This window comes from Nelumbo nucifera, chromosome 1 (genome assembly GCF_055504915.1).
Source record: "Nelumbo nucifera cultivar China Antique chromosome 1, China Antique-T2T, whole genome shotgun sequence".
Lineage (NCBI taxonomy): Eukaryota > Viridiplantae > Streptophyta > Magnoliopsida > Proteales > Nelumbonaceae > Nelumbo > Nelumbo nucifera.
In genome coordinates this window covers 213,055,397-213,106,547 of record NC_142649.1, presented here as the reverse complement: position 1 = coordinate 213,106,547, position 51,151 = coordinate 213,055,397, and the positions used below count along the sequence as shown (strand labels likewise).

General features: G+C 40.9%; 1 protein-coding gene, 1 long non-coding RNA gene and 1 pseudogene across 16 annotated transcripts; 1 reads left to right on the top strand and 2 right to left on the bottom strand.

Annotated features, from left to right (window-relative positions):
- Nucleotides 1-3,622: 3,622 nt before the first annotated feature.
- On the bottom strand, nt 3,623-8,005 carry LOC104604767 (auxin response factor 18). Its single transcript, XM_010269278.3, has 14 exons — nt 7,415-8,005; nt 7,187-7,290; nt 6,932-7,027; nt 6,799-6,855; nt 6,506-6,658; nt 6,324-6,408; nt 6,084-6,174; nt 5,791-5,952; nt 5,569-5,682; nt 5,387-5,459; nt 5,150-5,300; nt 4,507-5,066; nt 4,212-4,399; nt 3,623-4,070 (listed from the first exon to the last, which is right to left on the bottom strand). The coding sequence occupies exons 1-14, from the start codon at nt 7,485-7,487 to the stop codon at nt 3,923-3,925; spliced, it is 2,055 nt and encodes a 684-aa protein (XP_010267580.1). The 5' UTR covers nt 7,488-8,005; the 3' UTR covers nt 3,623-3,922.
- Nucleotides 8,006-30,315: 22,310 nt separating this feature from the next.
- LOC104604825 (nicotinate N-methyltransferase 1 pseudogene) lies at nt 30,316-31,083 on the top strand (annotated as a pseudogene).
- An 11,542-nt stretch (nt 31,084-42,625) lies between these two features.
- LOC104604768 (uncharacterized) lies at nt 42,626-50,383 on the bottom strand. Of its 15 annotated transcripts, none has more exons than XR_016081038.1 (7): nt 49,670-50,263; nt 49,050-49,333; nt 45,759-48,480; nt 45,348-45,429; nt 43,701-44,931; nt 43,530-43,581; nt 42,626-42,810 (listed from the first exon to the last, which is right to left on the bottom strand). It is a non-coding gene; the product is annotated as an uncharacterized LOC104604768 (long non-coding RNA). The 15 variants fall into 15 exon arrangements; XR_016081037.1 differs by having other exon boundaries at nt 45,348-45,403; nt 49,670-50,262; XR_016081031.1 differs by adding an exon at nt 43,144-43,265 and having other exon boundaries at nt 43,701-48,480; nt 49,670-50,383.
- Nucleotides 50,384-51,151: the final 768 nt, after the last annotated feature.

Here is a 51,151-nt window from a genome sequence, read left to right as displayed (position 1 = left end):
TGTTGCTTTCTTACATAAAATATTACTTTAAAACATCACTTGTGGGGCACGCAAGGATCAAAATGAGAGTTTTTTTTTTTGGTATTCAAAATACGAGTATTGGGCATCGTGTCGGTACCTGGTATGGCTATGTGCCTGTTCAACTGTTCAAGTAGTGATAGGATAAAAACGAGGATTTGATTATGATACTAGAAAAAATTGTAACTAATCAATAGGTATCAAAAATGAAACTGGAAAAAAAAGTAGTAACGGATCAGGTGGTTATTAGGTGCTGGGTAATTGGTTAGGTGGTCTCAGGTTGGTTCTGGTTGGAGTAAAATTTGGGATGAATCCTGCAAGCACCAGCACCAGAGTTGGGGGTTGTTTATGGGGGTTTTAGGGTAGGGCCTAACCCCTGGCATTCTCAGTGATATTTGTTCAACTACACGTTTTCCCCGACTCTTTTTTGTGCTAGAGTGAGACGGAATGACGGGGAGGGTACCAGGTCCCAGTCCTAACCCCTGGCATTCTCAGTGATATTTGTTCAACCACACGTTTTCCCCAACTCTTTGTTGTGCTAGAGTGGAGCTAAAATTTATAGGGGGTGGATTGAACAGTTAAAACTCTTAAAATCAAATATAGAACTATAGATCCCATTCTTCCGCCTTTTTATAATGTTTTAAAAACTGATCTGGAATCAGAACCAATTCTGACCACCTATTTCTGGGTAGATGATTCAACCATTTGGTTTGAATAAATGGCCCGTTTCAATTTAAAAAATAAAAAAATGGTTAAAACTGTTGAATGGGTTGACCACTTGCGTCAGCAGGTTGCTGACCAAATCAACAATTTTTGGCAAAGGATCAGGTTAAAGGTGAAATAGAACAGATTTCCTGAGCGGTTCCCAGACCGAATGGTTCGATCATCTAGGTCAATGGCAGTTCAAAAACATTGCCTTTTTATTTATTTGTCAAAATTCTCTGTAAAATGCCTTCTTCTCCAAAGGAGCCCAATGGATAGAAATAGGAAGTGGAATCCTCGAAAAGCGAAATGTCTTGATTCTTGATCAACTAACTTATTGTACACCAGCAGAATATTGATTCCCACGTCCCCTCACAGTTTACAGTCATGTCATTTTTCAATTTGACGGTTCAGCCCAGGGTCAGAAATTTTAGGCCCAAATTTGGTGTATTGAATGGGGTATTTGACATTTTGAATGTTTATAGAACGCAACCCCCTTTTCTGGTCTGCTCTACCAACTACAATACAGAAATATAAACCAACATAAATTGAAACAGAGATGGCTAATGCTCCCCAAATGGGAGTTATGATCAGCTCCCAACATCTCCTCATGCTATTTATGGGGAGATGTTTTCAATGAACGGTTGCAATGGCTTGTTGAGACAGTTTTGGAAGCATTATGTTGGTAGCAGATCTACAGCTTGCAATGATTTGATGGGACAATAATGAAAGTATTTTGTTGGTAACAGATTCCTACCCAAGTGAGAGGACATTGAGACGCAAGAAGAAAAAAAAAAAAAACGTTAGCTCTGAAACCCATCGTTTTAAAAACCGACCCGGTGACCGAATCGGTCAAGGGTCCGGTTATTGGACCGTTCGGGCCCGTTCTGACAAGAAATAAAAAAATTTTAAAAATAAAAAAAAAAACGGTCAAAACCATTCGAACGATTAACCAGCCAGTTCAGTGGTTTGCTAACCAAGGTCAGGTGACTGGTTCCCGATTTTTCTGGTCCGACCATCCGGTCCAGTCCGGTTTTAAAACCCATGCTAAACCAACCAAATTCATTGACACACCCTACCAACATGATATGGCAACACAACTTATGCATGGCAGGTCTCATTGTGTGCAGTGTAGAAGAGTTTTGGAATGTGGAATGTGTTCTATTGGCAGAAGATCCCAATTCCACCAGCCCACCCCTACTCCCCCTACTTCTACACTTCTATAGCTTTGACGGAATGGTCCATGTCCATCCAATTGGGAAACCTTTGGCTGTTTGATTTCAAGTAACGCTAGCGTGAAAAGTTCAATTTGCCTTCATAAGTAAACAAAAAATAAAATACCGTTTATTTTCAAAAAATCCTCCCCATGGCAATACGATGCCAAATCCCTTCCGCCCAATCCCTTCCATGTTTTTTTTTTCTCTTGGTGGAACTTGTTTCCGATGCCAAATACGATGGTTCTTCACCTCAACGGGTACTCATTCAATCACTTTGGGCTGGTGTTGAACAAATATTGGTCTAACTTTGCATCTTCAATAATGTTAAACAATTGCCGGTGAGTGATTAAACAATTAATCCATTCAAACGACTAACTGGCATATTTTGAAGGCAAATTGAGCTTTTAATGTCAACGTTAAATTGAACTATTGGTGGTGAATACATGTCATGCTTGGGGAGAAACCAAATAGCCTGGGGCTGTTTTGTGCAAACAGCCAAAGTTTACCCATCCAACTGTTCAGAAATCAAATAGCCTTAAACATAACGGATATTTATGAAAATGAAGAATCCAGATCTGCTTTATTCATGGGGGATGTTCCAAATATAGGGTGGGATGTCCTTTATGTATGATTTTTATATAAACAATGCTCGGGTCTATTTGTCAATATATCCAACTACAAGCCAACTTTAACAACAGTAATGCAATTGACGGTGGGACAGTTAGTTGGAAGGAAAAGGATGACCATTTCCGTTTATTCAACTTTTTTTTTTTTCTTCTCCTGTTCCTGTACGAGAGAAATGAAGTAGGGAGCTGTCTTGCCTCCTCTGCACATTTCTAAGAATTCACATTCATGTCATTTTCAGCACTCTATCTCTCTCTAATGTCACTCTCAAAGAAAGTGTGCATGTGTGTGTATTAATTTGTTATTTTGAATTTAACCGACTTTGATGTAAAACCTTTAAATTGGGGTGGGTCATGGGTGGAAGCAGCAGCATAATTAGTTGCTTCTTGCTTGACAAGACCTAATTCCTTTTGAAGTAATCTTCCTGAAAAGTGAAATTTACCCAAGGACACAAGCCATAACAAGTGAGAGCCCGGCAAGGAAAACTCAACTAACAAAATTCAAAAGTCAATTGCACCCCCACCTCTCTAATCTGATGATTCTGATCCTAGGACGTGCCATTGCTTCCTTTTGCCGCCACGGCCACGGGATTTTGATTATTATTTTATGCACCCCCCTATTATGTGGGCCATCGAATGGCCCATAACCCATGACCCATCCCGCATTTCTCCAGCATCCTACCTCTTGTCCCTACTTATGAGGTGTGAGATGCAAATACTGCCAATCCATACCATACCCTCAATATATACGTCACACGATCCTCTCTTTCTTATTACTATTAGCATTATCATGGACAGTTAATTGAAGTGGATGATGTATACTATCTACTACTGCCTCACCCTGAGGCCCTAGAAGTTGATACCCTCGTATATATTATATTCTAGTTCTAACCATTAAATTTAATTATCACACACTGTAAAACACAATTACTTTTTTACTTCACAAATTTCATTCTTTTGATTCGTTGCAGTGGTAAGCCATTAATGGGCCCGGGTTATTATTCATTGGGCCTCCGATTATTGAACTACAACCCAATACCCGGGACAGGAGTTTAGGACCCATTTTTCCACTCACCAAATGCAGATTATATATTATATTTACAAGCACATAAATTGCCCAGACAAGACGAGCATGATATTCACATCTTACCTCCTACAACCAAGCCTACTCCCTTCCCTAACCCATCCTACTTTGACTTGGCCCTTTATCATCATCATCAACCTCCTCCTCCTTTACAAATTAGCCAATACCTCCCTCTCCTTTCGGACCTTTCCCTCCAAGTTAGACACGCCCAAATGATACTAAAATAAAAAAAAAAAGAATTCAAAAAAAAAAAAGACATCATGAAAGAAACTAATCTTTCATATCTCAGTCTTTAGGTCTGAATCCAAGTATACAACAGTCCCTTCACCCTCCAGAGATGATGTGGGAATCTTGTTTCTTGGACTCATCTTCTTCACTACTTCACTTGAGTAGATAAAAATCTTCCTTGCCATGTTAATGAACTCCCTGCCAAAAAAAAAAAAGAATGTAAAGACGACGTCTAGTAAACAGGGGATTAAGTTTTAAGATGCGGAGATAGAAGCATTCAGCTCAAAAATTATTAGGCAGTGAACAACAACCATCCATGATCAAGCAAAGGATACTTACAGCCACGGGTCGTCACCCACAAGCATCATGTCTCCTTCGTTATCAGTGTAGACAACTTCCCATGTATTCCGTGGACGGAGCTCTCCTTTAATCTGGAACATCTCCTCCAGTTCATTTATAAGCTGATCATAGCCTTCCAACACAGTCAAGTCTACAGCCCGACCAACTGCATGTCCTTGCATATGCACCTTCAACACCAACCACAAAAGATCAGACTTTGACCATTAATGGAGCACCGTGCTTTTCATTTTCATTTTATCCCCACACCAACACCATATTCAGTTTCTAGTATTACCTTTATGCGACTTCTGGCATAAGTACCGCAAATCTGCTTGCTCTGAATCTCCTTCGATGACACAGACACAGTGGTTGGGTTAAGCCCTTCAGTAGTCGCACTAGTTACACTTTCTGGACGCGAAGGTGCCTTGTCTGGAGTAGAGACACTAGATTTATTTATCAACTCAATCCCAAACAACCGACAACCGGCAGATGGCTCAGATTTCTTCCCATTTTCCACTGGGTCAAGCAACGTGCTATTGGTTGACCTCGAGGGGTCCAGGGTTGGAAACCCTGAGAGGACTGACCATGTTTTGCCATCTATTTTGTCCTGAAACAGACTTAAAGAAACATTCACGAGTGTAGAGGGCCAGCCCCCCTCTGGCCTGCTGGTCGTCCTTGAACTACAGCTGCTGTTGCTGTTTATGACATTGCCCTTTATTTCTTTCTGCTGCTTAGGAAGCCAGCCAACTTGGTTTTCACTTCCCTGTGCTTCAGCTCTACTTATTTGTGCAAGGTCATTGGACTGGGTTGAACCAGGGTACCAAAATGCTGAGGTGGCAGGACCGGTGGCTCTTTCTACATTACAAGTGAAACATGTCAAAAAATATCCAATTCTTTGCAAAGTGGAATAGGAGGGGAACCGGGAGAAGTTCCAGTACCAACAGGGAGATCTACTGATGGTCGGAGCTTCTTGGTCTTAATGGCTGCTGGTTGAGTTAGACTCGGAGGGACAGACACAACAAAAGGCTCAATCTCCCATGGAGAAACCCTCTCTGGTCGTTGAATGGATGCTGTCTCATCCCATTGCACCTATAAAGGAACAAAACGTTAAGATTCAAATGTCCCAAATGTCACAAACAAGAAAAAGAATAGTATTATTTGAGAAAACATTAAACCTTCAATGATCTCCACTTAGAATCCTTCCAATTGGAAGATACATCTCCAACCCCAACAATTGTGCCTGTAAACCTGATCAACCAAAATGCACAAAATTTTGAATACCCCTAAATTTATTGACGAAAAAGAAAACAAAGAACTTCTGATGCATATTTTCCTACACGTATAAATAATCAAATACCTTCTCTCGGGAGAATCTTCTCCCTCAAATCTCATCTTGAATCTCATACCAACTGAAAACCCATTGTTAGCAGCATCTAAATATTTGTTCAAGCTTATGATGAATTGACTTGTTCTGGAGAAAACCATGAAGATTAGTAACAAAGCAAAAATCAATAAATGAATGAAGTAACAACAAGATTTTAAAATAATCATAAACATCTTCTTTAGGAACATTTCTAACCTTGGCTTGTAGTAGACAATGAAAAGGGTCTGCGTAGCTACTGCATGAGATGCAGTAGCGAGCACTCCCAGATGCATGCTCTGGCTGGAGATGACTGAGGAAGGCATGGTGCTATGCTGACGAGCAAGACGTCTGACTCCCACACGTAGGCCATCCTCCCCTCTACACAATCAGCCCTTTTAGTTCAAGTGCAAAGCTACTAGATGATACCCCTAGTTGGTTGGATCCTAACTAGATGAAAAAAGAAAAATATGTATTTTTTGGAAAGAATATACAGATCCGACATCAAATACCTAAGGAATACAAAGGCATCCCCAGCAACCAGTCGCTTAGAGGTAACAAAAGTACTCCACCCTGTTGTAAGCAAATGTCTCCGTGGTTGACCTGGAATAGTTAATTGTAAATACCATTTGCCTATTGTTACTCGGTTTGTTTCAAATGGTTTAAGAAATAATCTAGTGCCTTGATACATGAAACATCGTTGTAGGTCTTGGGTGCAAGAGTAAATGGAGGATTCAGGCATAATCAATTACCTCTGAAGATGTGTTTAAATCGCCACTCATAACCATGGAGATCCTTAGCGGCCAATTCCTGCGTTGGGGTAGGCTGGTTCATGTCCTTGGGAAAGGAAAGTCGCAGAAGGCAGAACCAGGGTGAGGAACGAAAGAAGAAAATAAAAAGAAGATCCAAAGAATAAAGAGTGAAGGAAAAGTACCAAAGGAGGAAGGCATTCGTTGGCATGCTTACGCAGAACAGAGAACCCGCCGTGTGTGCTTGTATCAGATGCAGTCAAGATCTTACAGAAGGAATGAACAGCCGGCCTTGGATGTTCAGGAGGGCATGGATCAGGACTCGTCGGCTCATTTTGCTGCAGAAATTTCATTTGAAAAAAAAAAAAAAACTCAGAACTAAAATAAAAATATATAGGCATACACACCCACTCTTATAATCAGAGTTAAAAATGAAAAAACAAGATCAGAGACAGAAAAATGGTTAGAAATAACTTACATCTGATTCCGGAAGTAGGGTAATTTGAGCATAAACTTCATCTGTTTCTGGTTCCACCTGAAAACCCGAAGAGATAAAAAAATCTTGAAAAAGAAAAAGAGCCAGGTGAAGCTAATATTGGTTAGAAGGATACCAGTAACTGAATGTGAACAACGCGACAAAGTATCTTTGAAGGAAGATTAAACAAATTGTTCTGATGATTCAACTCCTGGTTCGTTGATGCTTCCAACTGTAAAAACATAAACAAAAACCGATGAAATACATAAAGAACAGAACATATTAAAGTGATGTGAGAAATCACAGAAAAGAAGCTACTTTCTTGAGCAAGCAAAACCAGGAAAATAGGAGTAGAACTAAAAATTAGAAAAAAAGAAAAAAAAAAACTTACTTGCTCCATGTGACCTTGAGGGAAGTAGAAAACCCTCTCGTCCGTCCGAGGAACGTCGACGAGAGGTCCTGCACAAGCTCTCCATAGCTCCACATAGAGATCGTCTGCACCAAAGCATATAAAATACATTAAAAGATAATAAGCACTAACAACCTCCAGGAAAACAACAAAACTTCACCGGAAAACTACCAAAAATCACAGTAAACCAGATATCAACAGTCATTTCACCTGTCTCCGGCCGTTCACCCGAGAAATTCGGTTGCGAAATCGTGGGGCCTCTGCAGCTATCTCCATACGCCATGAAATCAGTTACCGAAGCTCGATTAAAATCGCTGCTCTATCAATCAATTAGACCTCAAATACCTTCCATGTACGACAATCTACCCCATTTTATACGAAGAAAAAAAGGAAGGAAAAAAGAATTGAATGAGCACGAAACCGTTTTTAGATTTTTATTGAACCTCCCCCGACTGTTCGGTTTGTGAAACTCCCTCTCTTTCACTCAAGACTAAAGATCTCGGGATCCGAACGAGAAAAACGTGAATCTTCTCTTCGCTTCGGTTATAAAACCACTTATCTGATTTGTCTTGTCCTGCTCCAAAACCGCTTTTATGAAACCGCCCTCGCTCTACCAAACCCACCAAAGCCAAAGCGGCTTACTCTCTTGCTTCAATCAACCAGGCAGCAGCCTTCTCTCTCCTTCCACCTCCTCTCTTCAGTCTTCTGTCTTCACTCCCGTGAGAAAACCAGAAACGCCGTTACGGAATCCTAGAAACCGCTCTCCGAGCGTTCTATTATATGCCTCTCTCTCTCTCTCTCTCACTTTCTCGTTAACCTAACCGTGGTTAAAGTTTTAACCAAGAGATCGGAATGCGTTTTTCTTCGGAGGTAACGGAAAAACGTTTGCAAGTTGACGTTGCCGTTAGATGGAGTCTCTTTCGTTGTCTGCTTTGCAGCAGGCAGAGCTGTTGGCTCGACTAAACCCGGCAGAAATTTTCGGTCTTTGTTTTTTATTTTTAATTCTAATTATACTTTCTTCGCGAGTTTATATTTATTTATTAATTTATTTGGACCTCCAGGAATCGTTCCGAATGGAGTGGGATCAGCTCGCAGCAAAAACTATGTTGTATTCCAACATAATCTGTATCCGCACATCACACAGACATTGATCATGATCCGAAAGCCGAAGGTGGTGGTACAATTTGCTCCCAACAATCTTCCAACAAAAACGGAGATATTCTCAATGTGCGGCTATTGGAAGATTGTTGGAAGCGCTGTGTTGGTAACATGTCCCTACTTCGCCCCGTTTTGAATACGTAATTATCTACGATTCTCGTTTATGCGGGGCCCATGTGAAGACGAGTTCGAGCTCATATTAGCGACAACGCTGTAGAAAAGGAGAACATGGCACCCATGCGCTTGTCCTTTTCTGCCTCTCTCTGGGATGTGTTGGCTTTTCTCCTCTTCGTTTTTCTAGTTTTTCATGAAAATGATGGAAACTAACCTGGTTCAGATTCCAGCAACCCAAGTGGATTGGATGAGGTTGGAGAGGAGGGACGTAGGATTCTTTCCTGGAAATGGCGGGGGGTAATTTGGACATTGAGATAGATGTCTGGTCAAGATATTTAGTTTAGGTTGTTGGTTTAGGTAGACAGGAAAAAAAAATCCAAAAGAAGGTTTCATTCAGTAAAAAGTTGGCATCATAAAACATATCCCAATTATGAATCATAGCTAGTCACGTTCGGCCCTTCATATAATTGGGACTCTTTTAGCTTGCTAGAAAGCAAAGCTCATCAACTAAGAATTAAGAATTAAGACAGTGTTTGGACGTCGATCGAATTATATTTCATTGTTGTACAGGTACTAAAAACAGCTTTTACCAATACCATCTGATTGTTCACCACTTTTATGACATCGATTGATTGGCAAATTAATATGCATAAGATATTTGAATAAGTAAAAATGGGATGTATGAATCAACATCCCATATTGTTTGCATGTTAAAATAGGAAGCAAAAATATCTGATTGCAGCGTCCAAAAGTGGAATTGATGAAAGAAATGGAATTTGATTAGGCCCCGGTCGGTTCATGAATCATCATGCAGTTGAGATGTGTATTTATCATGAATAATTAGGTAGTGAAAACGTGAAAACAGGCCATTACTACCAGTGTGATGCACGGGTTTTATTAAGCAAAAGCTGAACAATAAAAAAGCATATAAGAGTAGTAGACAATTATTTTATATTTTAACTTTTTAATTAATTAATAATCAGTTATATTTCATACAAACTTTTAATAATTTTTTACAATAAAAAATAACAATAATTAATTTTAGCTAGGGTTGTTCATCAAACCAATGAAATCAACCAAATTGACCAAACTGACCAACCTGGCCCAACTCGACCTGAGTTGGTCAATTTTCTATTTTTTTTTTGTGAATTTCAATTCAGCAATTTCCCAACCTGACCAGGTCGGGTCAATTTCTAGTATTTTTAATTAATTTTTTTAATAAGACCACTGCATTTTTAAATTTAATTTTTTAAGTTTAAATCTTTTGAACAATCAACCAAACCGATATAACCTGAGTTGGATGGTTTTTCACTAATGCTCGATTGGTTTCGGGTGACCAACTCCCCAACCCGAATAGGTCAATTTGGTTGGCCAAACAACCTACAACTAAATCAAACCAACCTGTGAACATTCTTAATTTTAGCTAAACTAGTAGTCTAATCTCTAATAAATAACAATAATTTAATCTCCAAATTCTAATGATTATTGAAAATTCAAGATTAAATAAAAAAACAAAAATAGATTTATACATAATTATTAAAAATATATTTATTACAAAAATATAATAAAAAATTAGTAAAAATACAAAAAATATAAATTTTAGTATATATAAATATAGACTAAGATTTTAAAATTATTATTAATAAATATCAAATTTTGTGAAAATTATTTTCTAGAATTACTAACTGATGTAATTAAAATAATGTTTTTATTATTAGTACATTAATATTTGTAATTATTATTCTATTTTTTAATATCGATTAAAAATATTTTTTTAATCAGATGCGGATGTTCTGATTGTATCCCTTGCTCACCCCGCTGCGAGCCACTCATTCGATATTCATTGACTTAAAAAATAATTAAAAGATAGAAACCTATTTTCTATTAAACTTATAGAACCAATAACTTGGATTGAAGCAGTCAAACAAGGTGTGCCACTGTCTCTTCTGCATCCTCATCAATCACCAAATAAAATAAAACATGCTTTGAATGATATCGTTAGAAAGAAATAAAAAGATAAATAAAAGAATTTGGTGGTCTCTTTCTATCAAAAGTGGGCATATATACATACATACGTAAAATATGTCCAACATTCAGTCGACAACCGGGCAATTTTTGGATTCTTGAGACATTCCAAAACCACCTTATTCCATTAATTCTTTTCCTATCAAATCATATTGGCATTGCTGGAGCATATATGGGGCACCCACAAATACATTGTATATATACAAGATGAAGCATGCTATTTTATATGCAGGTAAATGACATGTTTATTTAAAAATATATAATGTCAAAAAACACTCTCTCTCTCTCACTTTCTATGAACATATCTATTTATCTATCAACCCCTACTCTGCATGAGTCCGGCTTCAGTCCAGGCACCTTTACTCAGGATGCACCATATAAACCTTTGAAGCATGTGGGGGATGTTTCATGTCATTAGTTTGCAAGTTGCAACCAAAACTTATTTTTTCAAATCCCCTCTCCTCTCCTTTGAGTGTCATAAGGACTCGTTCTCTTCTCCCTCTCTCTCCCCCCATCCACCCGGCGGCGACTTAACAATTATTATCGTCGGTGACAAACAATCATCACCGGCGGCTGGAATGGTGCCATTGGGACTCGTCGCTGCTGCGGAATGCTCCAGAAGGAAACACTATTGATGGGACATTGAATTCTTGCTCCATGTACAAAAGCTCAAATAAGGATCAAAAATGAAAGCTTTCACTTTTTAGTGCTTCAATTCAATCCTAACTATAATTTTAAATGGTAAAGTGCCTAGAAATTTGAAGCGATAATGCTTACATCAGATCAATTCCTCAGATGGAGCACAACATCCGACGATCGGGTATTTGGTGATGATGTTGCCGGTTGCTGGTATCCAATTAGGGTTAGTTTTCATGGAAGAAGAAGAGATGCAAAGAAGACAATACCTAAGGTTGATCCTACCACTGGTGATGGTTGCTTGTCTCCGGCGGTAATGGTTGTTAAGTTGCTGTCGGATGGGTGGGGGGAGTGAGAGGGAGAAGAGAACAAGTCCCTGTGACACTCAAGGGAGAGGAGAGGAGAGGAGAGGAGAGGAGAGGAGAGGAGGGGAGGAGATTGGAAAAAATGGGTTTTCCTTGCAACTTCTCCTGCATGCTTCAAACATTTACACAAATTGGAGGATGCGTGGTGGATCCTCCAATTGCACGAACGGTGCCCTGACTGAAGGTGCCTGGACTGAAGCTGGACTCACTCTGCATTCTCCTTGGCTCTCTCACATCTCCTCTTCCCACCACTCCTATTAAGACAAATCTGAAAGGGATGAGAGATTCATCGTATGGACGCCCAAATCTTGTGGAATAAAGGGGCGAATTTCAAAAATTTTTCTCTCCCTTCAACTGGGAATCACATTCCCTATTTAGAAAATCATATTTTCAAAAATCAATCTTGAACCATAAACTGAACCAGATCTAAACCAAAAGGAGTAGGATCTCAACGAAGGTGTTCACACCCAAGGAAGGATCCAAAGACTGCTCCCACTGAAGATGGCGCAGTGCAGGATGGAGCAGAATCAACAGTATTCTTCTCCAAGAATTCTGTCATTCGCAAGAAACAGTAGGATGGCACGTGAGTACAGCTTCCTATCAATTCTTTCTCAAAGAACTGATGTCAAGATCGAATCTTGACTTCTCCCACAATTGGAGATCGAACTGGATGTCTGGCGGCTGCAGGAAGGAGGCGGCAAGAAAGACCTTTGTAGGGATTGCATAAATCTTTCTTTTGTGATTTCAGCTCTGAAGAGGATGTGAGTATGTCTTCTCTAAAGGCTGCCGCCCCCTCTTTATTTGTAATCCCAAAGGATCAGCTCCTAATCCAATTAGGAGTTGCTGATCCAAATCTTATTTGGATCAAAACATCTCTTTAGGTGATAAGGATAAACCCTTATCTTATCTGCAGATTGGATCAACCTTCTCCTAATCTTATTAGGAGGTTTCCAGATCCAAATCACATTTAGATCTGGACTCTCTGAGTGAATAGGGTTAAGGCCCTATCTTATCTGCTGATCCATCTCAGAATTCACCCATATTTAACTTATTAAATAAGTCTAGTTCAAAATGGGCTTTAGGCTCATTAAACTTATGTGCTCACTTAACCTTCCTAACTACTGCCCAGTTGGGCTTCCTTGTATGGCGTGGGACGCAAGCATTGATCTACACATCAGCCACATGGGTTCCGCCCAGCCTTTGTTACAAGGCCTGGCCGAATACACTGTTATGGACAGTGCACCCCCTAAAACCCATCAAATGGGCTCTATGGGCCCAACACTTACCCTAAGTGGTCCCTGGGCCAAGCCACCTTGTAACACCCAAGGACTGTGGGCAGATGCAAGATTAGCCCATCAAGTATTACCCTCAATGGTTTTACACTTAACCTCTCGGCCCTTAATGATCAAACACTGCTCGACAAGAGAGGACCTCTCCCTCGGCTGCAAGGAACAGTGTTGCACTCTCTGCTTATATGGATCCCGGGAATTAAAACCTTTTGCAAACATTTGAGAAACCATAATATATATACCTTTGTAAGAGTGCATCCCCAATCAGTAAGAGTGCATCCCCAATCATTACCTTTGTCCAACAAAGGGGCTGATCCTATCACTATGATCACCCACTCAGATGAATTCTCAGACTATCCCAATATACCCAAGTTTTGACCCCCGCTAAGGATCTCACTGATTGGTACATCAAAGACAGCCCAATCCAACACCTAGTGCAGTATCATAATCGAGTCTAGGGGTCGGGTGTAACTTTTCAGTTTTGTCCATTAATCTCCAAGGTCCAGGGCAATACTGGAAATATGGTCCAGTTCAAAGATTCAATTAATCATACACTGTATGTGCCTAGGGTCTCACCCTGGCAGCTGAGACTGGCCACCCCAACCGACTTGGTGGCACCACAGTGTCAGCCTTATCAGGATAGGTCTCCCCAGACCAACCCACTGGCTGTGAACATTCTAAACTAACACGAGTCTCATTAAGTGTCCAGTTTAAGGGTATTGCACAGAAACATACCAAGGGAACATGAATCAAATATACACTTTTATTCATTTACAATAAACTCATAAAGTACATCATTCTGATTGAAGTTAATGGCATACAAAATTGTCTAACAGCTCCCACTTGCACTTAGGTTCAATCAGGTACAAGCCGGAGTCTCATGCTTTCCACGTGTTTCTCAAACACTTTCTGTGATAGTGACTTTGTCAATGGGTCTGCTACATTTTCTGCTTATGCTACCTTATGAATCAGGACGTCCCCTCTACCAACAATCTCCCATAGTACGTGGTACTTCCTCTCGATGTGTTTCGACTTCGAGTGGGCTCGTGGCTCCTTAGCCTAAGCAATGGCTCCATTGTTGTCACACAACAACGGGATGGGTGATGTGCTGGATGGAACTATTCCCAACTCGTGAACGAACTTCTTCATCCACACGGCTTCTTTGGAAGCCTCACTTGGGGCAATGTACTCGGCCTCGGTCGTGGAGTCTGATGTGGACCCTTGTTTGCTGCTTTTCCAACAAACAGCACACGATCCTATCGTGAAAACATATCCAGATGTAGACTTTCTATCATCTGGATCCGACTGGAAATCGGCCTCTGTATACCCTTGGATCTGTAGTGAGCTACCGTCGAATACTAGACAAAATTCTTTTGTCCTTCGAAGGTACTTAAGTATGTTTTTCACAGCAGTCCAGTGCTCCTGCCCTGGGTTGGCCTGAAATCTGCTTACTACACTCACTGCCTGAGCGATGTCAGGACGAGTGCACAACATGGCATACATAATGCTCCCTACGGCAGAGGCATAGGGAACGCCATTCATGCCATCAATCTCCTCAGAAGTCTTGGGAGACATCTTCTTGGAGAGAGTGACTCCGTGCCTGAAAGGAACATTTCCTTTCTTGGACTTTTCCATGCTGTATCTTTTGACTTTTTTGTCAATGCAAGCAGATTGGGATAATCCTATTATCCGCTTCGATCTATCTCTATAGAGTCGAAGACCCAATATATATAAGGCTTCTCCAAGATCTTTCATGGAGAATTGCTGTGAAAGCCATACTTTCACCGTAGTTAACATTCCTACATCATTCCCAATGAGTAGAATGTCATCTACATATAGAACCAAGAAGGTAACTTCATCTCCACTATACTTCCTGTAGACACAGGGTTCATTCGGATTCTGCTTGAAGTCAAACGATTTGACAGCAGAGTCAAAACGGATGTTCCAACTTCTAGAAGTTTGCTTAAGTCCATAAATGGATCTATTACATACCATGTTTTCCTGACCTGCAGCAATAAAGCCTTGCGGCTGCTGCATATAGATATCTTCAGTAAGATCTCCATTCAGGAATGCAATTTTGACATTCATCTGCCAAATCTCATAATCATGGTATGCTGCTATAGCTAGCAGGATCCTAATGGATTTAAGCACGGCCACAGGCGAAAAGGTTTTCTCATAATCGATGCCCTCTTTTTAAGTATACTCTTTGCAACCGACCATCGGGGCCCTTCTTCCTCTTGTAAATCCATTTGCAACCGATTGCTTTTACCCCGGAGGGCGGATCTACTAGAGTCCACACTCCATTGGTCTCCATTGAGTCCATCTCTGCTCCCATGGCCTCCACCCACTTGTGAGAATCTATGTCTAACATAGCTTCCGCGTAAGTCACGGGATCCTCCTCAATAGTCAAGGTTTCCACCAGGTAACTATCTTGGTCATAACCATAACGGACTGGTGGCCTAAATACCCGAGTGGATCTTCTTGGTTGGTCACTACCTGGAACTTGTGGGACATCTTCCACTGCTCCTAAGGTCTCCTCATCAAGAACAACTTCCTGACGATGGGTGTCCAGGACGTAATCGGTTTCGAAGAATTGTGCATTTCGGCTGCAGAACACTTTCTGCTCACTTGGGTCATAGAAAAGGTAACCTACAGAACCTTTTGGGTAGCCTACAAATAGGCAATGACTGGTCTTGGATTTCAACTTGTCTGCACTTATTCTTTTAATATGTGCTAGACAACCCCAAATCTTCAAGTGTCTGACACTTGTTTTTTTTTTAGTCCAAAGTTCATATGGAGTATTCGGAACCGATTTGGTTGGAACCCGATTCAGCATGTAAATCGCAGTCTCTAATGCGTAACCCCAAAAGGATGTGGGTAACTCTGAGTGTTTGAGAAGTGACCGGACCATATCCAATAAAGTCCTATTCCTCCTCTCTGAAACACCATTTAGTTGTGGTGTAGCAGAAGGAGCTAATTGTGAAACACCATTTAGTCCTATTCCTGAATTCGTCAGAGAGATACTCGCCACCTCGAACTGATCGAAGGGCTTTAATTTCTCTCCCTAACTGTTTCTCGACCTCTTGTCTGAACTCTTTGAACTTTTCAAAAGATTCAGACTTGTGTCTCATTAGGTACACGTAACCATATCGTGAAAAATCATCTGTGAAGGTGATGAAATACACGTGTTGATTCCGTGTCCTAAAACTCAGGGGACCACATACATCAGTATGTATTAGGTCAAGTGTGCTTGTACATCTTTCAGGCTTACCGTTAAATGGCCGTTTCATCATCTTGCCTTGTAGGCAAGGCTCACAGGTGGGAAGATCTTCTACAGTTAGAAAATCCAAAAGACCATCATTTACCAACCTTGTGATTCGGTCAACACCGATGTGGCCAAGTCGGTAGTGCCACAGACACGTGGGATTAACTGTATCACGAACTCTTTTCTTGGGGATTTCAGCCGACGTAGTTTCGGTTATGTTAGTTTCTAGAGAAGGATGTAGAACATAGAGACCGTTCTCCAGTTCCCTGTATGTGATGAATCTGTTATTTCTTTTAATAGTAATCATATTACTAAAGAAGACAGAATAACCATTTGCACACAGTTTTGAGACAGAAATCATCTTTCTCCTTAAATTTTGTACATAAAGACAATCTTTCAGTACAATTGTTCATTCTCTAAAAAGTAACTCCACGGTTCCTATGGCCGTGGCTGCAATAGTTGCAGTAGTCTCTAAGTAGAGGGTGACTTCTCTTTCACTCAGTCTTCTACTTACCTTGAACCCCTGCAGTGAGTTACACGCATGAGTTGAAGCCCCAGAGTCAATACACCAGGACGCAGAAGCTACCAATAAATTGGTTTCTATAACACAAGTTTTGAAATTACATTTCTTCGATTCCAGGTAGGCAGGACAATTCCTTTTCTAGTGGCCAGTCTTCTTGCAAAAATGACAGGCATCTGATGCCTTGTCCTTCCTCTGTTTCTTGGGTTTGGCAGCCTTCTTCTGGGACTTTCTCTTTGCCTTCCTTTTCTTGCCCGATTTGCTAGTTTCAACAAGCATGGCAATGGGCTCATCCTTTTTAATCAATTCTTCGGCCCTCTGCAACATATTGCTGAGTTCCTGCAAGCTGACGTTCAGCTTGTTCATGTTGTAATTCATGATGAATGGATTAAAGGATGGAGGCAAAGAGTTGAGAATAGCATCGATATGTGTTACCAGATCCAGCCCGGATCCAAGAGCCTCCAGTTTGTTGATATAGCCCATCATCCGGAGACAATGGTTGTGAACCTGTTGGCCCTTGGACATCTGCGCGATCATGAACTGTTTCAAGACCTTCTGCCGAGTAGAACGATTCTGCTCTTCGTACATTGTCTTGAGACTGTCCAATACGTCCTTAGCAAGTTCGATCTGATCGAACTGCCTCTGAATTGGGTTGTCCAAGGAGGCAATGATATAGCAGCGGGCAAGGGAGTTTTTCTCCTCCCATTCTTGGTATTCTCTTCTTCGGGCCTCAGAAGCCTTATCTCCCAGACGATCCGGAGTAGGATTCTTGGCTACCTTATCCAATTTCTCAGAGGTTAAGACCAACATAAGGTTCCTGTACCAGTCGGCATAATTTGGGCCCTTCAACTTGTTGTCATCAAGCAACTTTTCAAATTGTCCATTTGCCATTTTCTGATAAAAGAACAAACATCAGTCCACAACCTAATTTGATTCATATTCATTTCATAGATATGGATTTTAATCTACATTCCATTTCCATTTATTCATCTCTGAGATTTCCCTCATTTCTCAGTGACGGAGACTACGAGTTGTCTCTGGAATTGTGGGAAATCACATAGGGTGCATGGAGCCAACTGTTTCAGCTGCATAACCCCATCACCTTTCTGTGAAGGATCATATACACTCATCATATGAGTTTTCCCTTTGGTCTCTGTCAGACAAGGTTCAGAGCTGTTTTCATGTAAACCTTTCTGTCCAGTGAGTGCTTACCCATCATATTCGTGAACGCCAAGGTACCGTGAGAGAGTTCCCATTTTCTGGTGAAGCCCCTCCCATATCGGTCTATGATGCCTCTAACATCTTATGAAACACTCAGACAAGCCCAACAACAAATGGATAGCCCATTTTCTGGTGCGTTTCCTCATTATTGAAGGACCCATCCTCATGCTAATGATGGAAGGCCTTTAGAGAATTCATCATATGAATCTCCCTATCACATGCACTCATATTAGCTGGAGGGAACAGTTAATTACGCCCTAGTTTGATCTAGGTCAAACCAAAGTGGCTCCCACTGACTTTCATAAAGCTAGATTTCGGTGGGCTTAAATCGGCTAGGGTTCCGCATGTAACCTCTTGATGAGGTGTGGGGCCCACCATTGAGGGAGGTCATCCAATGACCATACGGGACACTATGGCAATGATGTGCATTCAGCCATGGTGTGCGCAAGAGCCACTGTCGATTGAGCATGGACCAAGCACTTATGGCCTATGTACGTAACACATCACACATCCATATATCACAAGCAAGGATAAATTGATTCAATCAATTAATTATCTGTAAAGCCCATTTTGAATCCATAATATTAACCATTAATATTATCTAGGTATAAGGGGGTTTGAGAGGAACTTACTGTTTTAATAAATATTAAAATCTAAATTTTATAAAAGAAATTCAAATAATCGAGGTAATTGAACCCCTCTGATCTGCCTTTAGGCCTCCCAAATTGAGACATTTGAGTAGGTTGCAAGTCTCCTTGTTGAAATTAAAAATAAAAAAATGAGTATGAAAGTACAAGAGTATGAGATAGATAGATTGTTGTTATGATGAAAATGAATAAGGATTGGAGTATTTATAAGGGTTGGAAATAATTGATTTGACCAAAATCCCCCCTAAAGTAGTTGTTTATAGCTATTGGATGGTGTATTTTAGTCATTTGAAATGTAATAAATGCCCCCCTAAACTAGTAGTTTATAGTTATTGGGGGCATTTAAGTCATTTTGTGCACTCTCATTTGGCAAAATACACAAATACCCCCAAATTAGTTGTGCATAGATATTGGAGGGTGATTTTGGCATTTAACCCCCTGAAACGGCTATATAACGGTTATATACTCATTGCAATAGTCACCAGACCACAAGCCATGAACCCTTGGCCTAGTCTAGCATGGAGGTTCAGGCATGACCCATTTTACACCTCTGGTCGAGCCAAGCCAAGACTTGTCAAAGTTCATCTCAGCTCAACTCAATTACACCCGTAGTATCAATCCCTTATTACATTCATCAACCATATGATTTTACATATTTGACAATTGTTTTGTTTTAAATAAACTTTTTTTTTTTGTTCAAAAAGCAAAGCATCCATTATTTATAGAGAAAGGTGATCTACAATAAGATCATGAAGAAATTGAAGTTCACAATTTTGAGGTTCACAAAAAAGAAATGCTTTGAATTGCAAGCTAACTTCGCTAATCACAATTTTGTTGAAATCTTATTCCTGTTTAGTGTTCACTAGTTGAAGTTGCATATCGAAAAGGAAAAAGAAAAGCTCCTGCAGTCAGTAACGATGTTGGCTAAGAACTAAGGTGGGGAGTAACCCATCAAGTGGAGTTTAATGAGAGATAAACAACCAGTTTCAATAAGGGAAAATTTTTTAAACTATCCTTATGGTTTAGTTAATTGGCTAACTCACCCTTACTGTTTACATATTGTCTTAAAGTACCCCTACTGTTTCTAACAATTATCTACAACCTTCCGTACTGTTAGCTCTACATCATAAATTGTTCACATGTGACACCACGTGATTGATATACTTTTCAAAAATCCCTAAAATACCCTTTTATCACAGAGAACTCAAAGCACTGATATCGGGAGCATTTGGCGACAAACTCAAGGCACCTCCAATCCAATCGGCCAAGAGGATTGCATGACCAACAATGGTGCCGCAGTGAAGACTGTAACAAGGCTGACATCAGAAATCAAAAGCAGCTGAAGTTTGATGGTTTGATAATTAAAAAAAGATGAAAAGGCTGGTTGAGTGGCAACACGAAGCTCCTATTGGGTTTAACTAGGAGTGATGACTGATCTGAGGCCCTATTTGGTTTGCAAGAATAGGGGTCCGGAATTGGAATTGGAATGAGCTATTCCGATTCCAACTGTTTGGTTGGGTGGTATTGAAATCCCATTCCCATTCTTGCCGGAATGGCATTTCCTCATTTTAGGGAATAGCCATTCCTTGCCCCTCCCTTGGGAATAAAATCTCATTCCTATTGGGTTAGTTTTGCACTAACAAATTTACCTTCTTACCAAACAGACTTTTAGCTGTAATGGATGCAAACATGAATTCCAATAAAGCATATGCCTTTTTTATCAAAAGTCTATTTGAATGCAAATCTTCTATTTTATTGATGTACTTTAATGTCTTATTATCAATGTAAATATGCATTGAAAAATGTGTTTTTTGTCATTTGTCAATGCATAAATGTAATGTTGCCAAATAGAGGCAAAAGTAAATCGGAATGCAAGTTTACCCTGAATTGGGATTTACACTCCATTTGCATCGTTTCCAAACGCAATCTAAGGGAGACATGGTCTTATTCACAGTGAAAAGGAGCTTTTTTTTTTCTCTTTGTTAAAAGTAGTAAAAAGCTTTTATTTGAGACATTTACATTTTCCAAGGTAATCAAACATAACATCCAATCGGTACCATACATCTTCCAATGACAACAAATCTTTGATAAAGGGCTGGACCATGGGATGGCATTGTCAATTGGTTATAGAGATTTCCTCCCGTTCATCGAGATTATATCTGAACATGTGTTCAGGTAATATGCAATACAAGGACGGTTCCTTTTCACGATGGGTGAGTACCAGTTATGGGAGAGACTGTTCCTTTTCACAATGAATAATAAGGCCATGTCATTTTTTAAATTCGACATTTTGTTTTTTTAAATTATTAGTATATTATAGTTTTTCGAAAATTTCATCAATTGGATTTTATTTTGAAAATTTAAGGAATAATGGAGAGTAAATTTAATATTTTATTTTTTTCTATTATCACTTAACAACAATGTCAATTATGAGAGAACTTAAAGGATACTTTAAGACAATATATAAATAATAAAAATAAAATTAGCCCCAAATCAAAATAAGTGATCGAACCAGCTTTGCTGAATTTCAGATCAATCCTTTTAAGACAGTAGAATAGAAGCAATTCGTTAAAAGGCCAACCTTCCAAAGAATTAATAGGGAAATCGAAATCAAATCATAGATTTTATGAGAGTTGGCCAATACGCAATTACCTAAAACTGAAACGACATTGGTAAAACAACCCCTGAACCGTGGCTTTGTTTTTATTTTAAAAATTGAATTCATGTATATAGTCTAACAACCCCTGAACCGTTTTCAGATGGATTCATCACCTCAAAAATCTTGGATTAACTTTACATGCAATCATCTGGGTTCAGGCTAATTAATGTGTTTCTATTTTTTCTTTACTTATCTATACTCGAGTCATTGAAGGATTTTAGCTTCTGCTTTCTATTACTTTTTCTTTTTCATAGTAAATTACTGTCATCAGTGCAAAGTGCAAACATATCAGAGATGCATGCCTCCCACATAACATCTAATCTTCATATCGAAATAAATAAATTAGACAGCTTTTGAATGGCAAAGCCGTGTCTGTAACACAGGGAATCAGATTGTGTGAATATTTATATTAGTAGATGTTTAGACTCTAGTGGACATCGTTATATATATATACTTCAACTATTTTCTTGTTCTTGAATATTAATCAACCTTTTTTATATTACATGTTATACTTGGGTGGGACAGAGTGCACATGAGGTCTATGGAGACTCTTCAGTTTCATAGATTTTGATCTTATGCCATATATCGGAAGGATGCCAAATGAATCTCAGCGGCTTGCTTATTGTGAACTTTAATCAGTTCAAAGAATCACATATTTGAACTTTTGAAGGAAAGTTATATATTATTATTATTATCATTAGGGCAAAAATAAATAGTGGCGTATATATTACATCATGCATACATAAAAAATATAAATAGATGATATTTTTAATTTATGAAAGTATACTTTATGAAATATAAACTAATAAAAAGTAAAAATATTTTTAATATAATCCATAAAAATCTAAATTTAATCAATATAATGAATGAACCTAATTCCATCTATTATTTAGGTCACTTAAGTATAATTAATTGGAGTGTTCATTCTAATTAATAACCATGAGATTAATTAAGGGCCTCTTGTGGGTAACCATGTATATGTATGTTGAATCCACATCAGCATTATTAATGTTATAGTGGTGTAGATAAGAATCCCATGTACTATAGTTATTGTCTATGTGTTAAAACCTTTTAATTTTTCTCGACACAAAGACGACCAATGCTCGACCGAGCCCAACCATATATAATTGCTGGGTCCGAGGTATATATGCTTGAATATATTAATATTATTTTCACCACAACTCTCACAACCATACTTATTTATTTATTTTGGCTCCATGTTGTTTGATTATTATCATGAAAAACAAATCAATTAAGCAAATCAGTAAAGGCCAATCACAAGTTGGCCTGTATTTGAACAAAAAAAATCAAAATGACTCTTGCTCTCCCTCCAAAGTTAAAAGTCTTGCTTTACCTCTTTGTTCATTTTTTTTCATATTTCATGTATGGAAAATCCGCTTGAATCATTTTCCACAACGTTTTAAAAACCAGACTGGATACAGATCAACCGTTTTGGGAATCGGGTCCTGGGTCGAATGGTCTGACCATCCTCTTTGAATGGATGGACTATTTTGATTTAAAAAATAAAAATAACAATTAAAATTAAATAATGGCCAAAAAATGATGTCCGGGTTGATGGGTTGAAGGTTTGAGTTCCCGGGTCAACAGGTTTTTGACTAAATGGTTCAAATTAATGGTTTTTGGCCCAAAAATGGTTATAGGGTGAAACAGAACCGATTGCCTGACCAATTCTCAAATCAACAGGTCCGGTTCAATTTTCAAAATCATGATTTTCCCTCCTTGCCAAGATACAGAAAAAATTAAAAATAAAATAAAGACCGGTTTCGAGTATTTCCATCCAGCATCATAGATTTTTCCTAAAATAAAATAATACAACAACCCAATAACCTGCTAAATGGAGCAGATAATAAAATAACAGATTTGAAGTTGATCCAAACCGATATTATCACCAGATCACCCCTCTCTAACTAGCCAGATCAATGACGGATTAGAAAACACCCGATTGTTATTGCTGCCATATATCTTCACCCGACACAATATTCTTCTCGATTCAATTCCATTCGTATCACATAATCTTTGAGAAATTCTTCCGATTATTTATTATTATTATTTTTGGTCGAATTCTTCCCATTAGTTTGGATTGTTGGGTTTGGCCAATTTTTTCTCAATAAGACATCTTAAGGCTTAATGCGTGATCAAATCATCTATGAATAAATTAAAGAAAAGAAAAAGAAAGAAGAGTCCAAAAAGGGAACAGAAAATTGAGTTTCATATCTAGACAGTGAGCTTCTCATAATGTAGCTATTGTTGTGTTTGTTTGCAATGCAAACGTAAATATGTACACTACATATTTATTCATTTTTTGGTTCATGAATGTAAATGCTATTTACATTTTAAATTGTTTTTGCATTCATCCTGTTTGTTTGAAATCAGTGCAAAGGTGTAGGCCCATCATTAAATGCTCAGACTATCTTATGCTCAAATGCCTCAATTTTGATTAAAAAATTAATTATTAAATGAATACAAAATTGTATCAAAAAAATAGGTACAGTCTACTTTCTTTTTAGAGTACAAAAATATGAGACAATGTATTTTTATTTTAATAATCATTACTTTTTTACGTTTCAAATAAACGCTCGCTACCCTGATTCCGTATTTGTATCGCAAACAAACGGAACCTATATTGCAAATTACATGATTGATGGGTAATTGATTTTGAATCCACAACTCCATGTCGACACCAATTTGCCTTGGGTGGTGTTTGGCGTTTCCTTGGTTGCTTTCAATGAGATACCACACCTTACAAGTTACACCTACGCTGCTGCCACACACAATGTTGTGAACGACTAATTAGTATATATTTGATGTGCGGTGGGCTACAAATAGAAGATTTATTTAGAAAGATGAGGACATTTCATATAATAATAATGCATTTAACAAAGACAAGAAACATCTATCATTATATTATAAAATTAATATAAATAAAATCCTTTAAAGGTTAGTTTATTTGATGTAGAAAACCCTAGAAACACTTGAAAAAAAAAGTGGGCATTTGGGAACAGGAATCCATGTGAAGACAATCATGGGCAAATGGAATTTTTAAGCTTTATTGAGTGGAGTCCCCCTCAATCGTTTCTACGTTAACCGAATTGTGTATGTCTAAGCAAGTAGCTAATTGCTACCTAGTTTATACTTTATACTGTACACGGGGGGAGGCTGAGTGGGGTCGTACATTTATGACTATCTTTTGACCTAATTTGAGGCTTTCTCAGCCGTTGGATCAAATTATTAGCTACTGATTATCCAGCTTAAACTAAAGAAACAAGGATTTATTGGATCCCCTGCTTCATCCATCTCTACTACCTTTTCCTCGCTTTATTATATAAAGTAGAAAACAAAGTAGGAAGAAAAGGACATAAATCCAATGTGGAAATTAGAAACAGCTACCTTCATTTGGGCCATAGCCCACCCCCCATGAGCCCTGTGATTTATTTAATAATCAAAAGTGGGTTGTGTAATCCTTTAACAAGGCAAGATTCCTTGTAGATTAAGCAGGGTCTTGATTAAATAAAGAATTGAGGTCATATGGAGAGAAGAGGATTGGTCAAAACAAGGGAAATGAGCACTAATGTGATCAACTCAACAATCATCTTATAAACTTGCTTCCGGTTGTCACACCATCAAATTAATTAGGGCTTAAAAAATCAAATAAATGAATAAATAAGAACAGCAGACCGGATGCAAACCGAGTAATGCGGTTGGAAACGACACTTTGAGTTGTGAGTAGTTGCCAACTTGGTTGCAAAATAATCTTTGTTTCCAAACATGCATGGTACATATCTCTTCTCTTCTCAAGCAAATCTTACCAGTTATTAGTCCATGGCTTATGTGCATTTTTAAGTGATGGATATTATATATATATATATATATATATATATATATATATATATAATTTGTGGAGTTAATATTAGAATAATCAATTGGTGCTTGCTTGCTCTTGGATATATTATCAAAAGAAGTTATTTATTTGTGGGGATGGGGCGGGGGATTCTTCTTCCAATCTTCATTCGTTTCACTTTCAGTCTTTCACCCTTTAGAAATGTTATTGTTAGGGCAGGTCCTGAGATCCATTGTTTAAGGGGTCGGCCCACAGCACTAATCTACCCAAAACGTGCTTTGGGCTATGGGATGGGCTATGATATTGGGGATAGTGGCTGACACCAAATGAAAATGATTGTTCTCAGCCTCAAGACCGGCCTAACTCCACTTTATTTCTTTTTCTTTTTCATTAAGGTTCAAAATATTGATATATCTGATATGTCGGTAGAGAAGTATTGGGCAAATTGATATTGTTTTTTTTTTCCTTTTTTTTTTATTTTTTTTCTGAAATCGGTTCAGGGGGGGTCGGTTTAGGGTTCCTTCACCCCCTGAACCGGTCAGACCCCCGATACACTCACTGTAGAGGCATAATGAAAGAGTCTTAGAACGATATATATTAGCTAATGCAGGCCAATGCGTGTCGATATTTTGAACCTTGCTTTCATCCTTTATTTAGCATGGCTCCTTTCCTGTTATCTTGTTGAAAAAAAAAGAGTAGATGTTTATATTGATGTTAACTGACCCACGTTTTCTCTTAAAACATTGTCCCCTACAGAACACTCACTTTGATTATCTCTGTAAATGTGAGCTTTTGAGACTCTCTAAATATTGTCCCCTACAGAAGACTCAAAATGTGAGTCTTTATTCTCTGTAAACGTGAGTCTTTGAGACTCTAAATATTGTCCCCTACAGAAGAATCACAAAGGGAGTCTGACATGGGTCCAGACTTCAGGCCCAGAAACTCTCAACTGTGAATATTCGAAAACCAGGTCCCCTTGCTTTGGTTTTTCCATGTGAGTTGTGAGTAATTTCCTGTTTTTAGGCATTTTCTCCTTGCAAAGTTGTTTTGCTAATTTTGATGTATGGGCGGAACAGAGTTAACAAATCTCTGTTATCTATCAAAAAGAAAAAAGTTACAAAATCTGTGTTCCATTAGAACATTTATTGGAGGGAGGAAATTGATGCCCACAATCGAAGACGAATAGTGGATCTGTGCTTCATGCCCTGTGAGTTTACGTGGTCAATATGGACATTACCCACTATTGTATGTTAATTAAAAGATATCTTAAAATTTTAAAATTGACTTAAATATGTCTTATCACTGTTTTATCCTCTATTTTCTTTTAAATGGACTTAATTTCCATCCTTAAGCCTTTCTGTTGTTATTGTTAAATTGTGATTAATAAAAGCTTAATATGAACCAAAAAGAAGGTAAAGAGAATAATTCTTTTGTATTATACTATTGTTATTCGTTTGAGCCAGGAATTGAAAATTTGGAATCACCTTGGCCACCAGCTTTCGGTCCAACGGGTTGACGGTTTAACCACCTAAGTCAACAGTTTTTGGATAAAAATGAAATCATTTTGGTTGTTTAATTGGAATCATTTTGATCATGAATCTCATTATACATCAAATAAAAAATTCAAAACTATAGGTACATAGAGTCCAAAAATCCCAATTCAATGACACTATGATCACCCAAATCCGACACCATTTGCCCCCTTCATCCTAAGACCTGAAGCCATAACCAATTTCGACCATCTAATTGGGGTCATTTTGATCTTCAACCTCATTTTACATCAAATCACAAATCCAAAACCATGTGCCCAAAAATCCAAATCCAACAACATCATGATAACTCAAATCCGACACCATTTACCCCTTCATCCTAAGACCTGAAGCTGAAACTGATTTCGATCATCTGATCGGAGTCATTTTGATCTTCAACCTCATTTTACATCAAATCAGAAATCCAAAACCATAGGTACATAGATTACAAAAATCTAAATCTAATGACACCATGATCACCCAAATCTAACACCGTTTACCCCTTCATCCTAAGACTCGAAGTCGGAATTAATAACGATCGTCCGACTGGGGTCATTTTGATCATGAACCTCATTTCAGACCAAATCAGAAATCCAAAATCATATGTTGGTAGAGTCCAAAAATCCAAATCCAATGACACCAAGATCACCTAAATCCGACATCGTTTACCCCTTCATGTTAAGATTAGAAGTCAAAATTGATTTCGATCATCCGATTGGAATCATTTTGATCTTGCATCTCATTTCATGCCAAATTAGAAATCCAAAGCCATAGGTACGTAGAGCTCAAAAATCTGAATTCGACAACACTAAGATCACCCAAATTTGACACCGTTCACCCTTTCATCCTAAAACATGAAGCCGAAACCGGTTCTGATTGTCCAATCGGGATCATTTTGATCCTGAACTTTATTTCACATCAAATCAGAAATCCAAAACTATAGGTACATAGAGCCCAAAAATCTGAATCCGATTACACCAAGATCACCCAAATCTAACACCGTTTACCCCTTTCATCTCAAGAACCAAAGCTAAAACTGGTTCCGATCGTCCAATTGGGATAATTTTTTTATCCTGAACCATATACCACGTGAAATCTGAAATTTAACCTTGTACATGGATAAATCTCAAAGTTTTGAGTCCAACGGTACCAAGATCGTCCAATTCTGACATCGTTCACCCCTACATTTTGAGACTCGAAGCTAAACTCGATATGGGCCTTCCGTTTAGAATCCTCTTCACTACAACTTCGGACCTAAGGCATCCCATGACCAAAACTTCCTCCCAAACTCTAGAACTATCCTAAAATTCAAAGATTTAACCAACTAAGGATCTTCCAATCAATTAAGGCAATCACCTAAATTTTGAAGAAATTTTCTTTTTATTGCGTTGATTGATTGAAAGAATCTCCCACAAAGCTGTCTTATCCATTCCCTTGCAAAAAAAAAAAAATCTTTAAACCTAAGCCCTTGATTTCTGTTGGCTCCCAATCTCAGCCCTCCATTCATTTCTCAAAAATCTATAAATACCTCTATTTTCTCAAATTTAAACACAATCTAGCTTAGAGAGAGAATTATATCCCCATTAGCCTAGAGAATGCCCCCTCATGTAAAAGGCCTTCTCCACTCACTCTCCAAATACATGCAGCATCATCCCTCACCATTTAAGCAATATACTGCTCTTAAGAATGGCATAAGATCGACCCAGGGCTCTCCATCAAAGTGTCTCAGTGCAGCATATGTCGTTGGGGTCGTGTATTACTCCATCTAAAGAAATGCAACTCGTTTAATGAATCGTCGCTCAGTCCCTACATATGGCTTTAGTAGTTTTCGTATGATTCTAGTCGTTTTGGTATGTTGATTTTCTCCATTTACTAGTTTAATTTCCAGCTTAAAACATGAGCCACTTTCTTCTTTATTTGATTAACATGCTTTTGTTAATTAGTTGTCATTTCTTTTTTAAGTAGTCTAGTAGGCTTGACCCAATGTTTTTGCCAATTTCCTATCTTATTTCGCCTAATACATGTAACATCATTTTATTATTATTTGATTAGAATGGAAATCAGTCCGCTCATTCTCTTCTTACTCGGCACCCATTTTTGGGATCATTCACTAGCATTTCATCCTATTATGGCATACATCAGTTAAAATGATCCATGTTCAGGTATTGTAGGCATATAGTTCAAATTCAAATGTGGGCTCATTTTAATTTAAAATTTCAAAGGTTTTCAGCCCCACCGTTTCTATTATTCCCTTTATGGCTTTAATTCTTGGTCATTACACCCTTTACTAAGGTTCAAAGTATCGTTACTTATTGATCTGTATTGGCCGATACGTATCGTTTTAGGACCCATCCGATATGTCTCTACAGTGGATGTGTCGGGGGTCTGATCGGTTCAGGGGATGGAGAGGTCCTAGATCGGCTCCCCTGAACCAGTTTTGAAAAAAAAATTAAAAAAAGGTAAAAAAACAAGTATTGAAATGCCCGATATGCCCCTATCGGCGTATCAGGCGTATCGATATTTTGAACCTTGCCCTTTACCACATAGGCCTCATTCGTTTACTTATCCAAGTAAATGTATTTATTCGGGTAAAAGACTTACCCAGTTAAGTGCATTTACCCGTGTTCTTTTATTTCCTACATAAATAAGGCAATGACCATTTTAATTATTAAAATCCATTATTAGAAGGGGCATTTTTATCCCATTCAAGTGTTGGCAATTTTCTCCCTAAGTGGAAAAGTTATTTATCCACTTAGGAGATGGGTATCACTTAACCGGGTAAGTGATATCCAGAAAAATAAATTTTCCCTAATCTCCACATAAATATAAAAAAAGAACATGGAATTCTTGGTCAATAGGAATCAAAATCCCACCAACCAGCTTTCCTCCCTCTCAAAATCCAAAAAAGGAACGCCCCTTAGTTGCATATTTTAGTACCTCTAAATTTGCTCAACCTTCATTCAAGTCAGATACATCTTAGCTCCCAAGCGAACATCATTTGATAGGAATAAGTGCCCGTCCCTAGAACACCTATGTCATTTTCACGGTAACAAAATTGTCGACATGGAATTCTAGCCTAATCTTCACGTTAACCAACCCCATGAAATTATAGTAGATAAAGGAAACTTTTTGCCCTCAATATCAATAAAAAATAATATTTTCATATAATAACTAAAATATGATAGCTTTTTGGGAAAAATATCAAGAAAGGGCACTCTTGCTCGTCTTCCTCCTCTGCCTCTATATTCAAGGTAGGTTAAGGTCGCCAGCTTCAACATTATAGTCCTCAAGAGAAACCATGTTATTCTTGCTTCTTTAGTCAAAGTGATGTCAACAACCTTAGGATCCCAGCCAACCTCAAACCAGAACTCTCTCTCTCTCTGTGAAACTTATTTTTGTAACTATAATGGCTCCAGCTGCTCTGTGGAGACTGTGATGAAGCAAAAGGAATTCATTTACAAGTCAAGTGATCATGCTTCTACTGCCCAACTTGCCCGAGTTCGTCTTTGCCTTCCTCGGTGCATCTTACCGCGGTGCCAGCAACACAACAGTGAATCCCTTCTACACCTTGTCGGAGATCGCCAAACAAGCCAATGACTCGAATGCGGCCACCGGTTTACTTTCTGAGACGGTGGGGTAGGATGGAAAGGAAACTAGTGAACAGAGATCAGGTATATAGACACGAGAGCTTGACCTAGGATACTCTGTCTTTTCTAAGCTTATTAGGTTGATTGAAACAAATAACCAATCGGTGTAGTTACATAGTATCATTCCCTCACTTCCTTATCAAAACCAACAATAGCAGTGGACAGTCGTCTCTTAGAAGTGAGAACTCAGAAGCAGAGCTCTACGGCCATGGCGGACAAGACGACAAAGACCCGAAACAACGTTAGGCTGGCCATACTGGAGCTCGCCAACATGATCAGCGTCCCGATGTCTCTCAATGCCATCGTCTGCCTCAATGTCCCTGACGCCATCTAGCAGTGGTTCCAATGTCCCTCTCTCCGCCTCCGAGATCCTAGCACTAGCACGTGTTTTCCCAACCGGCGATCCCAAAAACCTCCAGCACATCTTCCAAATGCTCACTGGCTACATCTTCTCGGAGCACATTGCTGACGGCTCCGCGGAGCGCAAGTACTCCCTGACGGAGATTGGAAAGGCCTTGGTCACCAACGGGGAGCGTCTATCCTACACCGCGTACGTTCTGCAGCACCACTAGGACGCACTGATGAAGGCGTGGCCTATCCTACATGAGGCGGTGGTGTACCCGAAAGAGGAGCCGTTCGTGAAGGCGAACGGTGAGCCGACATACTCATACTACAGAGACAAGCAGGAGGTGATGAAGAAGGCCATGTCGGTGGTATCCGTGTTGTGCCGTTCGTGAAGGCGACATTGGAGGGCTACGATGGGTTCAAAGGGGTGGAGCGCTTGGTGGATGTGGGTTTCTTGCAGATAAGGGCAATTTTCTGAGATGTGAAGAACATTTCTAGTTATAAGTTAGCTAGAATCTTATGATCCATTTGCATAAATATAGAGGTTTAGGAAGAAGACGAACAACAGTGCCCTTTCTTAATTTTTTTTTCAAAAAATTTACCCTGTTTTAGTTTTTATATAAAATATTATATTTTATTGATATTAAGGGCAAAAAGTTGCCCTTATCCGCAAGAAACTCAATTCTAGCTTAATCTTCACATTAACCAATCCCATGCTCTCAAGTACAATTAAACATCATACATCATAGGAAAATAGTGTATGCATCAACCAAAAAACTTTCCTTTTATCCAAACAAATCCGCTGCACTCATTTACATAATCATCTACGATTCATTAATTCCAATAAAACATTCTTTTTGTCCAAAAAAATCCATAGCACTCATTTACATAATCATCTACGATTCATTAATCCCAATAAAACATTCTTTTTGTCCAAAAAAATCCATAGCACTCATTTACATAATCATCTACGATTCATTAATTCCAATAAAACATTCTTTTTGTCCAAAAAAATCCATAGCACTCATTTACATAATCATCTACGATTCATTAATTCCAATTTTCTTATTCCCTTCTTTGTTTTGTCCTAGATCTTTGTCAAGCTCATTTAATTCATTAGAACTCCATACTTTACTTATATTTTGTTAGTTGCTTAATTACTTTCTCTTTAATTGTTTTTTAGCAAAAAGATTTATTTCTTGCTTGTTGATTTAGATAGTTATTATTCAGTTTCTCTCTGTAATTTTAGTTTCTTCCTAAGTCAAAAAATATTGAATTTTCCTTGAAACTTCGGTGAAGTAGAGGTCAGTTTAATTGGATGTGTGTGGGGTGTCTAACACTTTCCCACACCGTACCATGGTCCCTGAACCCTAAGAATTTCATTCCCATTGAGCAACAGTCACAAAAAAAACCAAAATATTTTTCTTACAAAAATCCCAAGTTTTCTTAAATTCCCAATTTCTAAAAATTTAAGTGACGAGTTCACTCCATACTCCGTCTGTCCCCCCTTCGTGTCGGGTAGCCACACAGTACGGACCGGAAAAATTGGGAACCGGTCAGGTGACTAGTTTCGTTTTTCCCCAAAACCGGATTTTCCCAAAAACTATTGATTTGGGTCAACAAACCGCTGACCCGGGCGATTAACCGTTCAAACGGTTTTGACCATTTTTTATTTCTTTTACTTTAAAAAAAATTGACAGAACAAGCCGATCGTCCGATTCAAACAGTCGGACCGTTAGACCTAGGAACCGGACCCTGACCGGTTCGTACTCCGGGTCGGTTTTAAAAACCTTGGAGTTTCTATGTCATTCGAACAAAGGCTACAAGTAGGGTCCAATGAGATATGTCTTCGACCTAACACTATGATGAATGCAACACCAAATAAAAACATGTACCCGATGCAGCATTGATTTGAATCGTCAAAAGTGAGACCACTTGACATTACTATACGCATAATGAGCATTGGAAGACTGAGGAGAATCCCATGAAAGAATCTTGTGGGCTGATGAAGAGAAGAAATTTCCATTTGGAATGTTTCCACACCAACACATCATCTAAATTATTGGAATCCTAATTTTGAGGATCGAGTCAGCAATTGGAGTAGAAAACGATCGAGTTTATGATGAAATCCTGCTTCCAGCAATTTGAAGAATGGTTAATGAGATCGGCAACTTTACAGTTCATAGCTACTCCCTCCTCCTTTAACATGGTTGGGCTCTAACCTTCAATCAATGAGTCATCACCCGCCCGCATTTACCTGCCAACTAGAATGAATAATCCTGTGAATATTTGGTTTTTACGACATTGTAGCATTGAGGACTGAATGGTAGAGATACTTCCCTTTGCTTTTGAAGACCAAAACGATCCCCCAAACTTCAAGTATTTAGCTTTTAGATTTTGAACCCAAAGACTACTTGGATTGGCTAGAAATCTCCAAACAAGCTTCAGGATGAGAATGATATTGCTTTTCCGAACGTCCTGAAAACCGAGACCACCCTCTTTATCTTTCATAATGGACTCCCAGTTCTTCATGTAAATACAGTTATCTTTATCAAGACATCCCACCAAAAGTCCCTACAAAGTGCATTTATTTTGTGAGCATCAGATGGAGAGATCAAAGAGGTTGCCAAGAAGTAATTAGGAATTGGCTCCACAACACTCTTCAACAAAATACCTCTTCTGGCTTGTGAGAGAAATTGAGCTTTCCAACCTGATAATTTGCTGATAATTTTCTCAACAACTAGCTTCCAATTCTCCAAAATAATTGTCACAATTAATTCTTTCCTTGATTCCTAGTATAGACGAGTGAAATCTTCTTTTCCTTCTATGAACATTGGGGCTGAAAAGAATAGAGGATTTATTGAAATTAATCTCTTGTCCCGACCAAACACTGAAAATCTCCAACTTATTCTTGATATTGGTTATCTCTTGTACAGTTGCCCTGCCGCAAATGATAATATCATTAGCAAATAACAAGTTATTAATCCTATGAGCTGCATTTCCAAATTTAATAAATGATGAAGGAAGATTTGGTCCGATTTCGCAAATCATGTTACGTGGCAAAAAACAAGTAGCTCGGCACTTAAAACAGCGTACCGAGGGTACAAACGCCAAACGGAAGAGACCAGCGGTCCGAATTCCCTAGAAAGTGCCCGAACTCCCTACTTAGAGCTCGAACTCCCTGCAAGGAGCCCGAACTCCCTGCAAGGTGCCCGAACTCCCTACTTAGTGGTCGAACTCCCTGCAAGGAGCCCGAACTCCCTGCAAGGTGCCCGAACTCCCTACTCAGTGCTCGAACTCCCTACGAGGAGCCCGAACTCTCCCTTTGGCCCCGAGTCGCACAAAGCAGAGACCCGAACTGGCTCGTCCTATGATAGTTCGGGGCCCCCCTTATCCGAACTCAAGACTTCGCCTCACGCACCGCTCCAGGCACTTCGCTTCCGGAGCATTGAACTGGACGAACCACGCCGTACCTGACACCGAAGGAGTCCGTATCCAGGGGCGGTGCACCTGATTGACTTGGGATCTGACGCATGACGGCCGCATTTCAAACGGCCACCTGCCACCGTTACCTGTCACCGCTACTTCCAGTTACAGAGACGGCTCCGACAAAAAGAGCAGTGACGGTTCTGCCCTAGCAGAGGCGATGACGCCCGAACTAGCAGAAGCACGGAAATACTCATTCCCGACCTAACAGGAGTCTAAGAGTGAGTGCGCGAGGTGGTTATAAAAGGCTCTCCACCCCCAAAGAGGAGGTATGCAAACTTTGCGCTATCTGGTTTTACCTTGCCTTTGAAGGATTCTAACTTAAGCTTCGGAGCCTTTACGCCGGGTTCCCCCCAGAGCTTCCTCATCTCCTCCGTTTCAGGTTCTCTGCTACTCAGTTCAAAGGCAAGGTTGTTGACAGCTAAGACCGGCCAGATTGCGCATCATCAATTGGCGCCGTCTGTGGGAACGCTTCAAAAAAGCCTCCCTCCAAACTCTCATACCCCCCTTTTCTTCTTCAAAAAACCCAACACTCATGGCCTCTTCCAGCAACGCCGGACGTGGCACGGAGACAAACACCACCGGGGAACAACTTCAAGTTCCCGTGGTGTGCGTTGGACAGTTCACCATCCCCCTTTCGGTGGATGGAATCCCCAGCTTGAATGCGCAACAAGCAGTGGCGCCCGTAAACCTTCCTGCCACAAGCATCCCCTTTCCTCCCCCTATTGAGACAACCTTTACTGAACCGATTGCCGTCCCCCTAGCAGCCAGCCAAAACCTGTTGGACGACCTGATGCAGTGCATGCGGGCAATGCAAGCCCAAATGCAACAGTTCCAGCAACACCAGCTTCACCAGCACCAAGTGCTGCACAACATCTCCCAGTATCACTACCAACAGCAGTTCCCCCAACTGCCATTGAACCAACCACTACTTCCACCTCGCCACCCTGCTCCGAGGCCGGTCAAGGCCTCCCCACAGGATGGACGCCCCCACCAAGGAAAGGCCTCCAGGTCCCAGAACCCCCCTAACAGCCAGGCCTCGTCCCCAGGTCGAAGAGAGAAAAAAATCATCCCCGCCTCGCAGCTCGCAGGTGGGTCGGGAACCTCGCCCACGAGATCGGCACCTCGGCGCTCCAAGCCCGAGTTCCCGCTCACGGAAAACCGATTCGGTGCCCTGGCAGCAGCAGACTATCAGCATTCCGGGCCCATCGAGCTCAGCAACACGGAGGCCAGCAGCGCCAGTACAAGGCCCACTCAACAACGAAGGCGCCGGCGAAGTCGTCGAACCGCCACCCGTGTCCTGTCAGAGCTCAGAGGCAAAGAAGAGACGAGCTCGGACGAGGTAGGAGTTGCCCCGATTCTCTCAGTTCCTTCCCCCTCACATCAGAACTCCTGGCAGTCCCCTTGCCCAGAGATTTCGAGCTCCCACCTTTGGACAAGTATGATGGGTCATTCGACCCCAACGACTACATTGACGCTTTCCAGTCCCAAAGGCACTTCGCCAGGGCCAGCGAATCGTGCATGTGTGTGGCCTTCACCACCACCCTCAAGGGGGTAGCCCGTGCTTGGTACAGGAACCTGGCCCCCGGGTCGATAAAGTGCTGGCTCAGTTCGTGCAGGTCTTCACCGCACACTTTGTCACCAGCAAACGGTGCCCCAGAACAGAGGAAAGCATCTTCGGAGTAATCCAAAAGGAAGGAGAATCCATACGGGGCTACATCAAGAGATTCAATGAAGCGTGCTTGCAGATACCGCGGTTGGACCCCGCGGTGCAGCTCACGGCAGCAAAAATAGGGGTAACGCACAAAGAATTCAAATGGCACATGGTAGCTAACCAGCCCGCAACCGTGGCCGAATTCCTCAAGAGTTCACCATCCCCCAAGCAGTGGCGCCTGTAAACCTTCCTGCCACAAGCATCCCCTTTCCTCCCCCTATTGAGACAACCTTTACTGAACCGACTGCCGTCCCCCTGGCAGCCAGCCAAAACCGGTTGGATGACCTGATGCAGTGCATGCGGGCAATGCAAGCCCAAATGCAACAGTTCCAGCAACACCAGCTTCACCAGCACCAAGTGCTGCACAACATCTCCCAGTATCACTACCAACAGCAGTTCCCCCAACTGCCACTGAACCAACCACTACTTCCACCTCGCCACCCTGCTCCGAGGCCGGTCAAGGCCTCCCCACAGGATGGACGCCCCCACCAAGGAAAGGCCTCCAGGCCCCAGAACCCCCCTAACAGCCAGGGCTCGTCCCCAGGCCGAAGAGAGAAAAAAATCATCCCCGCCTCGCAGCTCGCAGGCGGGTCGGGAACCTCGCCCGCGAGATCGGCACCTCGGCGCTCCAAGCCCGAGTTCCCGCTCAGAGAAAACCGATTCGGCGCCCTAGCAGCAGTAAACTACCAGCATTCTGGGCCCATCGAGCTCGGCAACACGGAGGCCAGCAGCGCCAGTACAAGGCCCACTCAACAACGAAGGCGCCGGCGAAGTCACCGAACTGCCACCCGTGTCTTGTTAGAGCTCAGAGGCAAAGAAGAGACGAGCTCGGACGAGGTAGAAGTTTGCCCCGATTCTCTCAGTTCCTTCCCCCCTCGCATCAGAACTCCTGGCGGTCCCCTTGCCCAGAGATTTCAAGCTCCCACCTCTGGACAAGTATGACGGGTCCTTCGACCCCAACGACCACGTTGACGCTTTCTAGTCCCAAATGCACCTTGCCAGGGCCAGCGAATCATGCATGTGCGTGGCCTTCACCACCACCCTCAGGGGGTAGCCCGCGCTTGGTACAGGAACCTGGCCCCCGGGTCGATAAAGTGCTGGGCTCAGTTCGTGCAGGTCTTCACCGCACACTTTGTCACCAGCAAACGGTGCCCCAGAACAGAGGAAAGCATCTTCGGAGTAATCCAAAAGGAAGGAGAATCCATACGGGGCTACATCAAGAGATTCAATGAAGCGTGCTTGCAGATACCGCGGTTGGACCCCGCGGTGCAGCTCACGGCAGCAAAAATAGGGGTAACGCACAAAGAATTCAAATGGCACATGGTAGCTAACCAGCCCGCAACCGTGGCCGAATTCCTCAAGAGTTCACCATCCCCCAAGCAGTGGCGCCTGTAAACCTTCCTGCCACAAGCATCCCCTTTCCTCCCCCTATTGAGACAACCTTTACTGAACCGACTGCCGTCCCCCTGGCAGCCAGCCAAAACCGGTTGGATGACCTGATGAAGTGCATGCGGGCAATGCAAGCCCAAATGCAACAGTTCCAGCAACACCAGCTTCACCAGCACCAAGTGCTGCACAACATCTCCCAGTATCACTACCAACAGCAGTTCCCCCAACTGCCACTGAACCAACCACTACTTCCACCTCGCCACCCTGCTCCGAGGCCAGTCAAGGCCTCCCCACAGGATGGACGCCCCCACCAAGGAAAGGCCTCCAGGCCCCAGAACCCCCCTAACAGCCAGGGCTCGTCCCCAGGCCGAAGAGAGAAAAAAATCATCCCCGCCTCGCAGCTCGCAGGCGGGTCGGGAACCTCGCCCGCGAGATCGGCACCTCGGCGCTCCAAGCCCGAGTTCCCGCTCAGAGAAAACCGATTCGGCGCCCTAGCAGCAGTAAACTACCAGCATTCTGGGCCCATCGAGCTCGGCAACACGGAGGCCAGCAGCGCCAGTACAAGGCCCACTCAACAACGAAGGCGCCGGCGAAGTCACCGAACTGCCACCCGTGTCTTGTTAGAGCTCAGAGGCAAAGAAGAGACGATCTCGGACGAGGTAGAAGTTTGCCCTGATTCTCTCAGTTCCTTCCCCCCTCGCATCAGAACTCCTGGCGGTCCCCTTGCCCAGAGATTTCAAGCTCCCACCTCTGGACAAGTATGACGGGTCCTTCGACCCCAACGACCACGTTGACGCTTTCTAGTCCCAAATGCACCTCGCCAGGGCCAGCGAATCATGCATGTGCGTGGCCTTCACCACCACCCTCAGGGGGTAGCCCGCGCTTGGTACAGGAACCTGGCCCTCGGGTCGATAAAGTGCTGGGCTTAGTTCGTGTAGGTCTTCACCGCACACTTTGTCACCAGCAAGGCTACATCAAGCGATTCAATGAAGCATGCTTGCAGATACCGCGGTTGGACCCCGCGATGCAGCTCGCGGCGGAAAAAAGAGGGGTAACGCACAAAGAATTCAAATGGCACATGGTAGCTAACCAGCCCGCAACCGTGGCCGAATTCCTCAAGCTCGCGAACAAGTTCATGAGGACAGAGGATGAAATCAACCAATGAACCAAGGGCGGGAATGAGAAAAGAAAGAGGGAAGGCGAGCCCTCCAACCCAGTCGACAGGAAAAACCCGGCCCGAGAGCCGAAGCCGAACCAGTCGTTCCGAGCTCCCCTAGCAGTTCGGACGGATTACACGCCATTGAACACAAGGCGGACCGAGATCTTGATGACGATCAAGGACGCCCCATACGTGAAGTGGCCACCTCGCCTAAAGGGAAATCCAAACGAAAGAAATAAGAATTTGTATTGTAGTTTCCATAGAGACCATGGTCATAGTATCGAGTAGTGTAATAATCTCCGGGACGATATAGAGGGGCTCATCCATCGCAGATACTTGAGAAACTTTGTACAGCACAACAATAATAACAATAAGGCAGGTCGGCAAGGGGAGCATGAAAAGGATGCCCCTGAATCTAGCAGTAGACCTGCCGAACCGTTGCAGCGACAGCCTCCGGAAGAGAGGCCAGTTCGGGGAACCATCCATGTAATTGTGGGAGGTTCGGTGGTAGCAGGGTGTACCTCGGCAGCAGCCCGGACTTCAGTTCGCGAAGCGGCCCTCGAGGAACGGAACCCCCCAAAGAGACCAAAGACCAAAGAACCAATCTTCTTCACGGAGGACGATGCGCGAGGGGTCCACTACCCCCACGATGACGTGCTTGTCATTAAACTAAGGATCAGCATTTGACCAGCTACAATTACAGAGGAGCGAACTGAAGCCCGCGAATACTCCCCTGGTGGGTTTCAGCGGAGAGGAAGTCAGGCCCCTCGGAAAAATAACAGTACCTGTGGAATTCGGCACATGGCCTTGTGCAGTCAGACTCGACCATGATTTCCTGGTGGTCGTGACCCCCTCCCCATACAATGCCATAATAGGGCGGCTGATCACGCATATCCTACGGGCGGTGGTCTCCACCTACTATTTGGCCATGAAGTTCCCTACGGACTTCGGTGTGGGGGTAGCGCGGGGCGACCAGCTCGAGTCCCGCAAGTGTTATGTTGCCGCCCTGAAGGGAAAAACCAAGGCAACCGACGACCTCGAACTAGAGCGGCCTGCGGAGTAAGGCGAGGAACGAGCTTCGCCCACAGAGGAAACAGTCGCAATCCCAACTTCGGCTACGAACCCAGCTCAAACACTCCAGATCGGTGCTTCCATCGAGGAGCCCCTACGAACTGAACTGGTGAATTTTTTACTTCAAAATTTAGATATTTTTGCATGGTCCGCGGCCGATATGCCCAGTATTAACCCTGGCCTTATAACTCACAAACTTAACACTGACCTTGTAGTCCGACCCGTTAGACAGAAGAAACACAACTTAGCCCCAGAACGCTGGAGGGCGGTCGACGAGGAGGTCGAGAAGCTCCTCGCAGCAGACTTCATAAGGGAAGTCCATTACCCGAGCTGGGTGACCAACCCTGTGCTGGTAAAAAAGGCGAACGGCAAGTGGCGCATGTGCGTCGACTACACCGACCTAAACCGAGCTTGCCCGAAAGATTGCTTCCCCCTCCCCAGAATTGACCGCCTAGTGGACGCGACCTCGGGACATGAGTTGCTAAGCTTCCTGGACGCCTACTCAGGCTACAACCAAATCCAGATGGACCAGTCCGATGAGGAAAAAACCAGCTTCATAACCGAGTTCGGCCTGTACTGTTACAAGGTCATGCCCTTTGGATTAAAAAATGCTGGGGCGACCTTCAAAAGACTTGGATTAAAAAATGCCCTTTGGCCCGACCTCGCAAATCACATCACGTGGCAAAAAACAAGTAGCTCGGCACTTAAAACAACGTACCGAGGGTACAAACGCCAAAGGGAAGAGACCAGTAGTCCGAACTCCCTAGAAAGTGCCCAAACTCCCTACTTAGAGCTCAAACTCCCTGCAAGGAGCCCGAACTCCCTGCAAGGTGACCAGACTCCCTACTTAGTGGTCAAACTCCCTGCAAGGAGCCCGAACTCCCTGCAAGGTGCCTGAACTCCCTACTCAGTGCTCGAACTCCTTATGAGGAGCCCGAACTCTCCCTTTGGCCCCGAGTCGCACAAAGCAGAGACCCGAACTGGCTCGTCCTATGACAGTTCGGGGCCCCCCTTATCCGAACTCAAGACTTCGCCTCACGCACCGCTCCAGGCACTTCGCTTCCAGAGCATTGAACTGGACGAACCACGCCGTACCTGACACCGAAGGAGTCCGTATCCAGGGGCGGCGCACCTGACTGACTTGGGATCTGACGCTTGATGGCCGCATTTCAAATGGCCACCTGCCACCGTCACCTGTCACTGCTACCTCCAGTTACAGAGACGGCTCCGACAAAAAGAGCAGTAACGGTTCTGCCCCAGCAGAGGTGATGACGCCCGAACTGACAAAAGCACGGAAATACTCATTCCCGACCTGACAGGAGTCTAGGAGTGAGTGCGCAAGGTGGTTATAAAAGGCTCTCCACCCCCAAAGAGGAGGTATGCAAACTTTGCGCTATCTGATTTTACCTTGCCTTTGAAGGATTATAACTTAAGCTTCGGAGTCTTTACGTCGGGTTCCCCCCGGAGCTTCCTCATCTCCTCCGTTTCAGGTTCTCTACTACTCAGTTCAGAGGCAAGGTCGTTGACAGTTAAGACCGGCCGGATTACGCATCATCATAATATCATTAGCAAATAACAAGTTATTAATCCTATGAGCTGCATTTCCAAATTTAATACCCATTAGGGAACCATTAGAAATTTCATTAAGAAACAAATGAGAAAGGACATCCAAGCATAAAATAAAAAGATAAGGTGAAAGAGGACATCCCTGTCGCAAACCTCTCTGCAGATGAATAGAATTGCATGGAATTCCATTCAAAGCCATAGCCATAGAAGAGCACACTATCCAATTGTAAATAAGCTCACAAAAATTGTTTGAGAAACCCCTCATCTGAAGAACTTTGAGAACAAAGTGCCATTCCATTCTGTCATATGCTTTGGAGAGGTCAATCTTCAACTAGAAATCTCCTTCTTTTCCTTTCTTTTTCTTTAGGGAATGCACGACCTCTGAAGTAATGATTCTGTTGTCCATGATTTGTCGACCTAGAGTGAAAGCATTTTGATAGGGGGTAATGAGATCAGGGAGCAGGAAAACTCTCAACCTATGGTAATGATTTTCGTCACCACTTTGTATACCACATTGGTAAGTCCTATCGGTCTGAAGTCTGTTACCTGTTCCACTCCATCTTTTTTTGGGGGACTAAAACCACATTTATATTATTATGTCCTTAATTCTTGTAGGGTCTTTGAAGAGATCTTGTATAAACATGGTCATTTCCTCCTCAATGAAAGTCCAAAACTACTGATAATAGAGAGAGGAAATACCATCCGGCCCCAGTGATTTAGAAGGATCAATATCAAAGAGAGTCTTGTGAACCTCGCCAAATGAAGGAATTGCAGTAAGGATTTCATTGTCACAGTCACTGATATCCTTTGGCACCATGCCTTCTGGAATAGTTGAGAGATCTGGACTTGTAGTTGAGAATAAATTAGAAAAATACTCGTTAATCTCCCCTTCAATAGCTGAAATGTCATTAGTCCATTTGCTTCCAATGCTCTTCTTCAATAAAAGAAGTCAATCAAGATTATAAAGGAGTTCTCTTTCTTCAACAATGTTTTGATCATTTCTGACTCCGCTTTGTATAAGCAAAAGGCGGTTTTCAATCGAGGCAATTCTCTCCCTTGAATCCCCTATGGTGGCTCGTCTCCATCTTGCCAAATTAGATTTGCATTGCTGACTTTTGTGGATGAAGTACCCAGTACTAGTGCTCCATGCCAACGAAGCTGCATTCAAGAAATCTGGATGTTTTGTCCAAGCATTTTCAAAACGAGAAGGATAGTGGCCACGACACCCGCGTTCTTTGGTTGTATGTAGGGGTGTCAATGGACACTACAAGAAAATCGGTCTAACCGCCGGCTTTGATCTAAGGCGGCGGTCTTTAGTCCGCCCTAAACCTCTGCCGGTTTAGACATAAAAGGCCGCCGCCCTTGGAGGCTGGTCCAACGCGGTTCAATCGTCCCTAAATCGACGATATATCAGAACCGCCGGCTCAGCATTAATAAAGGCGGCGGTCCTGACCGCCGGCTTAGATCTATTTAGACCGATGCCTTAGGTCAATTAACATGTTTCTTCCTTTTTAGGTGGCAGTCTGGACCGCCGGCTTAGGTCTCTTTAGACCGCCACCTTAGGTCGGTTAACATGTTTCTTCCTTTTTTAGTGGCGGTCTGGACCACCGGCTTAGATCTTTTTATGTCTAAGGCAGTGGATGTATGACCACCGCCTTTGTTTTTTTTTTTTTTAATTATTTACATGAATTTGATTTCAGCATTTTTGGGGTACCTGTTTAATACAAATATCATGGCAGATAATACATAAAAATCAATTTAAATAACAAATGCAAATAAAAATATAACTTTTAATTAAATATTAATTATTACAATATCCAAAACAAATTGCTTAAATACAATATCCAATTGGCATATACAAAAGTACAAGGCATTTAAAAAAGTCTTCTTGAATAATGTAACACTTCTTCCTATGCAAATCCACTTGACATAATGGTTTAACCTGCAAATCATAACATATAAATTGTTAGATGATGTAAAGTAAATGAGATATCAAATATAATCTTAATGAAATCACTAAAGGAATGAATTAATTATTTAAAGCAGCTTAAACATTTCCCTACATGCCATATTAAGGTCTTTAATCCCTATAAATTGCAATTTAGCAAGTCCAAACACCCAAGGTACTTCTTTCCCTTCAATTCATCCACCCAATTGCCACCTATAAATTCCCTTCCATTCATCCACCCAATTACCATCTATTAAAATCCTCATCCACCTCCAACTTTCTGAGATTCAAAGAGACAAGCATTTGCTCTACTTAGATTAAGCTCACCTCTCCACAGTGGTTTCTAACTGCTCCCCATTTACAGGAACTAAAGTAGTTCATCTTTTTGGAAGTCTTATTCTCAGTGAATTCTTGCTTCAACACCTCCATTAATTCAAATTTTACCATAGCTGTAAATAGCAATGCATAGACTATATGTAAAAACTAAATATATGAGATGCAGGGTATATTACAAAAAGGAATTAACCATAGCTACGAGTTGCTTAGTCAAAGAGAAATGTCATGGAGAGAGACAAAAAGTTAGACTTAGATGAATACATTGGACCAAATAATTTTATCTTATTTCTAAATTTTATGAATGAATATGCAAGGAGTTCCATTATATTCCTAATGCAAGGAAGGAAATCTATTTTAACTAATTCTGAAGATCATACCTGTAGTATCAAGGACCTATCATATTTTACACAAAGGCCTTTCTTCTTGTTGCTGAACAAGGGAAAAAATTTTTAGTGTCTAAACATGATGTCACTCATGGTACTCTTTGATCATTATAATTCAGAAGAATTAAAATCTAAATATGAATAGAGTTCAACACTTTGACTTACAAGTATTGTGTTGATTTAATGACTACTGAGAGAGACTGAGTGCAGCTTCTTGTGCTCCTTTTTTCGGTGGAGCAAAAAATCAAAGCAGATTTTCCTCTTGAGTGTTGGATAAGAATGCCTTTATACCAATTCTCAGCATCAGATTATTTCCACATATTTTAAGATGAAAGTAGGAGAGTGTAAAAATAGGTAAAAGAGAGGCGATTAGTTCTACGTTACAGTCAGATATGTGATCATTGCTTACCAAAAATGAAGTTTTGATGATGCTAAACAATGAACCTAGGGATCATCCAATCAGAATTTCAATTTTCCATCTATGACTATGAATCTATATAGTACTTGAAAGTAGAAATCAAAGATTTATTTTTGATAAATGAAAATAGGGTTTAAGAGGATCCAAAACACTGATATAGAAAGCAAAACAAACCAACCTAAGGTAACCAAATACCTTTTCAAAAAGGAAGTCATTCTTTGCAAGAGCATAACTTGCAAGTTTAATTCACTTAGTAAATTAGACACAACATATGTCAATAAATAGAGCAAACCTAAGATGTTTGTATAGTACTGTCAATAAGAATTTCAAGAGGGAAGAAATAAAAAAAGAAAGAAAATTAAAGGTAATTCCTTTTTAATTTTATCCTCAAGATCATTCATTTAAATTTAAATTAGAGCAGTGATAAATAGTTTTCAAAAGGCAACAAGGTTCAGCCATTCAGGACAATCATTTGAAACCATCTAGTAACTATTCTATGTTTTCAAAAGGCCACTAGAATTTCCTATTAATGGTAGCACCCAAGGAGATACATATGAAACTCTCCATGTCAAAAACCATCCATGTATATTTGCTACGGGTAGCTCTGCTGTTGTAAGGGACTCTTCTGAAAAGCTTCTTCCAGCCACTGCATAGGTAATCTCTATCTTCCCTTAATTTTTTGAATAAGTTAGACATCTTACGTCTTTAGAGAATATCTTTCTACTAAGTTTTTACACAACTACTACAGTATATTTATTTGCACTAAGTTACTTGTCTGTGCTTTCTTTTAGCACTCATGCATTACTTTCTCTGCTACTTCTTCTTCACCTGTCACATAAGAAAATTGAGTTCTCTTCTCTAGCAATAATGGACTGGTCTCATTCTCTATTACTTCATCTATTTCTCTATCCACCATTGTCTGGCCTTCACAGGCTTGAAGATATTTCAAAATCATTGAGATGATAACCACAATAAATCCTACAATAAAGAGATAAAACCCATATCATTAAGTCCCTGGAAGCCTTCAAAGAGCAGACAAAGAGTTGAGTTAATATCTGAAACTGATAATACCTAAAATTGCAATATAAATAATTAGGCGACCAATGAAAGAGAGCACATTATAATATATAATATAGTAATAAATATAAGCAACAAGGCATTCGAGAATTGTCTTGACCCACACGAGAATTGACACTTTATACATGTCTAGCATCAAGGCCAATTAGGCTGCAAACTACACTAGCATTTGGCATGTTTGAATGGAATGCTTCTGTTCTAAATAAATGAGAATGCTACTAGATTCCTGGTTTAAAATAGTATGATTAAAACACGAAAGAAAACTGAGTAGAGAACCTAACTACGAATGCAGGTAATACAAACAGCTAAGAACATACCCAAGATACCAGAACATCTTCTCTAGGAGGCCTTTTCATGTCAACTGGAACTCTATCTATGAGAAACTCCAATAGCAAAACTCTATTAGTATACATGGCAAACATGTGAACAAAACAACCAAAAACAACACAAGAAAATGAAGTTAGCTGACACAGCAAGTGCTCATGGGGATTTGGATTCCTTTTACCTTTTTTGTTACAGACAAGCATGAAAACAAATCTCAAGGCTCGGTTTGGAAAGAATACAAATACAAATATGTACAATGCAAATACATATAAAATAATACAAAATACAAGGTTTTGTACTCCTTCCAAACTAAGCCCAAGGAGCATAAAGCAGTTGTAATTGAAGTTCAATCACTTAGAATTCTATCTGGACAAGAACCATCAGCAATTGCAAATGAATCTAACCTGGTTTTGGTTACAGGTACAATAATTAAGTCTAGCTAGAAGCCTGATCCTATCTTTCATGGTCCCGGGTGACACCAAAGCTGCAAAGTCTTCTATAATAATCCACTTAGAAGAACTGCTGGAAATGGGCCCAGAACTCATTGATGGGAAATTGCTCATCTAATGATACTGATCATTGCAGGGGAGGTACTTGCTGCATTATATAAAACTAAAACAATTCATAAAGCTATAACATAGTAATAACATAAGACATTATACATATGATGCAAATCATCAACAATCAGTTTGGTCAATGACAGCGTTAGTCTTGGTCATTGACTACTTATGTGATCATTTACAGTCAAAAGGCTTAAGCTGGACCAAGGCAGCATGTGGTGGGCTATTTATTTCTTTCCTTTCTTCTTGAGGCATATTCCACTATTATCTCCACATTTAATCTTTAATAGAATAGAATTTTCATTGTTATCAATCAACCAAAATAAATAGATAAATAAATAATTGTTAACCAAATTTTAAAGTAATACCATCCCTCATCTAGTAGACCAGTGTGGCTGCAAGTTGAGAGAACGGACACAAATGCAATGTGACCCAGGGTAAGACCAGAGTATATGCATTTTTGTGAACAAAGCTACCGCATCCCAGCCTTGTCCATGCATGCCATAAGCTGAAATCATACTAGTCCAAGACACATCACTTCCCTTGCATCCTATAAACACCCACATTTAGCATACATGTCAACTAATGTGTTCTCCAGGAAAAGATTTGGAGTGGTCTCTTCTTAACAACATAATCATGAATCCTTCTCCCCTGCCCTAGAGCATAGTGAAGGGATGAGAGATCCATCATATAGATAGCCAAACCCTGCAGGTAGGTAGGGCGAAATTTCAAAAATTTCTCTCTCCCATTTGAAAATCACATTCCCTGTTTTAGAAAATCTGCATTTTTAATGATCAATCTTGAACCTAATCCGGACCAGATCTGAAACCAAAAGATAGGAGAGGGATATACCTGATACGGAGTAACAGTAACTCCCAACGAAGGTGTTCACACCCAAGGAAAACGCCAAAGACTGCTCCCACTGAAGATGACACAACGTAAGGTGGAGCAGAATCAGCAGGTGGTTCTTCAACAAGAACCAAACTCTTCAGCAAGAATTTGATGGAGGGTGAGTGAGCACGACTTCAGATCAGTTTTTCACCAAAAACTGATATCAAGAACACTTCTTGATTGCTCCTACAGGTAAAAAACAAACTGGCAATGGCGGCAGCAATAGAAGGAGGCAAGAGCAGAAAATGGCGTCAGTCTAACTGGAGTTGTCTTCTCTTTTGGATCTGTAATCAGATTGGATGCTAAAAGGGTTCACCCTCCTCCTCTATTTATAGCCTTAAAGAGAGGCCCTCCTAATCCCATTAGGAGTTTCCTAATCCAAATCTTGTATTTGGATCTGGACTCTCTTTAAGAGATAAGGATAATTCCTTATCTTATTTGCAGATAAAGATCAGCCCTCCTAATCTTATTAAGAGTTTTTTAACCTAAATCTTTATTTGGATCTGGACTCTTTGAGTGGATCCCTATCCTATTTGCTGATCTAAATCCCAGAACCGCCCATTTTTAACTAATCAAATTAAATCAGTTCAAATTGGGCTTTAGGCCCATTAAGTCCATGTGCTCATTCAGCCTCCAAACTGCTGCCCAGTTGGGTATCCTTGTATGGCATGTGACCCAAACATTGATCTAGACATCAGCCACATGGGTTCAGCCCAGCCTATGTTACAAGGCCTTGCCGAATTCACTATAAGAGACAGTGAACCCCTGAGCCCATCACCATTCCTTGGGTCAAGCCACCTTATAAAACCCAAGGACTATGGGCAAATGCAAGATTAGCCTATCAGGTATTACCCTCAATGGTCTTACACTTAACCTCATAGCCCATAATACACTGCCCGACAAGAGAGGACCTCTCCCTCGGCTGCAAAGAACAGTGCTGCACTCTCTATGTAAATATATTTTGTAAAACAAATTTCAACGGTTGAAATCGATTGCCGGCAACTTTGATTTCCATTAGAGAGAGTGCATCCCCGATCATTCACTTTGTCCGACAAAGGGGTTGATCATGTCATTATGATCACCCACTCATGAATTATCGGACTGTCCCAACATACCCAGGTTTTGACCCCCTCTAAGGATCTCACTGATTGACATATCAAAGACAGCCCAATCTGACACCTAGTGCAGTATCATATTCGAGTCTAGGGGTCAAGTGTAACATTCCAGTTTTGCCCATCAATCTCCAAAGTCCAGGGCAATACTGGAATTCTGGCCCTATTCAGGGTTTTAAGAAAACTCACACTGCATGTACCTCAGGTCTCACCCTGACAGCTGAGACAAGCCACCCCAACCAATTTGGCGGCACATCAGTGTCGGCCTTGGTAGGATAAATCTCCCCAGATCTATCCAACGGCTGTGAACATTCTAAACTAACACATATCTCATATGTGTCTAGTTTAAGGGTACTACACAGAAACACACCATAATAACATAAATCAAATATGCACTTTATTCATTTACATTAAATGTCATAAGATACATCATTCTGATTGGAGCTAAGGGCATACACTGTCTAACACATAGAGATCCCCACATGCGAGAAGAACACTAGCAATAGTAATTGCATCAGGTTCCATTCCACTTCTTTCCATCTGTGAAAAGAGCTCCACAGCTTCTGTAAGCATAAAATTGTTCACATAAATAGCTATCATCACATAAAGTAAGAAGCAATTTCAAAAAAAAAAAAAAAAGCAACAAGCTTGTCTAGAATCTAGATGCGATTGATACATACTTCCATGAAATGTAATAGCCCATTGCCACAACCCTTGGAAGCATTTTTTCCTGAATTCATTTTATTCATGTTGACACTCATACTACCAATATGAAGGAATAAAAAATAAATGAATTTGTTTTTGTTCAAACTGAAATTTGAATGTTGGACTTATGTGACGGAATTATGATATGAACAAACATAGAACACATATCATCATTGAAGTTCATCTTAACATTTACATATTTTAAGTGAGAGCAAAGTTTTAACCTAAACTTAGCTTTGATTGTCACACTCTGCTAACTAACATCTTAGTGATCTATAATGCAAAACAAGATATAAAGTAATAAATCAAATTTCAAAAATTAAAAAAAAAAAAAAATCAGAAGTGAACCTTCCACATAACCATGTTCCAAAAACCCTATTTGTACTATCCAGGAGGGTGTGAATCAAACAACAATGTCAATATTTACCTACATAGCACCTTTGAACACAGCTTCAAAAATAACTCCAGTGTAATAATGAAGACCTCTTCCAAGACTCAAGTCAAAAACCACTTTTTCTATACACTATTCGATTTTTCTAGAGCTTTAAATAGAATCTCTAACTCATTCAATGCTAGAACAGATCCACTGTTGTTTTGAAACTCGCTGCCATCTTGTTTCAATTCAGACAATGTTTCCAATGGCAATCCCCTTTTCTTTACAAAAGTGTCAATTCTTTCTGTTGTTTCAATAGTTAATCCTTTCTCCTCAACCTGCATACATGATAAATCAATTTTTAACATGGGAAGTACCAGACAAATAAACGATGGAAAATAACAAGAAAAACATATGAACAAAGCTAAAAACACAAAGTATCTATCGTAAGGCATCCACGAAAAAAATCAATTAGTTCACAACCCTATCATATTAAACACTTGTAAGAGAAAGTGCAGCAATTCAATAATAGATACATGAATCTCTTCGAGATCAATTTTTTTAATGAGTCACTAATGGAGGACCATGAACATCAAAAAGCAATAAAAGGAACCCTAGGCACGTAGAATGACAAGTATGCAAATCAGAGAAGAGAAGAGTTGATGAGATAATACCTTTCACCCTAATAGACAAAGGGAGCCCTCCTGGTCACTTGAAGAAATTTTTAGGAAGAAACGAAAGAACTATTACCATGAGGTGAGCAGCAAGATGAGATAACCAAGAGAGGTCGATTTGAATGAAGATGAAGGGAAGCCCCATTCGAAGATTCCGCCCTCTGTTTTTCTCGTTTGATCCCAGAAAAATCTCACCAATCGAAAGGCTTAGCGGAGGACTCCTCTTCTTCCCCATCTTCTCAGAGGACTCCTCTGTTTGTTTGCATTCATCACAAAAATCCCACGAAGCAGAAACTTTGAAGATTTTGCAGAGGTTTTGGCGGGTTGGGCTTTGTCAATTTGTCGACCAGAATATAATGAGGTTTTATACCGGTTCAAGTCCGGTTCAGATGTAAACCATCGTGCCAAGTGTATAGAGATGCCGCCCAACTTTCATTTTCCTCTTGTAGGTGGCGGTCCCTTGGAGAACGCCGCCTTACTTCTCTCTGTAGCGGCGGTCTTAAAGAACGCCAGTACTAGACCACCACCTTTGGCTGTTTTTCTTGTAGTGGGACAAGTTTCGAGTTGGACTCCGTCCGATTGGAAGTGTTATGGAGGGTCCTAAAATTGATATGGACTAGGACCGGTCCGAACATGAATCATCCATTCATAGGATGGACCGAAAGTGGACAAGGCCAAAAGTTCAAACGAGTCCACTGGTCCATTCATTTTCATTTGAAGTTTGAACGTTAAAGGCTTGAAAAGTGGAAACTTTCGAAGGCTAGGGTTTGGCGCCTCCATCGCTCCATCTCAAAGTCTCACTGGAGGTATTTCGTTTGAAGCTTCGGACGAACTCCAGTGGTATTTCCCTCTCACTTTCTCCAACGACGGTCTCTCAACGCCTCTCACTTGCTCTAGCGAGCAGTACAACACTCTCTTCTCTCAACGCCCTCTCACTTTCTTCAGCGGCGACAACACTCCCTCTTCTCTCAGAGTCTCAGGCAATCATTTTTTCTCTTGTATCTCTCTCTCAAGTGATAAGCTCCTCTGGCCTCTGCAACAAGTATTTCATCTATCCTCTGTCACTAGAACCTAGCACAAAATTCACCATTCTCTCCTTCTTTGCTTGGATTTAAGGATGTTTCCAAAACAAACGCTATGTAGTTTTGGTGATCTTCCTCCATCTCTTGGTTTGTGATTTTCTTCATCAACTTGCATTTTGTTCTTCAATGTTTCTTGATGGATTTTGCTTATCATGCATGATTTGGCTGTGTTCTAATCTTTTGAATTTGCTTTTAACCGTTTATTTCTTAGGAAATCCCTATTGTCTAATGTGCACTTGGTAATTGTGTTTTTTTTTTAAGGCCACTTGGTAATTGTGTTTCTTTAAGTCTATTATTTAGTATTTAGTTATGATTTTGTGTTGAACAGATCACTTGTTATTTTATATTTTAGAAATATAGTTTGAATATGTTTAAGTTTGAAATCATACTATCATCTTGT

Bases quoted from the DNA above. Each gene is read 5' to 3' on its own strand.
- LOC104604767 (XM_010269278.3), bottom strand. From the start codon at position 7,487: ATGGCGTATGGAGATAGCTGCAGAGGCCCCACGATTTCGCAACCGAAT. The intron at 6,856-6,931 runs GTATCCTTCTAA...TCGGGTTTTCAG, and splicing joins TTGTTCACATTCAGTTACTG to GTGGAACCAGAAACAGATGA. The intron at 4,400-4,506 runs GTAATACTAGAA...TTGGTGTTGAAG, and splicing joins ATGCCAGAAGTCGCATAAAG to GTGCATATGCAAGGACATGC.